Genomic DNA, 60,948 nt, shown 5'->3' with positions numbered 1-60,948 from the left:
TACTCACAGGATGGAGGGGGTGAGGGGGTTGTCCTTCTGCTATAGCATGAGAGCAGGCATGCACTTTTAAAACAAATGCCAATACTATTTATGTGTGTTTAAAAGCATAGAAGAAAAAAACCACCCTATTTTATGCCAATTAATAGGGCAGTTTGCTCTGTTAGGAGGTAACACTTTTCCAGAGTCAGTAGAATAAAGGCTCTGAAGGAGGGTCAAAGGATTTGATACCACAGTATAACCATGTGGCTTTGCCCACAGCTGGCTCTCATCTATGGAGGAGTCAAGGGTATGAAAAGTCTTAGAATACTCTGTACAATATTGTTATCAGTTGGAATAGTTAAAAGTCAATGGTTAACCCAAAACCTGCTGGTTTCTAATGCTATTTATTAGATCGAGACTCATGCTCAGAACTTATTGCACAGAGAACTAATGATTGAGGGACAATCCTATAGAGTGACAGCTCTGTAATTTTGTAAACCTGGCAGGTTGTCCTTTTGAGTCTGGGTCTATCCTATGGATTCTACAGGGTAACTAGTTATAATTTTAGGAATTATATGCCCCACCAGGGACAACAGAACACAAAGAATGCTGGTGGTATAAACCTTTTCAAAGTATAATTTTTAAGGTTAACATGATTAATCAGCTGTCTATTAACTAGAAACCATTTTAGGGAGATTTATGGAGTTTATAAATTACTGATTAGATATCAAAGACATTGAAATAGTAGAAAAAGCTCATACTAAGATTAGTAACTGTTCCTCTCTCATTCCCTAAAAGGAAAATGAGGTCTAGAACTCACTCTGAATGCTCAGCAAAGAATCTCCCACTGAAATAAATATTAGTCTTACTTTTCCATATGTGCATCTTAAAGGTTGCTTGCGTGCATCAGAGGGGTTCCAAATCCATCTCTGCCTCAGAAACCACTAATCCTGCCCTCCTGGTCACATGTACCATCCAAACCCTCAGCCTAGATCAGCTTCCTCTCTTATAAACTCACATAGCATCTCTTAACTCTTCTATTTGTCATTCTTTTTTTAAGCTTACTCTTTCTTTAAAATTTTTATTGGAGTATAGTTGCTTTACAATGTTATTTTTGACTGTACAGCAAAGTGAATCAGTTGTACGTATATGTATATCCCCCGTCATTCTTATTGCACTTATTAATGTCCATCTTTCCAAACAAAACACGAACTCTATGAGAACGCACGACTCACAGTTTGAAAGCTCTGGTATCTTGAAGACCAATTATAGGCAAGTGCAGAAGGCAGACAACCAGCACTGGGCCCGTATGTATTCTTCCCTCTCCTGTGACATGTGCATTCATACGACTAATCTTCGTGAGGCAGTCAGGTTACAAAGGCAGGTAAGATAAAGTCACTGTGGCAGAGATGCTAGCTCTCAATCCCCCTTTTTCTTAAGGACACGGCAAGATTACACAGCCCAGTCCCCCTTTAGGTTAGGCGTGACCTCTCTCCCAGCAAACGTAAGTGACGCGGTCCAGCTATAACACCTCCCAGGAACACTCCTCGTGCTCTCTCCACCTCCCAGTGACCGGGGGTGAAATGAACACAGTCACCTCAGAAGCCACAAGTTAGACAGCAGAGCCTCTCTTGACCTGGGTCCCAGAAAAACTTGCATGAAGCAGGGCCTCTGCTCTCTGGGATGCCTGAACTCAGTGAAACAGTAATAAATTTCTCATTCTGAAAGTTCCTGAGATTTGGGAGTCTGTTAACACAGCCTAGACTAGCCTAATCCAGTTCTCAGTCTCAAAAGGATCACATGTCCTAAGAAAGATGTGTCCTATTATTGTGGAACAGGTTCCAAATAGCCTCCGAGATTGAAGCAAAGCAGGGGATTGCATTTTGCACCTGAAGTGCTGTTGGCTTCAAAAGATGCAGGTTTTGCTCCCAAGATGTATGACCAAGTTCAAGTAGGCTGAGATACCACATAATGGATATTTTTCCATTAGCATTCTGAGCCAGTTTCTCAGAGGGGAAGGATTTGGTGGTATGGAAGTTTAACCATTTTTTTTCCACACACCCCCCACCATCTTTCCAAAGTGAAAAATCCAATATCCATTATTTCAGTCCCTGAGGGTGTTTAATAAAAGCATCGCCTCATGTCCTTTGTGCTTTTCCACTGCTATACTGATAGGAAGGGTCAGGTGTAGGTCAGAATCTTCCGAATGCCCTAGGAGACCATGTCAACTCACAGTGTCTTGAAGGGTTAGCAACATCCCTTGCCATCCACTCCAGCCCTGGTCACCTCCAGACCTCAGGACAGAAGACACCTGAGGGCAGTGAGTTTCTATAGGCAACAGAACAACTGTGACAAGGAGGAAGCCTTGTTTCTCTGCACTCATTCTTGGTTTCGTGAACCTTCCAGAGCAGCTAAAGGCAAGGGTTCAGGTTTCATGAAGTCAAGGAAAAGAGGGAGAAAGAAAGAGGGAAAATGAACAGACAGGATGGAGGATGGACACACGAAAATTATTTTTTAAGGAAGTAATATTTTTCACTGCCTAGGCAAATGACTTCTGTGAAATTCTTATATGAAAAGTAATACACTGTTTTGTTTTTACTTAGTTATCACTATCATTAGGTTTCGATGCAAGTGGAAATTTACAATAAAATGAAAACAAATAGCATCAAGGATGATATACAATTCTGTGATAATGTGATTTGTAATTCAGGCAATGCCCTGCTTGAGACTCATATCCTGATTTCCCACTCCAGTTGCTGCAGAAGCAAAAAATACAGAGATGAAGAAAAAATAATTAAGTATCATTAGGCTTAAAGATTAAGACCATTACAAGAATATAAATAATGAATTTATAATGTATTACAATACAAATAAACAGTATTTTTAGTATAAAAGCTGCATTTGCACGAAGAAGCTATTTAGTAACAAATATGATTAAAATACATCAGAAACATGTTAAAGTTGTATGAGTCACATATGTCACAGTTCACATGAAACTTCACTGAAAATAAGCCATCTGAAGACCACATGTCCTGGTATGAAACTATCAAAGGCCTTTCAACCAAACCTCCTGGTTCAGGAAAGATGCTCAAAAAACTGCCCCATCTGGGTTCATCAGACTTGATGACTCCATGTTTGGTTTTCAAAACAAGCTATAAGAGATCAGAACGTAGGACTGAGGTACACAGATACTAAACAAGAAGGAACTTTTCTATTAGCGCAAAAGATTTACATGAATACTTCCCAAGATATTATATTGAAAGAATGGGTCAACCACACATTTAGAATACTGGCAGAAATAACACTTTAACACTGAGATGAAGGATATATCGAAACTACTGAGACACATTAGCAAAAGCACAAATCTTCCCCTTCTTTCTCTCACTTCATGCCACTTTAAGGTTTTATGTTAAAAGCTCAGGTACATCCTATCATTTCTACCCTTTTTTGGACTCTTTAATGTTTCCCATTCTGTAAAACAGGCTCCACTCTTAAAGGACTTGGTAATAAAGAGTCACATGCCAAGTACTTGCCTTAAAAGACACTTTTATCATCTACCCAAATTACACATACCCAAATCCTGGAGAAACACCATAGCTATCAACAAGGATATGGGCCATAAGAGAGGCAAAATTTGGCTTTCTCCACCGTCAACATCAACCTGACCAAAGCTTGTTTGCTTTTTGTCACAATAGTAATTTTGCATTTCTTTTTGTAGTCAGAGAGGCCTGTGGCTAACAGGGATTGTGTTCCCAAGATCAGGCTGGGGGTGCATGCCCATGTGGTGCCAGGCCCTGTGAGCTGAATGAGCAGGGCCTTGCCCCATTCATGCTTACATTTCAAAGGGAAAGAAGGAAGTGGGATTGCCTATATGTTGCTTCAGCATGAGATCTCTAAGCAAGTTGGGGTGGTCTGGCAAGAGATGAATAATAAAAGAAAGAAACTAAGGAAAATGTACCTAGAAGTTTCAGATTTTCCCTCTAATCAGTGAACAGGCACCCCATTCCCACTACTCACACATAAAGCACTGCACCCCCATTCCCAAATGAGCAGATTTACCTAATTTTGATATATATATAATACTATTCTGTAACTAAATAACTGATATTGTAATATAGGGAGGCATGACTTTTATTTTTTCAATCAAAATCATGTTTCCATGCACTTGACTTCTGTATTAAATATATTACCTAAAGGAAAAGTCTATCAATCCTATTGAAATGTTAAACTAATTTTTAATTATTTTGGGTTTTTTTTCCTTTAATTTTATATTCAGTAAGTATTGAAAATGAACCTAAAGGCCAGAAGTGGAAAGAAATTAAATTAAATGTATACATCTTTCATCTGAATATTAAAAAAAAACAAAAACAAAACAGGAAAAATGGTCCCTGTAGCCAGATACTTCAACTTTTAATGGATCTGGTTCTTCAAACTGTTTTATTCCTCTTCCTCCAATTTTTTTAAGTATTGCTGAGAAAGAAAATACAAGTATTGCTGAGAAAGAAAATACATGTCTCACTATATAATCAGATACTATTTGGAGCCCAACTGGGAATTGGCCTTACATTTATAAAAAGCCAAAGTAGACTTTACTTCTTCATTCCTTCCCCTTTAGTGAAATACTCCACTTAAAAAAAAAAAAAAAAATTTCAACATTGCAGGGGAGGAGGTATTGTACAGAAAAGCCAAACTTCTTTTTCCATACCCTTGAACTTGAACTCAATGATCTTTGAAAACTTTGTTTCAGCTGATTAGAAAAGAAAGAAAATCCAGTGACAGGAGGGCAGATCCAGCTCAGCTCTGATCCAGAAAGGCTTCCTGGTATCAGGGAGATGCAGCTGCCTCCCTCAGAACCATGGTGCTTTGGGTGATGAGGTATCAGAGCCCCAGGTGGTGGGAGGGGCAAGAAATGAGCACAAGTCAATGTTTTCCCAGTCTGTCAGTTCTGTGATAGCCTCAAACTTGAGGTCGTGTTGCTGTCTGAAGAAAAAAAATATTGGCAACTCTTAATGAATGTCACTGCACTGGGGGATGAGACTGTCAGGTCACTGAGTTGGGAAGATGAAAAACAACCAACTCTAAAAACTGGATTCCGTCAGAATAAAAACTCCCTTTGTATAAGGCTTGCAACAGATTCTTTCAGCCACACCAGGGTAGAGTTTCAGAACCTCCCCTTCCTCCAGTGAGCCCGAGTTCAAAGTTAGTACAACGTAAGGGTTATTGAAACAGCCAGATAGGCATATACTGCGTTTTTCTTTTTAAAGATGACAGAAGCTTTTTGAATTTCATAAACCTGTACTACTTATTATTCTGTCTGGACCCAAAGGGGTGTAGGATCAACTTTAGACATCTTTCATAAGCTTGGAATCTAATATTATGAATTTATTCTAAGACGCAAATCAGGTAGATGGATGGATTTTTTAAAAGACATTGGGCCCCTGGGTACTTTTAGCAGATTGAGTATTGAGAGATTTACAGGGATAAAATTCTTTACAAGATTAAGGAAGAAGGAAACGAAACCAAATCTTTCATTTCCAGATATACACTTTCATTAATTCTTTCACCAAAAGCACATCACTGAAGGAAAACCAGAAATGGTTTTTCAGTTATTATTAAAGTGGTTCAAGAGCCAGGGAACCCCTTGAGATAGAAACAAAACAACACAGTATTCAAGTTTTCTTCATAAGACTACCTTGTACTGGCAAGACTTAGGAGACTTCTGGCTTCAAAAAGAATATTGCTAAAGGAACTTTTTGAAAAAAAAAATGACATTTTGGCTAAAAACAACAAGAAAAATCTCTCTTGTAAAACCCCTACTTCCTTTTGAATCTCCAAAGGTTACAACATTTGAGATGCTTGGCAGTCATGGCTTCATGGGCTGTGCTTCTTGATTATCTAAACCCTTAAGGTGGAATAAACGCAGCTGATGTCAAGTAGACTGCTGTCTGAGTCCTCTCACTGAGGACGATTGTGAAGAGTGTGAGGGGCCTGCAGGCCCATGGTGGGAAAGTTGGAAATGCTAAAGGTAAGAAATAAAACATAAGAAGGGAGATTTAGAGAGTTAGGAAGATTTCCAAGCTCTTTTCTACAATAATATCCAAGGCCCTCTCAAGTTCTATCTCTAAAAAGTACACTTGTACTATGGTACCTGACGTTTCTTACAGTTTGACAAAAATAAATATTCAATACAAGAAGAGGAAGCAAGTTATCAGCTACACCCTGAGGATGTTCATTCGCCCTGCTTTCATGTTAGGGGCCTGCAGCCCTGTCTACTGCCCATGAACAGTGCTCATGATGGCTGGGGACTGCTTCCTCTGGTCAAAACTCTGGAGCCCCAAGGAAATGAATTTGTTCTCATCACAGGTCCCAAACAGATCCTAACAGCATGTTTGTTTTTCTGTACCCTGACTGTCATGCCTGAAAGATTCTCCTTAACATATATGAGACTTAATGCCATGAGACTACATGGGCTAGAGATCATTTTTTAAGAGAAGCTTACTCATTCAAGAAAAAATAAGGATTTGGTTTAAACTGCAGACCAGAAGGAAGCAGACATATTCTTTTGGTCTGTATCCTTGGAAACACTGTCATCAGGCTGACGGTCCCTTGTCGGCATGCTGACTTCTGCGCTGTCTCACTGTGTCTTCCGCTGCCTCTGTGCCAGCTGGACAGGGCTGCTCTGGGGCATTCTCTTCAGTCCCAGCAGGTCCTTCATCCTCCTGGGCCTCCCTCAGGGGCCCCTGGTCCCGGGCATCACTCCTCTTCTCGTCCATGCCAGCAGCCGGGCTGTCCTCCTCGTCCTCCTCTGCTTCTTCCTCATAACCAAGGTCTTCTTTCTCTTCTTCATCATCTCCAAGGCTGTCCTTGTTTTCTTCTTCATTTGAATCATCCTTTTCTTCCTCTGCATCCTGCAACTGTTCAGTTGTATGAGCCTCCTCTGACCTAAGATTCTGCTCTGTGGAGGGAAGAGAGGGGAACATCCTCTGAATAAACAATGGGCATTCACAAATACTGTATGTTTTCACTAGTATGTGGAATCTTAAAAAATAAAACAAATGAATATAACTAAACAGAAACAGACTCATACAGAGAACAAACCAGTGGTTACCAACAGGGAGGGGCAAGACAGGGGAAGGGGGTAAGAGGTACAAGCTACTAGGTACAAAATCAATAAGACACAGGATGTAATGTACAGCATAGGGATATAAGCAATTTTTTTTTTTTTTTTTCAGTACGCGGGCCTCTCACGGTTGTGGCCTCTCCCGTTGCGGAGCACAGGCTCCGGACGCGCAGGCTCAGCGGCCATGGCTCACAGGCCCAGCCACTCCGCGGCATGTGGGATCTTCCCGGACTGGGGCACGAACCCGTGTCTCCTGCATCGGCAGGCAGACTCTCAACCACTGCACCACCAGGGAAGCCCCAGCAATATTTTATAATAACTTAAAATGGAGTATAATCTATAAATATATCAAATCTCTCTGTTGTACACCTGAAACTAATATAACATTGCACATCAACTATACTTCAATTAAAGAAAGGTCATTCAGCAATTGAGTACATTTAGCTGTGAAATGAAACAATGGGGCATATGACAGTCTTCTCCATCTTGGAACTATGTTATCACACAGGACAGATCTCTGGATGGCATCCTGGCCCCACCCATGGCCTCTGCAGCACCTCTCTCTGGAGATTTCACTAACCATGTTGACTTTGGCAGAGCCCAGGGGCATGGAGGGCAAAGGTTTCTTTGTGCTCTGTATTTTAAACTGTGTAGAATGTTCAGTGACCCACTCACTGGTCATGGTGATTGGTTCAGAACTGTGACTTAAGCCAAGCCAATCAGAGTACTTTCCAGGAGTTTTTGGCCAGAGTCAGGAGCAAAAGCTTTCTCTCTTTCTACAGGGACTGCTAAGCTGATAAAATGTGAGTTGGGGCTGTTGAAAGCTACTGAATCAGCTTCATGAAGTAGAAACTATCATCCCTTGGGCTGTGCATGAAGCCAGAACATCCCTGGATTTTTCAGTTTTGTGAACTAATAAATTTTTCTTTTTTCCCCTAAGTTGTTTTAAAATGGGATTCTGTTACTTTTAAGAATTCAAAGGAACATATTTTATAATTATATATGGAAGTTTCAAAGCCTTAAAAACGTCAAGAACTAAAAAGAAATATAAGCTTATTTACTTGAACTCCCACATAAAATTCAACAATTATGAAATCTCATAAGAGTCTTCATGGGGACTTCCCTGGCAGTCCAGTAGTTAAGACTCTGCGCTTCCGCTCCAGGGGACATGGGTTCAATCTCTGGTCGTGGAACTAAGAACCCACATGCCTCACTGCACAGCCAGCCAAAAAATAAAAAAGAGTCTTCATGCAAACAATAGGAATAAAAGCATGGAAATCCAGGGGTATTTGGTCCCAGGAACAGTGTGAAATAGTGAAAGGATTTGAGGAGATGGCTTTTAAAGGACTCAGGACAGTTACTGGCACACAGTAGACACTCAGTAAGTGTCAGTTCCCCTCCCTCCCTGCTCATTTCAGTTTCAATGAAGGAAAAGATGTCAACTGATTAATGAAGGGCAAACAATTCAAGGGAAAAAGCAATTGCCAAAATGAAATGTTCCTTAATTTAAGAGAGGAGAAAAAAAGCATTTTTGCTCAAATCTATCTAGAGAACATATTTCAAAGGAATTTGGTAATGGTGATGGTTTGGTCACCTAGCAAATCAGGGGAAAAATCAACTATCTATATGAGCATGAAAGGGCACACCACAGAATTCCAAAAATACTCTATCTCATGAATCTGTCATACTTACCAGAACCTTCAGATAAATGCCTTGGAATTGGCAGATAGAAACATTCTGATATGACCACCAAGACCTGGAGGGAAAAAAGTGATTTCACAGTGAGTGGATAGGACATTTGTTACCAAACAACCTCAAAGTTAGGTCCTGCTTCTATAACCAGACATTCATAGACAAATATCAATACACAGCATTGGTCAAAAGTCCTCAAAAAAAGACAAGGGTATAATTAAGAATTTTCTATTTTTCAAATGTGATATAACATAGGAAAACACTATTAACTGTAGAACAGGGGTCACAAAGTCAAATGTATACACACAGACCACTAAAAATAGATGAATCAAGCAAGTGTAAGAAAACAGACACTATCAGCCAAGTCTAAAGTGATCTTTAAAAAAGAAAACATATTCTGACAAATAAAAGTAGTCTGTACATGGGTTGTCTCTCACCAGTGGGTAACCCTGATTGTGTGGAAGAATACTTCAGGGTGTAGAATTCTTAAGAGTCCTATAAGAAATTACTACAGGGACAAACTGTGAGAAAACACTTCAGTGATGTGAACTAAATCCTATTTTAAACAGTGATTGACTGGCTTCACACCTCTGACCTTGAATGCAGCATTGAGTCACTTGCTACTTACTATAAACATGCTGTTTCCCTTGATAAACCACAAGCTCCTAAGAGGCAGGTTCATTCTAGTCCATGTTCCAGGCCTGGATGGTGTGGGCCGTGGTGATGAAACTGACAGGACAACGTGTGAATCGGGGCCAAGTCAGCGGGAGCCCCTCGCTCTCTACGCCCTCCCCATGTCCTCCCCTACACAGTGCACAACACAGAGAAGTCAGCACAGGAGGAAGCTGCCCACTGAGAAGGGCTTCACAGTTCCTCTTTTACCTAGCTAACTCCTGGAGCTCACCTACACTTTGAACGACTGCCCAGTCTTTAAAATAGGAATAGTACTTCATAAATATGTTTTTAAGGGGCTCTAAAATTTTAAAAACCCAAAGTCATTGTCCTTTTGATTCAATTTTATAAACATCAAGTGAGAACCTCACTTTATTACCATCTGTATATTCATTTATTACTTTACTTAATATTTGCCTCATTAGGTTCAAGATATCATGTTAACTTCTGAGGGGAAGGGTTCAAAAAGAGAAAAAAATGGCAGTTTAATTAAGAAGCAGTATGGAACAGGGGTCTCATAAAAAATGAAGAAAGCTCTTTGATAGATACTTAAGAGATACAGAGATTACAACCAGTTATGGGGGTGGGGAAGACTCTAGAATGACCACTTGAAAGGTGGCATTTAGGGTCCTGGGCACGGTCAGAAGCGGAAGGGCAGCAGCAGCTATCTGGCTCTTGTAAGCGACACCAAACTGGACCACAGGGGCTCCTGGATCCAGAGAAAGGCCTAAATGCCAGGCTGAGGAGACCCATGTGCTGGGCAGTGTTCCTCCTTGGGAAGGAACAAGCTCCAAGCCATCAAATTGATTTGAACAGCAAAGAGGAAAACATTTCCATCTGAAAAGACTGAGGTTGAAAACCTATTTCTAATATGACAGTCACTTGCTTATAGTAGCTATTCACTGGACATAATGTTCTTTGTGACTTTTTTTTTTCCTTTTGGGTTTCTTAATACCAACTGGAGGGGAAATTTTTGGTCCTGACACATTGCAAGGGAAAGAAGAAACACCTGCCAGTGACAAATAATTGGCATTTACAACAAAGCCTGGGAGGGAGTGAGTCCCACCTGAGAGATACCTGGGCCATCTAGAACGCTAGGTAAGGGGGCCTAGCAAAGACTTACGGGACACCAGCCTCAACCCTGTCAGTTGTGTGACCCTGGGCAAGTCACTTAACTGTTCTCTCACTTGCACTTTCTCTTGAAAGGACAAGCTTGGGACTAGTCTATCACTAAGGGCTGTTTTATGTCTCTAAGACTATATAATTCCATTATACTGTCTTCCTTCCCAGAAATTGGGAGGAAAACCCTCTCATTCTATCAGTTCAGGATCTATTTTCCAGTCTCAAAAACCACTCCCTTGGGATGAGTCACTTTCTGAGCCACTAAGAATGGTACTGTTTAAAAACAGGGTCTATATAGGATTGGTGTCCTCATCTTCATCTTCCCTTCCATGGTTAGATTTTCAGGTTTCAGCTTAGCAGACAGCCAGGCATCTAAAAGAGGAGAGTAGACGGATTTGCCATCTTTCACAGGAAAGATGAAACTTTCTTCCACTAGGAACGGGTCAGCAGCATGTAGAAAAATAGTCCACCCAACCTGCAAAATCCAGACAGTGTCTATACATACCACCCGAAATGGAGACCAGATAACAGAGGCAAAAGATTGCTACCTGTGTTTTCCATTGCTTTTCTGCCTGTCTACAGATTTGCTATCTTCCACCTTTCAAAGCAGAGTTGCTGATGTCAGAAAATGATGCAGCCTGAGTGATTTGATACACAGACTATGCACTTAAGGATCTTTCCCATATTGGTTTAAAATGCAAAATATATACTTGATTTCTAAAACTGAGCTCTTTGTTTACATGTGAAAAATAACATTTAGTAAAATATTTCAACCACTAGGCTCAATCAAGACAGCAAGCAAAAATCAAACTAGCAGCCTTGTTTTGACTTCCCATCTTTTAAAATTAAGGAAAAATAGGAAATGTAATAGTCAGGCTTATGGGAAACAATGACTTGATCCGGAAATCACTTCTTATGGAAAACATCCTGCCCTTTCTGGCCACTGCAAAAGTTAAACTCCATAAAGACTCATAGAGGGAAGGAGACCCTCCAAGGTCACCAAGACCAAGTTTCACAAAACTGCACACTAGGCCTTGCTTTCAGCCCCCAGTTAATGGCAAAGGTGACACAGAGCAATGAACTGATCACCTGCAGACCTCATTGAAGGCAAAAATTCTAGCTGTTGTGTTTCTTTTAACATGTTACAGTTGTAGAAACGGCATTTTGAGCAGAGACATGTGTTTGCTATTTTATGGAAATGTATTAACAGAAAATGTATGAGTCTATTACTGCTTTGAAATTATTATTTCCTTAAATAACATTCTCTTCCCAACTTCTTATGAAGGAACAGTAATCTCTATCACTTAGTCACTTGAATAGTCTAGAATCAACTCTCTTCTTTCTTCACGTCAAGTCTCTAATAACCTTCCTACACTGATTATTTGACTCTAAGTTTCCAAATAACTTAGGGCTTAGGCAGGCCTGACTTCTTGGACTTACGGTCAACCTCAAAAGTAAAATTCTAAAACTCTTTATGTGAGAAGATTTTTCAGTGATCTTCCAATAGGCCCACACTCAAACTACATTCCCCATAATTCCATCTCAGAATCACCCAGGATCTCATACTGTTCCCCCTACAGAAGCCTCACACTGATGCAGCTCCAGAGTAGACGGTAGATGGGCGAAGCACATTTATATCCAAAGTCAAAGTTATATCCAAAGTCAAATCATTTTAGGCCAGAGCATTAGGGAAATGTTAGTTAGCAGTAAGATTAATGCAGCAGAATGGAACATACCTAGGACCTAATGAATGACATATCTAAGTTCTATCCCCACCCATGAAGTTAACATCAGCAATCAAATGACAAATATAAACCATAATATGAAGTAAGCATGTTCATGGCAAAATAAAATCGAGCTTCCTTGGCTCCTTGGAATATGACTTTGTAGTACCAAGTTGTGACTTGCTATAAAGGCGACTGCTAACATTTTAAGTTTATTTTTTAAAAGACCTTGCAAAAGAGCTGAAATACATTACAAAATGTAAGGATAGACTTTAAGACAATCTTACCTAAAGGGCTGTCCTTTTCATACAAATTTTTAGTGATCATCAATTATTCCTATCATACAGTGTTTAAGGGCTATGTGATTAGTATATAGTATAGTAACTTTTACGAACTTCTTAGACTTTAAAGCCCAAACTGATCAAGTGTAGGTAAACAGAAAGATTTCAAAAATATATACAACCAAGAGTAAAACACGCCCAAACATTTATAGTTGCCTATATAGTTAAGTAAATAAATGTATTACTCCAACACTTACCTAAAACTCTAGGGAGAAAATACACACATACCTAATGGATAGTAATTTTCATATCCAAAGAAGACATAGTGATGTGGTTTGCATCTTATTTTTTCACATAATAATGACTGTGTTTTTTATCCACATTATCTTACACACTCCACCTGGGGAAAACTGCAGTGTATGTATAAGCAGCTGGTGAGTTTAGAGGTTCAATCTGAATATACGAACAGGAAAGATCATCTTGTTCACCCAAGAAACAAAGTCACAGCTTTGGCCTTATCATCACAATGTTCTAATCAAGTAGGCAATTTGTGAATTCACAGCTGACTCAGTTGTCTTGGAAACTGACTATGAATTCAAGTAAGTCTCTATTTCTTCCTTCATTACTGCCTGTATTTTGGGCAGCACATGACTTCAGAATATTTAAGGGAGAGGAGTAGGCAATAATAATTTAATGAATTTTCCAGTATTTCTCAAATTTCCATTGAAAGCAGTATCAAACAAGCAAATATTATTTAACTGCTTAGATTACACACAAAATGATGTTTGTTTAAGAGCTTTTTCTTTCTTGGCTGCTTTCCAGTTTTGCATGAAACCAACTGGCTTTAAAGACAAGAAAAAAGATTGGCATTATCTCTTACCAGACCCATGAAAAGGCCAAAAATCAAGGTGGCTATGATGAAAAAGACATAAGAACACCAAGCAGGAACTCCAAGGGTCACTGTGAAATAGTTGTGAAGATGCTGTAATCAGAAGAAAAAAGTAAAAAAAATATATTTATAATGAGGACTAAGAATGTTTGAATCTCCCTCTTTACCTATAACTCAAGTCTGCAAATTGTTTCTACTTATATGAGCCCCCACAAAGGTGGTCCAGCAGTTTATGCATCTATATGATTCTTCAAAAACAAGTCAAATTTTACAACATTGGGAATCTGAGAGTAATAATCAAGGTCATATCTAGTAAGAGTTATACTTCCTTGAAGTTCATGATCAAATAGAACTCTGGTAGAATTGGTTATCTAGTCCCTTCTTCCATCCTGAGATTTTCTTGGTCACTCTGCCCTAATAATTTATAATCTTAATTTTTACTCATAATATGGCATCCATAAAAAATTAAACTTCTTCAGCCTTTACCAATTTTTAAGTAGAACTAAATTACTACTTACGGAACATCAACCATTTAAAATGTCTCCGTGCTTCCTTTTCTAATCAGATTCTTATTGCTCTACCCTCACTCATCCTTAACAACTTTCCTAATCACCATAAAACCTGAATGTAATAATAGAAGAAATTTTCCAGTTAATTCATTATGAACAAATAAGATTTAATCAGTCTTCGAATAGAGTGCACATCCCTTCTTGTTTACTGTCCCCTGGGACTCTATTTGATGCCAAACACTAAAAAATAAGTGAGGAGATACAATCTTAGCTAGAAATTATTTACATGCTAAATCATACAGGAATTACAGATATGAGCCTGCTAGTCTGGAGTCAAAGCACATTTATATATGGACTTGCAAGAGCCATGCTGCCTCATGATGGCTTTGTGATAATCTATTTTAGGCTCTTACCGCTTTAAAAACATTCACTAAAAAAACAATAGTTTTATGATTTTGTTATGTCTATAGATAGTTTTATCTATAAAATTACTGGGCACAGGATGAAATGGCTCCAAGCTAAATGCCACCAGCAAGCAGATATAATGACTGAATGACTTGCCTAGAACTGATAAGGTTGATGAAAATGAGGCCAAGATTCTATTTTAATATTTCTCAAAACCTAAGTTACTCGACTATCTCCCATTGGTTTCTCAGTTTATAACTGTCAATACAATTAAATAATATATTTTATTCCGGCTTAATTCAGAATAATAAACAAAAAAGCTTGTTAACTGATCTAGAATAATCTGAGATCTCTTCTCTCCAATTTTTTACTCAGCAGTAGAGATATATCTAAAGACTCATCAAGTTTTTAAATACACATAATCAGTGTTCAATAAATATTTATTGAATAAGGAAAAGATACTAGCAAATCCTTAAACTATTCATAAGAAATGCAAACAACTCTTGATTTGAAAAACTGTCATCTGTCCTCTGCTGATGGCACTGGTCATCACTCTGTCTTCAGCCAGGGCAATTATTTATTAAGAATAAATAAGGGGACACAGGTTCGTGCCCCGGTCCGGGAAGATCCCACATGCCGCGGAGCGGCTAGGCCCGTGAGCCATGGCCGCTAAGCCTGCGCGTCCGGAGCCTGTGCTCTGCAATGGGAGAGGCCACAACAGTGCGAGGCCCGCGTACAGCAAAAACAAACAAACAAAAAAGAAGAATCTAGTATTCTGCAGACCAAGTAGGCAAAAGAGGTGTTTGGGATACAAAAGGTTGTTTCATTCAAATTCCGTTCAATGGAAGTTTTAAGATGCATTGCAGAGTTCTCTACTTTAGGAAATTTTGTATATTGAACAGTTTATTTATGCCTTTTCTTGATTATTCAATATCATCATCAAGATTAAACTGTGAAATGTACCAAAGAATTAGAAGACATGGAAAGCCAGTATTCCTTTGTGCTGACCCATGGATGTATGAATTCTGGAACTTGCTTTATAAGTAATATCTGCCCATATAGTTGGAATGAATAACAGCATCCAGTTATAAGTCCTTCTGGACAGTGTCTTGTGCCCTTTTGCAAAATAAATGATTTAAGAAACCCTCAAGAAATTTTCTAAGTTATTTTCTAGGATTCAGTAAATTGTGTGCCTTTGAATCACTGCATTCTGAGTCAGTCTTAGTGCTTTCAAAAACATCCTCTTATTATAATAGGTTCCACTTCAATTTTCTTGTATCAACTCACTCTTTAAAGGATTTATTTGAGCTTCTTAGAGAAACTCTGCCATCTTGTGGTCTTTTTAGGTGATTATTACTAAAGCCTCATTAATCAAGTTGTGCTCTCACAACTGCAGCCACAAATCTTTACCTGTTTCCTTTGTCTGAGTCCACGATGGTTTCAGAGTACCTTTAAGAGTATTAGGGTTCCTGGTACTAGGCACTTGAAGTTTTGCTGTATATATGTTTCCAAGTAATAACTGATTAAAACTGATCTAGTTCAATTTTAGATTTCTGTGTTTCCTTTCGTTGCCAGGTAAAGTAACAGTTTTCACTTGTGGAAAATACTGACCTAGTTCAATATTATATATGCTCATTACAAGGAAGCATCCTGTTGTTTACTTATGCACGAAAATGTCGCCTGCTGAGCCCAATACCTTATACTTTTGCAATAGGTGACTGAATTAGAGCTAATTTTTGGCTATGTACATTTTGGCTACATACATTTGAATGAGAGAACTAAATGCAGAACAAATGAGAAGAATATTCCAACCAGTGGTCAGATGGATTTAAGGAATGGAGCCAGGCCAAGGCGTCCAGGGGTCAGAGGTGGAGCCTCCCCTCCACAGGGAGGCCAGCAAGCCCTCTGGGATCTGAACTACTGCAGGTCAGGTTAAATCCCACCCAAGGGCACCACTCATCCAGCCCAGCGTCCCAGAGTCTCATTCAGAGCTGGGCTGGCCCCAAAGGACAGAGAGCCTTTTGAATTTAAATCCCATCTGCATCACAGGATATACCCTGAGGAGTTTGGGGATGATCCTTAAACCCCTTTCAGACACAGATTAGAATCCTCAAAATATCCTCCCTGTGTGGGAGTAGCTCAGAAAGCCTTCTCCAGTGATCACCAAGGGCTCACTTCCCCTTCTATGTTCTACCCTCTCAACACCTCCAACAAGACACAAATCTGCAGCCTCTTGTAGGCTCGAGGGTAGGTGACTTGTGGATGGCCACCATCTCACTGTAATATGGTTCCAGATATTTTTACAAACAACAAAAAATCCAAAAACACTAAGAGAAGAGACACCACCATCTAAAACACAGGGGGATGTTTTAGAGTTTTAAAATTCACTCTGGTTATTCTCCAGTCTAAACATTCATGGCCTTTAATTCTCATCATGAAATACTGATAAAGCATTAAATCTTCTCCATCACACAGCATGTCCAATAAGGTGTAGCACATCTTATTGTAACTAAAATTTGCCATATGCCTGCATCTTTTCGTAACAACAGTAACACTGAGGTATTAACTTACATCCTGTATTAGCTCAGTAAGCAGCACAAATTCAACAAATAAAGTAATGCTTAAATACATTCAAATGCTAAACCTAGTTAACAAAAGTACACATTGTACAACTGTCATAAAACCCTATTTCAATCCTATCAACCGTGGTTAAAAAATAAGTGAAAAAAGATAAAGTATTCTTTGTTGTCTAATCAGCGGAAAAACTAAAATAATGATGACAACAATGATTAATGAATAAAAGTAACAAAAAACAGTTTTCAAGTACATGATAGGCACTAGGTTCTATGCTAAGCACAGAACAACTGTCTATGGCAGGGAAAACAAATGGGTTGGGAAACATACAGCGGGTGGACTAGCAACCCATCCATGGGACACTGTTGCTGAGAAAAGACTGACTCCTATCTGTCTATGCATCCACAAAAATCTCAGTATGGTTAAGAGACTGTGGATTGGCATCAATAATCTTGCCTCACTGGCATTAGCCCCTCTGCGTCTTTCTTTCTTCCCTATTTTCACCTTCTTCCTCAGAGTCTTTACACTCTTTTAGTTCCAGGGCTGTGTTTCTTCTGTTCACTGTTAATACAGTTGCACTACAGTTTTATATTATCTAGACTTGAGTTAAAAACAGATTATGTTCCCCACAATTACATACTCAACATTGATGTGAGGATCTTGGGCACGGGAGAAGAACCAGCTAAATAAGCTAACTGAGCAGCCAGGTGGTCAGCTAGGAGAACGGGCTTAAGTATCAGTAGTTCTGTAAGGACAACAAGGCAAACTATAGCTAGAGGTTGCAGTGGGAATCAGAGACTGATGCATAGCCAAGGACTGGGTCACACCAGGCCAGAGATCATACCCTCTGAATAAGAGGACAAGGGCTGAATTCTGAAACCACAAGTGGTGAGAGCCCTTCCCAGAGATTTGATGAAAGGCTGGGGACTTGTTTCTAAGAATAAAAGAAATTACAAAGGTTTGTCAAGAGGCTTGAGGAAACCACATGCTGATACAGAGAGTAATACCACATTTCTATTATAGATATTTAAGGTAATGTGTACACATATGAGGAGACTAAAATAACCTACAAACCTACCATCTATATTCTTTTAGTCATGTACATCCCCACCCCGCCCCCCACCACATACACACACACAATCTACAATCAGGGCAAATATATTAGTGACCCCAATAAATATAAATGGACTAACTTTATCAGTGAAAAGAATTACTTCTTGCTATATGCTTTTTAAAAGATTCACTTAAAACATAACAACAAAAAGGTTGAAAGTAGAAAAAAATATCCCAGGTATACACTAACCAGAAAGAAAAAATATGGTATTAATATTAGACAAAATGACCTAATAGAATGTAAAATACAATTGCTGTGTGTCAAATTCTACAGTTCATCTTATAAAATTGTATTTTTTGTTCTTTTTAAAAATATCTGGAAAGTCTAAACATACGTATATATAAAATATATAAATATGATATATCCTTTACTTCTCAGTCCTAATAAGAACATCTTAATTGGTTATTCAGAGATGGATCATATTCTATTCTCCAAATGGCCTTTTCTCTGAAGTCCAATGCATCCACACAGAATCCATCCATGCTGCCCAAGGCTGTGCACTGTGCCTACAAAGATAAAACATCAACTCCTGGCCTTGGTGTGCTCCAAATGCCACACATTGTAATCATTTGCATGACATGATGAAAAACTGCAACTCCTTGTTTATCAGTCAAGCTATAAGAGGTCTGAGCAATCATTTATTTTCCCTGGTACTACCTTTGAAAATAAAACTACTCTTTAACAATGTGTGAAGGTCACAATCAGCTTCCATCTAAGCTCTTCTTAACCCTCAGAACAAATTCATCTCTTGACCTGCAGTTATAATAGATTCTGTGCTAAGATCTTGATGATGATTCCTCACACTTATTAAATTATCCTCTTGGATTACACATTATATGGCTATAAGGTTTTCAGATAGCTATCAGAATATATGACTCCATCAACCTTTAGTGTCAAAATACTGCAATAGGCTGAATCCCTTACTCTCAGTTCCTGGTTTGCAATTCATAATTCTCAACCTTTGAATAAACTTCTTGACAATATTACGAAAATATCAGAAGAAAACCATATGAAACTCAAACTATCTGAAAAGGGAAAAACGCTAGTTATTGTTTAATATGATATACAAATGTCAGAAAAGTCAGTTAACAAATCTTAACCAAAAAAAGACTGAATCTAAGTTACCAATTTGCTTTCTGTTTTAAAAATTAAACAAAAAAAACCTAAAGTAGGTATCTCACAAGGCAGGAAATATAATACAACTGAGAAACTAGGACACAAAAATTTGTTCTTAAATTTCCCTAAACATACAGTAAATGCATGAAAAACAGAGAGTCTTCATGAGCTCCCTGAATATTAAGTTCCAAATATGATGCATGAACTATAACCATAGCTTAGAAAAGACAAATATAGGGAGGGACTCACTTCTAAAGATCTTTTGAAATACTTTAAGGATATATATTTAATTTCACAGCTATTTTGTCAAATCTGGTAGGATTTATTAGTTCACCCTACATGTAAAGAGGAGCAAAAGCTTATGTGATACATTTAAGATTATGTAACAGTTCAACATTTTAACCTAAATAAGTTCTAAGCCACTGAAAGGACTCAGTGAAATGATACAATCACACATATCAGGGGCTCTCTTCCTTAAAGGGCCACATCATAAATATTTTAGGCTTGTGGGCCATATGATCTCCATCACAACTACCCATCTCTACCACTGTAGTGTGAAAGCAGTTACAGAATACAAGTAATAAGTGCATGTGACTGTGTTCCAACAAAACTTTATTTACCAAAAAGGGTGGCCTGCCCACACACAAGTTGGCTGATCCCTGACAAATATTTGATCTGTAGGGAGATTACAACAATGGGAAAATAATATGAAGAGAAACCACATAAGCCCTTTCAGCTTTGTTAAAAGGATTCATTACCGATCTAAGAAAATATGACTTTGACACAGTAGTTACAGGTCTCTGTCCAATTTATGTCCTTACAAGGACACAAAGACACATTTCCACTGTGACCCCATGTAAGAGTAGTTCTGTGACTTAAAAAGAAAACGGAAATTATGAAAACATTTATAAGTGTTTATTTTCCAATTATTTAGGAGCTACCGTTTCACTCTTAAAAAGAACCCTCTGCCAATATAATAATAAAGGGCATATTTACTCACCCATATCTTGCCAGAGATGCTAAAAAGACCAGCCATTCCAGACATCCTAAAAACATAAAGAGAAGGAGAACCACTGGTGATGTATGGTATTAAAAAACAAACAAACAAACACAAGATTCAAGTCACAAGGACTACTCCTCCACTTCTTGCAATACATTGTCCTCTCTCCTGGATTCATTTCCATCCTTATAGAGCTTAGACCCCATGGTCACCATCTGAACTACTCTGCTGTAAATACGGTCAAGTCCCTGATCCTTTCTCCCTGCATGGTGCATGCCTGGCGAAATCCCTAACCCTGAGCAGCTGAATGTCTCTGGGGAAAAATCACGATCTCCCCTCACAGTCACAAACCTCAGCGAGCACTCAATACGGCCCAGTCCCACTGTAATCTTTTAGGCTCTTACCTGAGATGAGAGCTCCTTTTCTCTCCCTTCAAACTTTACACACCCTCCCCTCCCCATCCACTCTCAGCTAACAAACACTCCTTGTCTGTCACTGTGAAACCAGAAGCCATTATGTGATCTCTCTTATCTTCCCAGCAGCAAATCTGAGCCTGGTGTACAACTGCATCCACCTTCTCCTATTGCAACAGAGAAAGGCTACCTGCCTGAGCACAGTCCAAACCCTCCACTCGTGCCTTGCACCCCATCCCTTCTGTCTTGCTAATGACTTGGTTTTTCCTGTCATCCCATTTCCTGCATCAGTAATTTCTTCCTCTCTGCTGGATCATTTTCATCTGCACGAAAACAGGTTCTACCCTCTCTCATCTTTTGAAAAGAGCATCACTGGACCTCAGACGGCCCTCCAGCTTAGCTTCACAAACTTCTCCAAAGAGAAGCCTACGCTTGCTGCTGCTTTTTCCTCACCGTATCTTTAACGCATTCAAATCTGGCTTCCATCACTACTGCACTATCACTCCTTGTCAAGGCCACAATGACATCGCACTGCTTCACTCAATGTCTCTATCTCAGACTTGATCTCTCTTAACCCCTTGGTAACATGGGACACGAGTGACTATTCCCTCCTTCTTGCGCACCTTTTACTTGGCTTCTAGGAAACTGTGTACCCTCGCCTGTCCTCCTGCCTCACCGGTACTCATTTTCAATTTCCTTTTGCTGACTCCTTCTCTACCCAACTTCTTAACTTTGGAGTGTCCTGTGGCTCAGGCCCAAGCACTTTTCTTTTTCTCTTTCTCTAGGTGATCCCCTTCCTTCTAAAACTTTAAATACCATCTATATGCCTTGTATTTGTGTTCCTGAATTCTCCACGGAGACCCAGCTCCATGCATCCAACTTGGCAGCTCTACAAAGAAGTCTGCATCTCAAACTTTACATGTCCAACACTGAACCCTTGATTTTCTCTTGCTCAAATCAGTAACTGGTACCAAGACCATCAAATTCTCAAACCAGAAACCAAGGAGGTGTGTGTGTGTGTGTGTGTGTGTGTGTGTGTGTGTGTGAATCTTCCCTCTCCTTCACCTGAGCAAAGTCTACCTTTAAAACATATTTTATTTTAATAGTAAAACAATTAGTAAAACATTTTACAACTACATTTACATCATAAAAAAATTTAAATTTCATTTAAAAGTATCAATTGATAGTGGTGTTGGATTCACATTAGCAATCACTACATGATCAAAGAGAGTGCTTTCCTTTGCTTTATTACACAGTTATTTCTATTGAGTTAACTACTCAAGTTTCAGACTGCTTTATTTTTTTTCTCCAGGTATACTCCTTTCTTTAGGGCTCCTAAAGCTTCAAACAATTGTTCCTTCCTATCTTTAAACTCAGTCCTGTCTCAGTTTAATTCAGCATCTATTAGCAGACATTGATTTCAATCTTATTCTTCTTAGCTATTATTATGACATACAGGGAAACAAAAGAAGCATCAAAGCTTAACATTTGCCAAGTGTTTTTTATTTATTAGGGGCCATGATTAGCACTGAATCTCAGTCTTCAGGGAAGAGCTGGGAAAGTGAAAAATATGATCTCATCTTCCATTTAGAGACTAAAAAGCCTGCTGTTAGTGGGCTCTGAGTGATGCTAAGTTTAATCACTTGGTTAACCAGTGATTGAGACAGACCTCTCCAGTGGAAATGCAGTTTTCCCTTGGTAATGGGTAGGTCATTTGTGGGGTGATATGTTGGCACCATACAAATACCCATTACCCCACAATCTTCTGCCCAAGAGTTTTACAAGTATTGATGACAATGGCCCTGGTCGGCCATCATGCTACTTTCATGCATCCACTCCACACAATTCCTATAACATTTAATAAACTGTAATATTATACTTATGTTCGGTATTCGGAAGGCATCTGAAGTTGTATGGCACTTAATTTAAAAGGCTTTAAAGGCCTGTTCAGCAGTCACTTGTTAACAGCAGAACTATAATTTTATTAGCACCAGCTTCCAAGTCTGTAGTGGTTCCCAACTTTGGCTGCTCCACAGGAACACGAGGCTGCCCCACCAGTACCAGTGTAATCAGAGTCTCTAGGATGGCAGCCAGGGGTCAGTAGTTTTCAAAGTCCACAGGTGATTCCCCTGGACAAGCAAGGATGCAAACCACTGCTCTCAATCATAGTAATGGCACTTCTTACCACTTCAAATTCAGAAAGGTAGAGTTTTGGTGAATCAATAAGCTGACTTTACAGTTCTCTGAAAATGTGAAGAAAGTGCAACACTGTCAGTTTTCGCTAGAAAACTAGTGCTCTTGAAACTCATAATTCCTTAAGAAGAATCCAACATCACAGACCTTAAGCCACACTGCATGATTTTTGGGAAATCGAGTCCAGAATAAGGCATGTTTTCTGCCCAATTCTCAAAGAGATCACACTAATATTGGACCCCCCCCTACGGGGTCCAAAAGTGGCCTTAAGTAAGTTTCCCTCAGAGAAGAAATTGACATCATCATGAAATACTAATGATACTCAGATATTTCAAATCTATCCCTAAGCCATTTTTTTCAACCAGAAATTTACTGAATTTCCCAAACTACACAAAAGTAAAAGTTTCAAGTAAGAGCCCAACCATCAGTCATGTCCATCTTTCTGCAAAAGTCACACAAAAGGGTGATGGAGAGAACATCTTTATAACAGTTACACACTTCAAAACCACAAGCACCCAACCCAAGGGTATGTTAGCTAGAATTATGTAAGATTCACCTTTTAATTGTGTCCTGTGTCCTGCCAGGTCCAGTAAGGAGGGCTCTCACCCAGCTGGCAGGCCAGGTGTGACAGTCAGGCGCCTCCTTCCCCCATCCCTACCCCTGGCCCCCTGCCTACTGATGAATGTCCCTGAAGCTGAGCGGTGAGAGGTGGGAGCAGACAAGTGGCCCAGGTGGGCAGCGGGAGGAAAGCCTTGTTTGTATGTTATAACAATGACAGTGATGCTCATGACAATGGGACTGCTCAAGCTCAAACCATGTCAACAATGCGGATACAGAGCCTCAGCAAGACTGGACATGAGAATCTATTTGTTGGCCCTGAGTGGGCAGCAGCCGGAAAGTGAAAGTGCCACTGGATCCCTCTCCCTCTCCTCTGCATTACAGCTCCCATCTTACCTGGTCCATCACAAGGAGGGAGGCTGGGTCAAAGGGTGGCCCAGTGTGGCAGGGATGCCAGGAGGGGACAGAAGGAGCTCTGGGGTGAGGAGTGAAAAGAGAGAAAAGTCTCACAGGCGCACTCCAGCCACCAGATGTCAGAGGTTCTCCAGGCCAGGCCAAACTACAGGAAGGGAAGCCCCAAGCAAGGGGAGCTGAAAACTGAACACGGTCAAAGTGATGACTGAAAACGCTTAATCCCTCTGTCAGTCAAAGAAAAGCTGCTGTGTCTTCAGTCCCCATCACTAAGGAGGCCCAGCACATTACTGGATTCTGGGTACTGGAGAAAAATGCATGCCTCATTAAAGAGGTCTTGCCAATCACAAGGAAACAGAGCATCCATGGGTGCAGTTGCCTGGTCCTGGTATCTCAGTTTGGCATGGAGGGGTGGCAGCTGCTCTTTGGGGGAAATCTCTCTCACTTCACCTGAGGCAAAGCTGCTGGCAACAGTGTCTCCATTTAGAGGCTACCCTGAGTGCCTGAAGGAGCTCTCCTAAATGCCACCAGTGATGTGCACCACAGCACCGCCAGTGTTCAACCTCAGCACCCACTCTGCACGGCCACCAGTGGTGGCCCCGCTCAGCAGGCAAAACTCAAGGCCATTCTCACTGCAATAGGATGAGGCCAACCTGCAATACGGACCTCAACCATGTCCCTCAGGAAGAAGTTAGAATCTTATTTCAGTCTATTATCTATTGTAACCCGCCCAAAGCAGCTTAGAGCAACCTGCTAATTTTTGTCATCACCAATAATCACAGGGGGATATAGGCCACCCCCACCCCACTAGAGAGACCACTCCCACTACCTGCAGCCCAAAGGGGCACAAGGCACTTCAGTTAGGTTTTGCAGCCCCCATTCCATTGGTCTGGGTGGGGTCAGATGGGTATAATAATAGGGTATTGTATTTATGATTTTTAAAACGAGTTCTTACCTTTAACAGAATGACACATTTGGTATCTCTTTCAAAACAATTGATTAAAAAAGCTATAATTTGATGATCATTATAGGTGGGTAAAGGGTACATGGGGGTTATTGTACTATTTTCTGTACTTTTATGTATGTTTGAACGTTTCCATAATAAAAAGTGAAAAAAAAATTGAGTTCTTGTACAAAAATATAGAACAAAGTGGCTCATACCATTATGATTTGTGTATGATTCATACTTGTTACAAGCAAAATAACATGTTGCCTTAAAATACTACCAGAATATAATAAGGAAAAAAATGGAAATGGATGAATTCCTAAAAATGCCACACATCTACTGGTAGCTACAATTTCCAAATTCAATACATCATTCCCAAGATAAGTTAAAAGGCAAACATTTGGGGCTTCACTGGTGGCACAGTGGTTGAGAGTCCACTTGCCGATGCAGGGGACACGGGTTCGTGCCCCGGTCCAAGGCAAACATTTTAAAAGGAAGGTCTGAAAAACATACATTTTTCAAAGGATCACCTGCAAGTTTAAGAATTAATTCCAAGTTTTCTACATTCTCAGAACTCATAAAGTCTCAAAAATCCTGTGGATCAGTCCCTTTTCCAGCCCACTTTCTAACCTTCTGGAATATGAAACCCATACACCATCCAGTGACACCTCCAATTAACAGCTGGGTTGCCACGCTATACTTCTTGGCTGAAGGCCCAGATTCCTACCCAAACACCTTGCGCCACCATGGCTGCTTTTTAGCAAGGTCTGCAAGGTCCAGTGACTCAAAATTTCCCTCAGTCTCCTTAACTGGCTGCGGCCATCTTGGCAAGCTTGTCTCATGATGACCCCTGCAGGGGCTCGGCGCGGTGGGACGTGGAGTGGCAGGCACGCTGCCACCGGCGCGAGATGGCTTCCAGCATGTGGGGCAGATGTTTAAAACATATTTTAGATCCACCCATTCTCTCCATCCCCACTGCCACCACCCTGATCTGCACTGACACCATCCCTGGGCTAGACTCTGAGACAGCCTCCTACCTGTCTCACCTCTCCACATGGCCTTCTCCACTCTCTGCTCACCACGTGCGCTGCTAAACATCCCAGCTCCTCACTGGCCACAGGCCTGCATGATCTGCTTCCTGCCCTCCTCGCTTTCTCAGTTTACACTCCTCTCCCTCCCTTTCACTGGCCACCTTTCTGCTCCTCAACACACGGAGCTCTTTCCGATTTGGGGCGTGTGCGGATGCTATACCCGTTCCTGGGAACGTTCCTCCCCTGCTCGTCACCTGGCTGGGCCATGCTGTCTTTAGATCTCACTTGCAGTCCTCCCTTCAGAGCGACCTCTCCTAGCCCCCATCTAATGTCTAATGCAGGCACGCTCCCACAATTAGTCCCTGACTTAGTAAAGGTTTATTTTTTGTTTTTTTCTGAACAGTCCTTATCTAGACTATGATTCTTTACATCCCTAGTTTTTTTCTTAATCTGTCTTACTTTAAGTCACCCGAGGAGAGCAGAGGGGTCACATCTGTCTTGTTCACTGCTGCACATCTAGCACTTGGAAAAGTACCTGCATAAAATCAGTGCTCACATATTTGCAGAATGAAATGCCAGAGATGAGCTGCTTTTAGAACAAGCCATGTATTTCCTATAAATGCTACCAGATTACTTATTCCTGAAATATGGCATGATTTGACCCTATTTCAGCAGGGATAGTCCTTACACTTATATATACTAATATAAAATTAATTACAAATATGACAATTCATTCAAAATTAAAACTGTGAAAAAGTTATGGCTTGGCCTTATCTGTCTCACCAAGCATTATACAGTTTGCCATTATGGCCAAAAGTTACCCCAGCAGTATTCTGCTAGGCAGCCAAAGACACCATCAGTCTTATTTTCCACATGGATACATGAGCAATTCCTTCATGAACTATAATTCAAGAAACAGTTGCTCCTCTATCTTATGAATAATTTATACGGAAGGAAGGATGGTAAATGGTGTTCACCATATTTTGTAAAGAGAAAACAGGTGACATGGTGCAAAAGTTAGAGGAGAGGATTTCTGTAACCCACCTGAATCTGGGTACTTAATTCCCAGTATCCTAACAACCAGGTGAAACATATGTGGGTCACAAAACCAGAAACACAACATGGGCCAAGCATAGGCATGTGTAGTCTGGGTAACCAGAAGTGAATAGAAGAAAAATGTAGACTGTCAAGTTCTATGGGTTGTTAACTTGAGACCATCTGTTCTATTAATAACACCTTGTCATTAAAAAACAAGTTACGTTAGAGAAGCCGGGGATTTCCAGCCAGTCAGAGGCTCAACTGATTGCCACTTCTTCTCTAAGATATAGTTCTGCAGGTCTTCATAGATTCCTGGGCCACGGTAACGGCGGAATATCCCATCTTTTGCACTGTAAATTATAAAAACAAATAGAAAATAAATCCATTAAAATATCAAGTATTACAGACAATGAAAATCAAAATAACTATTGGTTTTACATGTGAACTCCACTCTGAATTTTAACTTGGCTCAAATGAAGAAAAAGAAATGTTATAGTTAGGTATAAGTCAGAAAGCATGCATAAATACTTATCTAGTACAAATGAGGAATTCCAAAACAGAAAGTATTAAATATTCTATTACTGCACAATTTGTGACTATAAGCAAAGTCCTTGGCACTGTCTAATCTGCCAAGTTACTTTTTATTATTTTTGCAACCAATTATTCCGATTTTTCTCTTATAGCAGCAAAACAGCAATTGTTATCAAGTTTTAAAAAATTGTATCCACATTTCCAAATCTATGTCATCCAAGTCCCTCCCCTGAAAATTAACAAAATGCCTCTTAGTCTCACATACGCCTTTCGTCTTCCCTCCCTCTCGCTTTCTTGCCAGTCAAGCTTTCTAGAGGAGGAGTCTACACTTGCCATTTTCTCCTCTTACATTACTCATTCAACACTCCTGCAGTCAGGGGTCCTGCGTCCATGACTCCATGGAAACCGCTCATATTAGAGGTCTCCGATGACTCTTAAGTGCCGTATCCACGGAGCACTTTTCTGCCATTTTTCCTGGGTGGGTCATTGGCACTGTCCACTGCTGAGCCTCCCTTCCCTTGGCTTTTATGACATGAGCTCTCTGGACTTCTTCCTACTACTCTGTCCATCCCTTCTCATTTCCACATTCCCTGTTTCCCTTTGCAGATGTCCTAATGGTGGTCAACTCAGGTTCTATCCTTGACCTGCTTCTCTTCCCAATGTATCTATTTCTCATTGTCTATATTTCTACTGTTATCTAAACCTCAGTATGTATCTCTAGCCTAGATCTTTCTTAAGAGCTTTAGATCCTGAAATCAAGCTATCACCTAAACTTCCCCATTTGGAATTAGCATAAACCCTTCACATTATCTTCTCTATTCTGGCCTCTATCTTCCAAACTTCACCTTATTCTAACGGTTCCTCAAAAGCTTTCACTAGTTAAGAATGGCCCATTGGTAAGTCATCACAGGCTCCTTCTTCCTTATGGCTAATCAATCACCAGTTCCAATGATCCTATCTCCTAAGTATCTCTGGAATCCATCCCTTTCTCCTTCCCCCCTCTCACTACCTAAGCCTCTCTAGCCCCATCACCCAGGATGATCCAGCTGTACCCTATGGGCCAGCCACAGAGAACTAGTTACAGTTCTCTGAAGGTTATCTCCTTTTCTCCCGGGCTTTTCCATGATACATCCTCTATCTGGAAAGGCCTTCTCTACCTTGCCTGCTTAACCTATTCCTTCCTATCTATTAAGAATCATCCCATCTTTTACATCATCAGAAAAATCTTCTTTGACCTCCTCACCTATTTGCTACTTGAAATTAGGTTCCTTTCTCTGCAGCACCCTGAGCATCCCTCTCTTCTAATCACTATCATTCAGTGCAGACCAGTCTTTCTCCCTTCAAACGCTAAGCTGCATGAGTGACCATTATGGAAAACAACTTAGAATACTGGTACACATCTACTGATTTCTAATCTTTGTAAAACCAGAAAATTATTTGAACTTACTGAAAAAATGCTGGGAGGGTAGTGACAAAGAAGCGGCCACTCAAACCTACAAGAAGCATAGACAAAAAAGTTACAAGTCAAACTCAGACTAAACCAAGCATCTAACTTAAGGTGCAAGAACAAACGGCCTTGAGCTTGTTCTTACAACCACATTAGCAAAATCTTTCCCATTACTGAATCACATTTACTATTTTTTTAAAATAAATTTTTACCCATTTTTATTTACCTAATACTTTCTAGTCATGACATACAACTTGCTTATCTTTGATGTGTTAAACTAGAGTTTTCTGGCTTGTGTAATACTTAGAATTATATGGTGGCTGAAAGGATAGGTATTAGAAACATGCAATCTGGGTTAAACAACTAAATTCTCCATTTACTAGCTTTGTGTCCTTAGATAAATTACTTAACCTTTCTGAGTCTTGGCTACCTCATCTATAAAATGGGGATATAAAAGCCTAACTGAATTGTTCTGAAGTTATATTGGATCATTATATCAAGTGTGTAGCACATAGTAAAGGACGCAATAAATAATAATAGGTATTATTACATCAGTCATACATTTAAAAAATAATAAGGAATACGAAATAAGTTATGTATAATCTTTGCACATTTATAATATTTGCAAGTACTGTCAACGGATTCTATATACATTAAATAGATTTTTTTCAATTTGTCTTGGCAAACCTTTACTGAACACTAACTACATATCAATTGTTATGCCAGGTACGTGTGAAGACAAAGATAAAGAAAACCCTTAGTCACTCAGCAAATATTTACTAAGCACCTTCTTTGTTCTGGGCACTGTGATAACTATTCAAGATATAGATAAACAAAAAATGCGTACAGTCTAATGGCAGAGGGAAAAACTTAATCAAAATAATCACAACCATGACTACAAACAGAGATTGATGATATTAAGGGGCATGCAACAAAAACCTGAATGATATAGGAGTAATGAGCATAATGCTCTTTAAATGTTTACAAATAAATAATGTTTATGTGGGCACCAAAAGTGAGTAAGCCTGGTTCTGGCAAAGAGAAGCAAAGCTGAAGGCTATCTCTGACCAGCATGGAAAAATGAGACATTATTTTCACCTTTCTCAAAACTTCTGCTTTTCCCATTGAAGAACAATCTGGACAAAATCAAACAGCTATTCAAATAAAGTGGCTCAAATTTTACATCTCTCCTGTCTCACCTGCAATTTGAAACACTGAAGCTTTACTTTTAATAACACGGGAAATTTGCTTATATTCATTCTATAAGTTAAACCTATATTCAGTATAATAATTATTAATTAATGATGAGTCTTCCAAAAAAACAATTACTATTTTTTTTCTGATATCAAACCAAGAAGACTCTAAAACATCCCTACGGCACTTAAAAGAAAAGATAGTATTCTGAAGGTAATAAAAATCAATTTACAAAAAGAAACATTTACTACATACACTTATCATTGTACATCTGGGGGGAAAAAAAAAAAGGCTGTACTGGCAGTTGCAAAAACACATGTGACCTGAGAAGTCCACTGAGGATTTAACAAGCATGTTCACCTCTAACATTGTTTGGAAATACAGCCCAGCAGGGGAACAAGGGTATTTTTTAATAAATTTCCAATGCTTAATTACTAGGGGAAAAAGCATTGGTAATCCTAAACTATTATATGCTTTAAGCTTAAAATAATTATTGCAAACAGTTTCATCTCATTTCTCTCCTAGCTAGAGATTCTTATGACCATTCAAAAATTTTATCTAAGGAGTTACAGTATTAAGGAATTATGCTTTGTTTATATGGCCTTTTAAAGTAGAATGAACAAATAGCATCCCATCGCTACCTCAAGTTTCTATTTAGATTTTATTTTTATCAGAATAAATAGGATTTCTAATAAATGTTAGGTATCACTGAAAGCAGTATTTTTAACTTGTTCCTTAAAATCCTTCATGTGATCTTGGTCATCATTGGCCATGGCAATAAATAAAAATTGGCCTCTCCCATTGCGGAGCACAGGCTCCGGACGCGCAGGCTCAGCGGCCATGGCTCACGGGCCTAACCGCTCCGCAGCATGTGGGATCCTCCCGGACCGGGGCACAAACCCGTGTCCCCTGCATCGGCAGGTGGACTCTCAACCACTGCGCCACCAGGGAAGCCCAAAAATAAATCTTAAAAGTAGTTCATAAAACATTAAATTATACAAAGTCTTAAAAGTAGTTCATAAAACAAAAAGACAACCCTCAGAATGGGAGAAAATATTTGCAAACGAATCAACGGACAAAGGATTAATCTCCAAAACATACAAGCAGCTCATGCAGCTCAATATTAAAAAAACAAACAACCCAATCCAAAAATGGGCAGGAGACCTAAATAGGCATTTCTCCAAAGAAGACATACAGATGGCCAAGAGGCACATGAAAAGCCGCTCAACATCACTAATTATTAGAGAAATGCAAATCAAAACTCAATGAGGTAACACCTCACACAGTTAGAATGGGAATCATCAGAAAATCTACAAACAACAAATGCTGGAGAGGGTGTGGAGAGAAGGGAACACTCTTGCACTGTTGGTGGGAATGTAAATTGATACAGCCACTATGGAGAACAGTATGGAGCTTCCTTAAAAAACTAAAAATAGAATTACCATATGACCCAGCAATCTCACTACTGGGCATATACCCAGAGAAAACCATAATTCAAAAAGACACATGTACCCCAGTGTTCACTGCAGCACTATTTACAATAGCCAGGTCATGGAAGCAACCTAAATGCCCATTGACAGACGAATGGACAAAGAAGATGTGGTACATATATACAATGGAATATTACTCAGCTATAAAAAGGAACGAAATGGGTCATTTGTAGAGACATGGATGGACCTAGAGACTGTCATACAGAGAGAAGTAAGTCAGAAAGAGAAAAATATCATATATTAACGCATATATGTGGAATCTAGAAAAATGGTACAGATGAACCATTTGCAAGGCAGAAACAGAGACACAGATGTAGAGAACAAATGTATGGACACCAAAGAGGGAAACTGCAGGGCGGGGGTGGGATGAATTGGGAGATCAGGATTGACATATATACACTAATATGTATAAAATAGATAACTAATAAAAACCTGCTGTATAAAAAAAAATAGTTCATAAAACACATTAAATTATACAATATGAATTTCCAGATTCATGAGCCAGCTTACCTGGGGTTAAACTCCACTTCTGCCTCTTAGTTTTTAATATGAGACAGTTAATTTAAACTCTCTGGGCTTTAGTTTTCTTATTATAAATGGGCATCACAATTTCTATCTTGCAGTATTGTAGTATTAAGTGATTTTATATTTATATAGCACATAGAAAACAGGGTCTGACATATAGGTACTTAATAAATGTTATTAATTTCTTTATTTAAATCTCTGATTCGAAGTTAGAATAAAATAAGAGGATGTAACAAACACTAGTTTAGTCTTAAGTGCTTTGGAAATTGTGCCTTATTTTGGATAACATAACTTAAAATTTTATAAATAAATGCACCCATGAAAATCAATGCGAAAATAAAAAAGAAACACAGTGATGGATGGTCTCTGAGATTTCTGCATCTTTCTCATTCAGGCTAGACGGTACAACAGCACACTTGTTCCCCAAATGGCCACATTAAAGGGTATAAGAAATTTATAGTTTTTGATATGAATGTCTTCTAATTTTTAATACTGATACTATGAAATGTTAAGGGAGACCTTCATCACCTGAAAAGTTAAACCATGACCACCTTGGAACACAGAAGCACCATGTAAGGTCGTGGCTTTATGATTTAAAAACAAGTATAGATATTAAAGAATTAAAACAGGGCAGCAGCTCATTTCAAGGTTTGCATAATGGTTCACTGACACAAACTTCAGAAAGTATGGAAGAAACAAGCACACCTCAAATACTTAAGGAGACATCCCAAAATTTCTACGGTACCTTTTATACTTTAAGGGTAACTTCCACTTTAAAATGAAGACTGCACTGCAGCATAAAATGACAATAATCCAAAATGCAGAAAAAATTTTAATTTCTTATTAGCAAGCTTATCTTAAACACATATAGCAAAAGAAAAAGAAGAATTAAAGATTAGAGAAATAAAATTTATGGCAGGGAACTAATTTCATATGCAAAAGCACAACAGAAATTATTTAAATTTAATATTAAGAAAATGGGGACAGCTACTAGCTTTTGTTCTATCATTTATTAGCTGTTATTTTAGGCATGTTACTTAACCTCTCTGAGCCTCAGTTTTATGAATAATAATATATAAATAGTTTGTTCTTCCTAGGATTGTAATGAAGCTAAAATGTGTGTAAGTGCTTAACACAATTACAGGCTGAAGTAAATGCTGCTAAATGTTTTTTTTTTTTATTAATTTTTATTAGAGTATGGTTGCTTTACAATGTTGTGTTAGCCTACATTGCAGAACAAAATGAATCAGCCATATACATACAGATATCCCCTCCCTTTCATACTTCCCTCCCATTTAGGTTACCACCAGGCATTAGGCAGAGTTCCCTGTGCTTTACAGTACGTTCCCAGCAGTTGTCTATTTTATACATAGTATCAATAACGCATATGTGTCAATCCCAGTCTCCCAATTCCTCCCTCCCCACCCCTTTCCCCCTTGGTATCCATACATTTGTTCTCTACGTCTGTGTCTCTATTTCTGCCTTGCAAATAAAATCATCTATACCATTTTTCTAGATTCCACATGTATGAGTTACTATATGATACTCGCTTTTCTCTTTCTGACTTACTTCACTCTGTATAACACTCTCTAGGTACATCCACGTCTCTACAAATGACCCAATTTCATTCCTTTTTATGGCTGAGTAATATTCCACAGTTAGTTATTATCACCAAAGAGAGAAGTAGAAGGAAAACAATTTAAAAAAAAAAGTAGAACTAATCTTACCTACCTTTGAAATTGAAATAAAGTTGTCAGTATAATAGAATACAAAAGACTAAGTTTTACAATTATAAAATTAAAATATCAATACTAACTAAAGTACAGTAAACTAAATTGTCTTCTATAATAAATTAGTGGCTTTAAAGACAGCACTTATTCTTGACCATGGTAAGGGTCTGGTTTACCTCTCATCTAGTGCAACAGCAATGGGTGTTCTCTGAGCAGTTGCTCTTTTCCTGTCCTGGACAACTAAGCTCATCCGCATGGAACAGAAGGTTCAAGTATATACTCATTGAATTTAATTTTCCAAAGTCAACTCAACTGAAACATCATCTGGCCTATGCAGTATTAAACAGGCAATATAATGCAATCTAATCTAAGGCCTGTGCTCTCCTTGACTTCTACATCTCAGCTGTAAAAATGCAGTGTCTTTATAATCCTGAAATCTTATTTTCTATTTCAAATACCTAAAAAATCTCTTATTAGAGATACCAATGGAACAGTTACAGGCATAACTAAAGAGTATGCATTAACACCTCAAAAATTCTTGCTTTCCCTTCTTTTTAAAAAAGAAATGAAATTATCCCTAACTAGCACTCCTGTGCACAGCAGCCCTGATGAAAGATACAGTAATGCAGATCTGTACCCAAATATCAATCTGTATACAGAAATATCTAGTAAAGAGCTCAGCCCTGGGGAAAATAATATCATTTTGACGGTTTCCCACTCATTCAGGAGGTAAGATTTTGTAAAAATGAAGTAAATACTTAAATAGCTTCCAAGAATAGGGACAAGCTGCCCCAGGGGTTTGCCACATAAGGCATGTTCTCTTCATTCAGCTTTTAGGACCCCATACTTCTCCATCTCCTTCCTGCTTCACTGGCTTCTCCTTTTCTGCTGCTTGAACTTCTTTTCTTCTAAATGTTGTAATGCCCCAGTTCTCAATCCACAGAACACTTCTCTGCACACACTCCCTAGGTAATCTCAATTCGTCCCTTTGCTTCAAATACCATCTACACTGATGATCCTTAAATGCCTATCTCTAGCTCACCTCTATTTGGATTTCTATGAAACATCTCCAAATTAAACCCTGTCCCAAACCTGATCCTCCTTCAGTCTCCTCCATCTTCTTTCCTCTCACCAAGTGCTACAACCAATCTACTGGGAAATCCTTTAGGATATTCCACCCAAATGCCGTATCTCCAATCCAGTCACTTACCACTGCTGCTACTAGTGCAAGCCACCATCCTCTCCACTCTGGGCTATTGCATTAACCTCTGAACTTCTCTTCTTGCTTACACTTCCGACCTCCTACAGACAATTTTTCACACAGCCAAATGAATACTTTTAAAACATGAATCAAATAATGTCACTCCCGTGCACAAAACCTTCCAGTAGCTTCCTTTCTATCATACTTGGTATAAAACCTGAACTCCTTGCCATGGCCAACAACAGCCTAAATGGTCTGGTCCCTAGCTCCTTCTCCAGTCCCATTTGTCTCAAGGACCCCACTGGCTACCATATTGTTACTCAAATAAGCCAAGTACTCCTACCTGCACATGCTGTTTGCTCTGCCTGGAATGCTCCTCCCCTAAACCTTGTTGAAATTCATTTCCTTAATTTGTCAAGACCTACAGTTGCTCCGCGGCGGGAGAGGCCACGGCGGTGGGAGGCCCGCGTACCGCAAAAAAAAAAAAAAAAATAGCGGCTCCCACCATTTTCTACATTTTTACCCTGCTTTCTTTTTCATCATAGACCTTACTACCACCAGACATTATTTCCCAGTTTTCTTTTGTGATTGTTTATCCCCTTCACTAGAATGTAAGCTCAATGAGGAGCCAGGTCTTTTCTTCCTTATTCACCTGCACCATTATTTACCTGCATCATTCGTCTGTATCACTGCTATCCAGAACAGGGTCTGGTGCATGGTATCAACTCAAAAATTGGTTGCATAAACATATTATTTCTAAATGCTATTAAAATATTATTTGAAAGCATGAGGTTTATAATTTAAAGTAAAATTATAAACATAAAAGTTTTATAAACATAAAATAATCTAAAGTGAAATATTCTCTAGGCCACTCAGTCATGTGTGTAGAATTCTGGCTCCTAATTTTTACTTATCAGTTACAGGTTTTCAGTTGTTATCATTTAAAAGAATTCTAGAGCCTCTACTTTAAAAATACTAAGACACAAAACAACCACATTTTGTTTTTTGGACTTTGTTTCTTCACTAGTTTCATAGGACATCAGACCAAAGACTTTTTTTCTTCTTCTTTGAAAAGGTTTTACACTTATATAAATACTATGAGTCAATGATAAATTTGCTTTTAATATATTTTGTCATAATCAATTTCTCTTACTTCATTATCGAAAAAGCATTTCATCCATTCACAATGGAAAAATAGTTTATAAGTCTACATTTTAGGAGGAAAGACAGTATTCAGTTAGACTTTAGATCTGTGAATCCATCACAAAGCTAACTGTTTAATTCGTTTAATTCAAATCATGCTGTGAATTCACAGCAGGTATGCCAAAAGGCTGAAATGAGAATAGGTCGGCTGCATGTCTAAGAAACTCATCATAAAATGTGTCTGGTGCCCACAAATTAACAAGGACTCAAACTATTAAAAACACAAAAACAAGTTTACCACAGATATGTCATTGCAATGATTTGACCTCCAAGCAGGAAAACTAATTATAATAGCCCAAATCATGAACTAATAACTATAACTGTCCATCTCTAAATAGCAGAGAGGCAGAAGTGGTTTTGTTTTAAATGCTTAAAAAGGTTGAGGCCTGAGGACTCATGGCTTGTAGCAGAAATCTCTCTCCATGGGTTTGTCAACACATAGATCTTAACGGACACCATTCATTTTGTTGTCCCAGTAACTGGTAATTCATTATTTTGTGTTTATTGAACTCAGTTATTACAGAGAAGGAATAGCTACATTTCCACACCTACCATCTTTTTCCCCCTTGTGAAAGGATGCAATAGGTAGAAATTAAATATAGATAAGAAAACAATTACTTATAAAGTTTTAAAATAGTCAAATTTGAGATTTAAATCATAAAAACCCAACTTTTCTCAATTTATATATAATACACAAAGTTACATAAAGTTATTTTTAAACTATAAATACAAATTTACTGTATCTTTTCAGAATTAAAGTCTCCTTTATCTCCCTCTTTTGAAAAATTATATCATTAACAACTAATAAATGTAGATGGTGACAGAATTAGAAATTTACCATTCTGGAGCTCTTAATAAAATATTTGATTCAGGTAAGATCATTACAGATCTTAAAAGTCTAAAGTATCACCCCACAGATTACTTTCCAGCTACAAAGTAGGGTCTTTTCTTTACAACTGAGATGTTTAGTGTCATCACCTTAACCAAATGCTCAAATTCAACATCACTAATAGTGACAGTACATGTCTTACGATGGGATACAATATAAAGTCACAGCATCACCTTTCCATAAATGTCTAATCCAAATTATGCATTTACACTGAAGTTCAAGATTACAGAAAATATAAGAACAAGTTAAATGTCACCATAAGGAAACATCTAGGCAAATCCTTGGCCTGTTCTCTTCAGAATATCAATGGCATAGAAAAAATGGAGGACTATTCTAGATTAACAGAGACTAAGAACACATAACAACCAAATGTAATTGGTGAACCATGATTGGATCCTGGTTTAAAAAACTATAAAAAGTCATGTGGGAAATAATTAGGGAGATTTTAATATGCTGAAGTATTGAAGAGTGAAGTCTCATGATGTCTGCAACTTATTTTCAAATGACTCAGCAAAAAAATAATATAAATATATACACATATGTATGTGTAAATACAAACACAGACAGATGGCAGATATGCTAAAATATTATCTTGATTTTAGGTGGTCAGTTCATGGGTAATCAATATTCTGGTCTTCCAACTTTTCTGAATGCTTGAAAAAATTAAAATTAAAAGCAACTAACTTTTGCATTTAATGTTCAACATTTACAGTACCTGGTTCTTGAATGACATCTACCTTCCCCACACTGATCTGAAGTATTTCACCATTCTTTGCAAAAGTCTCCCATTCTGAATCAGTCTGCTGACAGGATGGACACCAAGGGGCATAACTATAAAAGAATAATAGCTAATCAATATACATACATGAAAAATATCTGTAAAACAAAATAGAGAAATAGAGTATTTAAATTGACAAAATAAATTCTTAACTAAAGGGAGACACAAAAGCAAGTTTTCCCAAAGTCATTAGACAACGAAAAACAGAAGCACATTTCCATCCTAGAATTTAATATAAATATTATGAATATATATTTATATATTATTTATATATTATAAATACATATTATTATATTATTTATATAAGTATATAATATTTATATATATATATTTTTATATATATTCCAGGAGGAATATCAATTCCCTGGGAAAAAATTAGCCAAAGTTTAAGATTTTTCACAAATTACTATAATACTTAAAGTATTTTATTTCAATGTTATTGCTACAATCAACCCAAATTTTATCACTTTCCAGATAGTTTTTGATATTTGAGGGTGCACACTGTTTTGAAAGTGCTACTAAAGGAGAACAATTTTCACAAGGGTGCCCCTAAACTAGCCAAACCAGTTTCAAATCCATCAAAGCTACAAATCTGATGAGCAAAGACCACAAGATCTGCTAGTGGGTCCCCAAGAACGTGAGTCATTTCCAAAGATCTGTGGCAGTTCTGAACCATTTCGAGAAAGAAAGCAGAAGCTATAGGCTAAACAAACTCTACCTGACACTTAAGAATTAGAAGAACCTGTGTCTTCAATCAGAACTCTGCTTTTTACATTAAGTTTTTTCATTCAATACGCATGAACTGAGCACCAACCAAGAAGCTGAGGCTATAACTGTGAACAAGACAGATGTGCCTCCTCTCCTTAGGGAGTATACAGTCCAAAGAGGTAATTACAAACCAGGTGGCAAATGTGAGTATAGAAAAGATGGTATAGAGACACTCAGATGCTGGGTGATCTCAGAAGGGCCTAAAGAGAAAGAAGCAACTGTGCTAAGATCTAAAGGAGGAGTAACAGTCAGAGAGGGATTAAGGAACATTCTAATCTAAGCAGAGAGAACAATGTGTGTGAAGGTGCAGAGCACTGAGCATTTAACTAAAGTTGTATAAAGAGTTAGCACTCTATTTGAAGCTCCATGGTTAGCCCTAAAGAGGTAAGAGAATTCTGATCAGATTCACATTTTGTAAAATGCACCGAGCAGTTCTGTGGATAATGGATCAGGGAAGAATACGATGGAAGCAAAGAGAAGAGGTAGAAGGCTGGCCCTCTCTAGCTCTATCTTTAAGAAAGACTAGTATAGGGGTTCCCTGGTGGCGCAGTGGTTGAGATTCCGCCTGCCGATGCAGGGGACACAGGTTCCTGCCCCGGCCCTCCCAAAAAAAAAAAAAAAAAAAAAAAAAAAGACTAGTATAGCCAATTCCAAGATCATTCTAAAAGGTCATTAATCTTCCCATTATAGCTCACTGTCCAATCCCTGAGGTCCAGGAGACATGGACCAGAGAACATGGTCCAAGAACAATCTGCTGACATGACATCTTTGAATGTGGATTTTTCTATAAACACTGTATACCTACACTTCCAAGGCAAAGTACATCCTGGTATAGAGTAAGTGCTCAATAAATGTTTGCAGAATATATAAGTGAACAAACTTTAAAGAAAATTATATTCTTCATCTGAGAAAATAGTTGTTTTCTACATATTTTCTAAATATCCAAATGGCAGATGAAACTGGCAAGCAGTTGGTAAACTCTAGGGAAAAAAGGAACATTTTATTATTAAGTACATTTCAATAGGCATTTCAATATATTGGATAAGAGTTCTGCCAGAGGCATCAGAGAGACCAATTACAAATTAACCATGTGTCTTTGAGCAAGTTAATAATCCCTCCATGCCTCAGCTTTCTCAACTATAAAATGGGATAATAACAGCAGCTACCTTAGAATGTTATTGAAAGATTAGACGACACATGTAAAGCAGGCACATATTAAGAAAATCATTAATGTAAATGACATTTGTAATATACGCCTGGTTTCAGAGACATTTTTATGATGCGTTAGCTCATCTGAACCTTATGGCCTCACTGTTGTAAGGCAACAAGGCAGATTCAGAGAGACTTGCTGACAGTCACCTCAGACCACACAGAGCAGGAACATAGATGGAGGTATTTGTGTGATAAAAATGTCCAAGGAAAATAAGATCCGACAGAGAAAGACAGAGAGACAGACAGTAGGAATAAGAAAGACATTACCAAAAGAAAGGAAGAAAGTTTGAGGTACAGTTTAACTTCTGATCCTCTTTGCTTTGTTTCCCTAGAACTGTTTCTGCATACAACTGTTTCTGTATACAACATATTTGCTATATCAGTAATGATTAAATCATGCAAATTTCATCATTTTAAAAAATCCTAGTCCCTAATCTCTAGACAGACTATTATATAAATAGGGATTTTGGTGAAACTGACCCTCAAAATATGCAAATGCCACTGAGGTAATTTTAGATACTCCATTTTCTTTGTCGCTGTTACCCACTGGTCTGTGGCACTGTTAATGCCATTATTGCTAAGATTTAATCAGAGTTTATTGTGCTGGAATGTACCAAGGTCATCCATTAACCTAGTGTATTCTTTTGGTGACGGAGATAAAGCAGCCCTGAGTCTCAGAAGTGGGAACTGGTCCATTGTTGTTGCAACTTTTTAAACTATTAGTATTCTTTTGTGTCTAAAAGATAGTCATTTAGGATCTACCATGACACCTGCTAGAGAAATTTCACTAGAATGAACACTCCATGAAGGCAGTGACTGGTGCATTGCTTGTACCTAGAACAGAGCCTGGCACATTCTAGGTCACAGTAAATATTTATTACATCAATGAACAAAGGGGAGGTGATAGTGATTATCCTTAGTACCTAAGAAAATATATACAGCTGTTTCCTTCAGTGATATACTAGCTCGTTATTAAAGAACAATTAAAGTCTATTATTCATTCATTCACTGAGTCAAAAAGTATTTATTGAACACCTAGAACTTGACAGTTATTAAGGTTCTGTAAACAGGAGGAGGAAAAACTTTGTTCCTCTACTTAAAAGCTTATCATCTAGAGGAGGAGTAAGACAAAAACCAAGTACAAAAACATATAAATTGATTATAAGTTATGATAAGGTCATGCTAGATACAAACAAGAAAGAATTTTCCTGGGTGGTTGGGGTACAGAGAAGGCAGGGCACCTGTATGAATGGTAAGGAGTGTCAGGAATGAACTCAAAGCGATGTTCTTAGTTTGCAGAAATTACAGAGATGCTAAGTCATGGGTGGACCTCTGAATCCCATAGGGAAAAGGCCTCCTCTTATATGGGTCAGGGTGCAGGCCAGTTGAAAGCGTAAGCATGAGTCAGCCAGGCTCTGTGCCTTCCTCCAGGCTCCCCCACTATACAACTACTCTCCTCAGCTTGCACTGGGGATTGCAAAGCTCAGGCCAGCATTCTAGTTCTGGCCTTGCCCACCACTTACTAAGGATATGGGTTAAAGCTGTAACCTCCCAAGTTTTCGTCTCCTTTAGTTAATGAGAATGAGAATAATAATTCTGCACCAGATTTCTGGGATGCTCAAATTCTGAAAGAGGGCATTCTGAATTGCTTACACTGATGTTAGCAATGTAACTATTTACTGTAATGATGATGACGATGGAGAAGATGTGGATGATTACCCTTTGTGGAAACAATGTGAAATCAAATACTTCTATGTTAGCCTATAAGCTCCTCTTTTGCATGCTTTTAAATTACCCATAACAGTACCTAAGGCAGTGGTTTCCAGTCAGAGGCATTTGGAAGTGTGTATAGGGGATGGAGGTTTAAATATTTTTGATGTCACATGACTACTAGAATGTTATGGGCAGGGGCCAGGGATGCCAAAGGTTCTGCAATGTGTGAGCCATCCCCACATATCAAAGAACTGTCCAACTCAAAATGGTAATAGTACCCTGGTGAGAACCACTGAGGAATGCTCAATAGAGGAAGCATTCAACAAACATTTGCTAAATAAACAAATGCTACCTATGCTACTTATTTCCTTCACAGCCCAGCAGACATGCCAGTCCCTTGAGATCAAGAAATGTAATTTATTCACTTTCATCCTCCCAAGTCCCCAACCCTGAACCTGACACATAACAAGCATTTAATGACTATCTCTTATACATTCAATCAACAAATCACCACTATCGATGAAACTGCAAGAAATTATAACTATTTGATATGGGCAAGTTAAGGCAATGATGTTCTCTCCAAGTATAAGAAGGATACTAGAAAAACAACGCTAAAAGAGGAAATAAATGAGGCTTTTCTCCATCACCAGATGACTAGTTTCAATTTTGAAACATGATCATCCCAAGAACAAAGTCAGAAAAAGTATTGCTTTATAAAGATTTCTATGCCTTAGAGATAAATATTTTAGATATTTTAACCCAAAGACATATTTTTCCTCTAGATATCAGTTTAAAGTATGTGGGTCAAAATTAAGCTTTGTAGATATCTACTTATGTCTTTGGGGTAAAAAAGCCACCAGAACAGCATTATATTGTATATTTTTGTGTTTCAAAAGAACAAAAGTAGTATTCTCAAGCACTGATATGATGGGAACCAAGCAAGTGTTTAAAACAGCAAAAGGTTACAAAGCAACTTGAAAGAAGAACAGTATGAAACAATGGAAAGAGAGAAAAGAAAACATCAGAAGGCCTTTTAAAGATTAGATAATCTTCCCTAACCCAAGAAAGGACAAACTTTTCAACAGAGGTTAAGAGGAAGAAAGCACAGCAAACCAATTATAGAGACATGGCAGAAACAGGGGTAAAAAGTATAAAAGAATGTATGAAAGCAAATAAGAAGAGAAAAACTGAGTGTATAAAAAATCCACAGAATTAAAGAAAATGTTAATAGTAATGGGAGAATTTTTCAGGTTTTAAAAGGTTTCAGAATAAAAATGTGAATTACTGCAAATATAGTTTTAGCTGATATTTCTCCTTAACAGAGAAGTGCTTTTTTAAAAATTGAAAATTCAATTGCAAGAATATAAAAAAGTGTTTGACAGTCAAAGAAAACATAACAAATTAAATTTTACATTAAGGACTTTTCATGTCTCAGAGCAGACAAACACTGCTATGTGCTTCAAAATAAATTATTGATACCAATCTAACCAGGAATTGTATTATAGGAACTTTGTACGAAGTGGGATCAAAAAGAAAAAGTCCCCAGAGGAGAGGTAGCATGTAAACAAATGAACAAGTAAAGAACTGTCATTCAAAGTAATGTTAAAATTTTAATATTATCAGAAAGACTCCTAACTTGCTTCTTTTGAGAAGTTAAATATATCATCACCTGTGGATCCCTAAAAATCTCCATTTATTATGACCAGTTCATCTGAACAAAGTACTAACATGGGAGCAAGTATTAACACATTTTGTTTTCTTCTTATAGACACCAGAAAAAAAAATCTGATAACTTACTAGATGTTTGAAAGAATTTCTAGAAATTTATAGTAGGCTTATAGTGGTACTGAAGATATAAATTTTATTTTTTTTAAGTGTTGGATTTTGTCAAAGGGAGGAGGAATATCACAAATAAAGAGCCACAATTTTCTTCAGGACGAGCACTTAGCTTCTGGAATTTGGAGGGAATGGTTCTTTCCTTTCTAGCTGCACTTCATATCAACCTACTCTGAAGTGTACTCGATGAAAAGAGAACTTCTAAGAAGATCTCAAGTGTCTACACAGCTTACTTTCGGTTACAAGTATCATCCTGAACCAGAGCCCAAACATAACTCCATACAATGGACACACAGCAAGCTTACAACAATTGATTACTACACCTCAGCTTGTACATTTATGAAGTAAAATTTGAACCATCAACATAGCCATAAGAGTTGTTGGCTGTTGCTTGTTTATAATCTTAACTTGGCTTACACGTACCTGAGCTTTAGTGTTCTTAGTTTTTACTTAAAAAAAGAAAAATAAGAACATAGCTACTCCAAAAGGAACTATAAAGGAGTTAAGGCCATTAAACATAACAAGTCTTTTCTGCTTTGACCTTCATCATGCACATACACAAACTCAGTTTTAATCAGAAAACTGACATCTAGAAAACCTCCATTGTACAAGCACCTACTTAAAAAACAACTTTCTGTACTACTAGCTGATAAAACAATCTCTCTAAAACTCTTGCAATTATTACAAACATGACAGTCCTGTCATGCTTACTTTAAAATTTTCTCCCTTAAATAGAAAATGACCTCATCTCTATTCAAAGTAGTTAATTGGTTAATTTTAATCAGTGCTTCATGTCTACAGATCTCTTTAATAATTTCATTGATTTATTATGATACCAAAGGCATTTTACTTTGAAGTCTAAAATATCCCCTGCTTTGTGACCAAAAGGTAAATACTTGTTTGAAACAGTACTGTGCATTATGTTCTTTGAACAATGTCATCTACTAAGTGACTTACAACTTTTGGGCCTGAGGTTTTCAGTCTATAGAATAATCTGTTTGCAATCTAAATTCAAAGAATCAAAATTTAGTCTTAAGACAAATGAAGGAAAATTTCAATTCTGTTAAAGTCTGTGTCCTCAACGTAAAATTAGTTAACAGATGTTAGCAATCAAGTATGTGTATCATCTGAAAACCACAGGCTAAGGAGAAGTGGTCTCGGTGATTATTTCTTCAGCCATTCTCCATTTTCCTTACAAGCCCCCCACGATGGTCTCTCTAGCCTATTGAGACATCTGCCCACTGCCTATTTCAAGCCGTCTTTCGAATGGTTACTTCCTTCCTAAATTTTAAACTATAATGAATAAATCTTCCCTGCTCCTAACTCAAAACTGCATTTTCCCACCTCTCCTCAAGCCAAGGCACTATCCAATATGTACCTTTTATTGTTCAAAAGAGGCAATTTATTAATATCCTTTTCTTTAAGACACTAGCACAATTAAGTTATGATACCTACCCAGAAATCTCTACCTCTAAAAACTATAGCAAATATCAACATTTATTTGCAATCTTGTTTTAAAACTTCAAAGGCACCCACCTTTCCGTTTATCTTTCACAAGGACATCGGGTCTTCAAAATGAAGACTGAGATACTTTGTACAGACTGGTCTGCCCTTCACCATGCTGCAATTATTCATTCAACAAGTACCTTGCCTAGTCAGTGCTACGTTATTTGTTCTGTACAGAAGCGTCACTGAATGACAGCCCTTTCCCCTCTACATACACTTTTATCAAAAGCTAGAGACTTTCTTGCAGATTTCTCTGTTCCCCTTCCTCCCCTTGGTAAACCGCTCATCCAACCCATCCCTAAAACACTTCCTCTCAAAATAGGGAACTAGTCAGGCAGGAGAGGATGCGCTACAACCGCAGCCCTCAACGCGGAGGGCCGGGCGCGCATGCGCAGCGTCGGGGGCCTGGCCCAGCTCTGCAGGTCGCTGGCTGGGCGGGTCCCGGCCTGAGGTCTAGCCCAGTAGGCACTGCGGTAGCGGGAGAGGGCGGCAGCCGCGAGGGCCGTGTGGCGAGCGGGGCGGGCAGGCACACTCACAATTTCAGCATCCACTCGCCCTCCAACACCAGCGTCCAGTTGGAGGCTGTCATGGGCCGCACCAGGCTCCGCTCCTGCGGCAGCACGGCCTGCTCCGGGCCGGCCTCCGCCTCCGCAGCTGCCGCCGCCGCGACCCAGGCGACCAGGAGCGCCGTGAGCAGCGGGCCACGGCGCCCGCCCTCCATGTCGGGACGCGGAGCGAGGCTCCTCGGCAGGGTCTGGGGCAGAGGGTACGGCCGGCCTGCGGACCGGGCCTTCCCAAGTAGTGCGAGGAAAAACCGGGCCGCCCCGCCTCCACCGTACCGCGCCGACCAGCCCAGCTCGAGAACGGGATGGCAGTCACCGCCTCTTATCGGCCCGGGCCGCGGAGGCCACGCCCCCTCCCGGCTCCACTCGCCGTTGCCCGGGGCGTCGGTTGCCTTGGCAACGGCCGCCCTCCCCCTCCTGACCGCTGCGTTGAAAATAAACAGATGAGCCGTTGTTGCTTAACTTAGAACCTGCCCGGCGTGTGCCTGGGCTCCAGTTAGTGGGGGGTGGGGGTGGGGGGGGCGGTTGGTGCGTGTGGCTTTTTCTAAAGAGAAACGTCTCCAGTAATAAAAAAATGCATCACCTATTCAATGGTAGCAAAAATAACAGCAGTGGACTACAAGTAAACTGCTGAATGGAAAAACAAAAGGAAATGTTGGGCATCTCTTACTGAATGGGAGAGGAAATTTTAAGTACTCTTTGCCTGTGTATAATGAAGTAGCACTGCCTAATTGGAGATAATGAAACTAGACCATGCAATTGTATTTTTTTCAAAAATATTGTTAATTTCACAAAAAAAACGTTTAAAACATGGGTACTAACAGATAAAATGAGTCAATAAGAATAGTGCCAGTTGCGATTAAATGACTTCTCGCTTCTCTTGGCTACACTTTTGTTAGATCTAAAATGAGAATGGCTTTAAATGATTTCCACATCTCTTTCCAGATACCCATTCGATGCATCTGTACCTTGAGATCACTACACCCTTAGTATGTAACACTGAATTAAAATCAGAGGTCGGGTGTGCTGTTTCAAAGTGTTGCTTTACAAGAATTCATTAGATGTGAAAAGCATAAAACTGGGTAGTGTGGTCAATATATCATGAAAAAGTGTGATTTCTGTCTGGGCAGAAATCAAATCAACAAAGACAGCTATGCAACTAAGAGTATTGCAGGGCACATGAGATCAATCTCCAATCAGTACTTACAGGTGAGAAAGATGAATTTTGCTGGCAGAGATGATCATACCTGAATTAGGTGTTAATTAGTTGTTGCTCAATTCTGTGTGGAGCCAGCCCTTATCTGTAAGACCCAAATTTACAAACCACTGTAAACTTGGAAAGTGGCCTTGCAATAAATGTTACCAAAAGTCAGTTATTTTATACAGATCAGTCCTATAAACTCAGTGGGAAATATTTTATTTTGTTTTTAGAAAGAAATGGCATACACAGAAATTCTATCATTCTTTTCAGTGTAGCTTTTGTATATGATATATGATTGGTAAAACAAATTCTTAAAATAGGATCTGATATTAAGGAATTAGTGTTAATTTTGTTGGGTGTGATAATGGTGTTATGATTATATTTTAGAAGCTTTTATTGGTTACAGATAGTGAAATATTTATGGGTGAAATAATATGATGTCTAAAATTCTCTTTACTCCAAAAATAAAATTTGGGGGCGGTGGAAGGAAAATGGATGAAACAAAAGTAGCACAACATCAATCAGTGCTGAAGCTAAAGTTCATTTTTGCTATTCTCTCTATTTTTGTGTAGGCTGGAAAATTCGCAAAATGAAAAGTTAGGAAAGGAGAGTATCATTGCTGAGGCTCTTCCTTACTTCTAACACAAAATGAGTGTTCAAGGATTGCATTTCTTGGCCTTCAGACTAGGGTCACTAGGAAGGAGTATAGCAAGCATGTGTGGGCAAGTGTGTGGTGGGGTGGCACAGACTAGGTTAGGGCATTGGCCTGACACTTTCTACCTATGTGACTTGGGGCTAAAACCAGTTAACACCAAATTTTCTTTTTAAATGCAGGTAATAATAGAACCTACTGCATAAGGTGGCTATAAAGATTAAATGAGATAAATATAATGCCTAGATAATTAGGTCAGGGCTCAATCCTTTTCATGTTTAAAGCATGGAATCACAGTTTATAGAAGACTGGTACTTGGCAATGGGAGAAAGAACTTTTGTCCCTAGAGCAGTTTCCAATGGTGGCACTGTGGGCAGCTATGGTTACACAAAAACACATGGCTCCTAGTAGGAAAAGGAAGCCAGATAACAACAAATATTCCAATGGTAGAAACTTTAAAAACATAGTAACAAGCAAAGACCTTGATAAAATTGGCAATGTGGGACTTAATATTACTAAGATAATCAATGAGGGATAAGGAGATTGTATTCAGATTACAAACTCCATAGTAATAAGTTATAGAAGTAATATGCACTGATTTTCCTATTGAGGATGGAGAAACTGGTATGGAAACATTAAATAAGCTACACAATGCTGTAAAATTAGTCCATAAAGTAATAATAGTACAGGAATTTAATTACACAAACAGATTTGCTAAATGCCTTACAGGAACAAGAGGTGGAGGGAGAATTATTAAATAGGACACTTTCTAGAACAGATGGTAGAAGAAACCATAAATGATTGAAATAAACTGAATTGTTCCAGGCTAGTGACTAGAAATGAATCCAAAAGGAGCCATGGTAAGCCTCTAAGAAACAGCAAACAGCAACCCCAGGACCACCTGCTGGGGAAAGAGAATCAACTAATTTTTTTTCAAAACTAATAAGTGAGCTCAGGAAAAGCTGCATACAAGAGATATATACACAGGTCAATTCTCTTCCTATATACCAGTAAGAATTAATTTTAAAATGTAATATAGACAAACATCACATTCAAGAGCAACAAAAACTACCCAAAGAAAGAAAGAAACATGCAAGACATATGAAAAAAGCTAGAGGACTTTGTGGAGATGTCAATTTCCCCAAATTAATCTGTAAATCTAATGCAATAGGATTCAAAATCCAACCAACTTCTTTCATTTAGAATTCTAAAAATCTATCTTAAAAAGTTAATGCTTAAGTCTAGACAATAGTATTTTGAAAAAGACCAATGATGTAGGTCTTGCTCTCTCAGGTATTAAATCTGCTATAAAGTTACAATAAAACAGGGAGGTATTGGTATAAGAAGAAGCAAATAGAAAAATGGATCAGAGTAAAGACTCAATAAACAAAACTATATGTATGTGGATATTTATATATGTTAAAGGTGGTGTAGTTGACAGGATAAAGTAGACTTAGATTGCAGTGACAAACAACCCCCCAAATTTCAGAGGCTTGACTCATAAAGTTCCTTTCTCTGTCATACAAAATCCTCTTTGGCCTAAGAGACTCTGGGGAAGCTGAACACTAGGCAGGGTCTATGTAATACATGCTGCTTCAGTCTTATGGCTCTGCCACCTCAACACGAGACCTTCCCCATGATCATAGCAGGGAAAGGGAAAAGTAAAAACCGCAAGGAGATTTTGGCTTCCTTAGGCCAGAAGTAGCACATCCCAATTCAGCTCATGGTCCACTGGCCAGAACTAATCATAAGACTGCATCACTTATAGGAAGGGTGGTCATCCATGGGAAATGAATATTGATGCATACTAATAATGTCCAAAAATGGCATTTCAAATAGGTGGGAGCAATTGGACTGATGCATAGTAGTGTTAGGACAATTTCCTCCTCATTGAGGAAAAAAATATCTCTACCTCAATCTACATATGAAAATATTTTTCAGATCCACTAGTGAAAAAGTATACTATAACAAATGTTCTTGGAAAGCTTTTGGGGGAATACTTTTATAATCATCTGATGGGCAAAGCCTTCCTTAGTAACACAAGAAACACTGAGGCCATAAAAGGATTCTGGTAAATTTGCCACCCAATAAAAACAATTTTTAAGTAAAGCCAAACTGAGCAAAATGACCTGAAATACACACAACACACAAAGGTTTAAATTCAAGAAGTTCTACAAATAACTAAGAAAAAGATATACCGCCCAATAAGAAAAATAGAAAAGAAAATAAATACCCACAGAAGAAGAAATCCAAATGCCAGATGAGTATGAAAACCTGTGCCTGCATACTGCAGATCAGAAAAAGGACATTTTATAGTTGCAAATACAGTTTATTTGATAATTCCCTGTGATTCCCCTTGGAGTCCAGTCAACTGCGATTAGGACCAGCTACCCCAATATTATAAAGTCTTCACTGGACTCTAATTACAATAGCTCCCTTTCTGTAACTACTTGCCCCCTCATTTTCTGATTATATTGTCTGATTACATGATATTTGGGGACCTGGCAAGTTAGTGTCAATTTTAAAGTAGGATTAAATGGGAACTGGAAAAGAGAGAGGCACAAATTTTATTCAAAGCAATTGTGTGCTACAAATCTGGCAAATTGTACATGAAGGGGGAAAACAAAACCATCAAGGAATCCAAGTATAAATATTATGTGTAATGTCTGGTAATCTCTAATAATCACCAGGCCCTGGACATTGGAGTATACCAGGCGGTTTCTTCATTTCATTTAGCAAATTTTATGGAGCATATATTATGTGCAGGCCTTATGCTAGATTCTGTGAGATCAAGAGAGGCATGAGTCTCCATTCTTAATGAGGAGGCATAATAAAAGTTAAATAATGTTCAGAAAACACTAAGTATTCGATGGTCTAGAGCATTTCAGAATAGGAAGGTTGAGAATATGCCACAGAAGATATTGAGCTTTAGAGCTCCTCTGATAGGAATAGAACAGACAAAGAAAAGAAGCAGAGAAAATTCCAGATGGAGAAGATGCCCTGATAACAAGAAAGCATAAGAACCCCCAAATTTAACTCTCAGCCTTAAAAAAAAATCTAAACCATGTTTATTATGAACAAATATCTGTTGTCTTGGCATTTGAAGGTTGGGAAATCAGGCTAACTGTATTCGTGTACTTAACACAGTTAGTCAAGATTTACTCTTATCGTAGAGAAGAAACTGGGAAGGAACAAAGATGTCCATTGAGTTTATTGCTCTGCTCCAAGGCAATAAAACATGTTAACTAAATCATCAGTTCTTGTTATCTACACAAGAATTCATTTTACAAATCTCATTTTAGTAAATATTTCTTGATATTTGAACCAAATATTTCCCAAGGTACTTAAATCATGCATTAAAAAAATTTTTCCTTTTGTCTTATTTACATTTCAGTGAAGGTAAAGAACAACAGTTCACCATTTAATAAACTTAAGTTTATATTCCTAAGTATAATTTTTGTCCATATTTCAAGCTCCTCTCACTTTGTCATCATATTTGAAATCCAAAATTAGACACAGATAAGCATTAAAATATTAGACAGTACAGGCCAAGAATTGAACATTTCTCATTTTACCTAATAAAATACTTTGGGATAATCACTAGGCAGTAACTTATATGTTCCTGATAGAAGCTGAGAAAACAATTTTGCTTGTCTTACAAGAGAAAATATGAGTAAAATGTAACTAAAAGTCCATATTTCACATAAATCAGTAGTACAATTTACTATTAAAGCATAAACATAACACTTAAAAATTATAAACATAGTAGGATAGATTCTATATAACACCATTTTGCCCAACTGCCAGTGACTTGCTGGTAAATGATCAACAACCCACATCCCTGAGGCTGAGAAGCCCAGACTTGTTGAGTTTGCCAATTTTTGCGTGCTAAGTACTCCCACATGACTGATTTCAAACTACCAACTTGATATCCACCAGCTAGAAGCATTTCTGAAAATTTGCCAGTTGGCTCTTACAAGCTGGTGCAAGGTGACTCCAGCGTGTCACTGCAAACACTGATAATACTCTACTACCACTCAATACAATTGCTTACCCTTTATTGTTTTAAACACTAAAGATAGGGGTTTAAAAGCTTTAAAATACTTTTAAAATATATAGATATAAGTGTGTGTATGTGTTTTGCAAATTTATGAACTTAAAATACTACCCTTGATTCAATTCCATGCTTTTGGGCACTTACTAAATTTCTTAAAAAAAAAAAAATTTAAACATAACCAAAGAACATGTATGTTTTCAAGTGAGTCCTTACATAAAGATGTACCTGGTGTTGAGTTACTGTTTGCATCTGTTGCTGTGAATGCGTACACACACAGACACACACACACACATCATTGAATGTTTTCTTTGAAGTATAGTTGATTTACAATGTTTCAGGTATACAGCAAAGTGATTCAGTTATACATACATAGATATATGTATTCATTTTCAGATTTTTTTCCATTATTGGTTATTACAAGATATTGAATATAGTTACCTGAGCTATACAGTAGGTCCTTGTTTATCTATTTTGTATATACTAGTGTGTATCTGTTAAACCCAAATTCCCAATTTATCCCTCCCCCATCCTTTCCCGTTTGGTAACTGTAAGTTTGTTTTCTATGCCTGTGAATCTATTTCTGTTTTGTAAATGAGTTCATTTGTATCATCTTTTTAAGATTCCATATCTAAGTGCTATCATATATTTGTCTTTCACTGTCGGACTTCACTTAGTATGATAATCTCTAGGTCCATCCATGTTGCTGCATTAATCCCATACTGTTTTGATTAGTGTATCTTATAACATACCTTAATATCTGGTAGAGAAAAGTGTATGCCTTTGTCTATGCTTTTCATAATTTACTTGGATAGTCTTATTTCTCTATTTTTCCATATATATTTTAGAATCAATTGATTTGGACCAATCCTAAAAACAAACGAACTAAAACTGCTGAGATTTTTTAAATTGTGATTATACTGGATATATAAATCAATTTACAAGAACTAACATTTTAACAATATGGAATTTTCTAATCTATCAGTGATGTATAGCACTAAATACATCTTATTTAATGTTTTTGGCTAAAGTTTTATGATTTTCTCCATAGAGATAACACAGTTTTTTTGTCATGTATACTACTAATTACTTTTTTTTGGCTGCACCACGTGGCAGGCAGGATCTTATTTCCCCCACCAAGGATTGAACCCGTGCCCCCTGCAGTGGAAGCCAGGAGTCCTAACCACTGGGATACCAGGAAAGTCCCTAATTACTCTATTTTAAAGTGCTATTTTAATTGGTCTCTCTTATATTTTCCCCTCTAAGACTTGTTTCTGGGACATATGGCTGCAAACGATTTTAAATATAGATTTAGTATACACTTAATTGTTAAACTCAGTTCTGGAAAAAGCTGTCTGAAGTTTTGTGGCAGAAAAAATTTTAAGGTGGCCTCTGGTGTACATACCCTGTATAAGCCCCTCCTCTTCCGTGTGGGCAGGACCTGTAAATATAATGAGATATCTCCCCATGATTAGGTCAAGCTATATGGCATAGGTGGAGGGATTCTGCAGATGTCATTAAATTCTCCAATCATTTGAAAGCTCTTAAAGCCCTTACTAAGGGCTTTAAGCTACTAAGGGCTAAGGGCTTAAAACTCTTAACCCTTCTTAAGGAACGACACTCTTCCTCTGGCCTTGGAGAAGGAGGCCCCCATATTGTGAGCTGGCTGTGGAGAGGTCTGGCCTCGAGCAGCTGAGAGCCTCAGTTCCACAACTAGAAGAAACTGAATTCTATCAATTACCTGAATGAGCTTGGAAAGGAGCCCTGCTATCCTGATGAGAACACTGGGGTCAACATGTTGATTTCAGATATGGGAGACTGTGACCAGAGAGCTCTAGTATGTCTGCCTGGGCTCGTGGCCCACAGAAACAATGAAATAATAAATATGTGTTTTTTAAGCCATTATGTTTCGGTAATTTGTCACACAAACTTGTAGACACTATCAGATTAAATAACTCCTGTTGGTCCCTAGTTTGCCAGGAAATTTTTTTAAGAACAGAGGTTGAATTTTATCAAATACATTTTGTGCACTTTTCAAAAATATCATAGAGTTTTCTTCCTTCAAAAGATTCATGTGTTGTATTATATTAACTGATATTCTTATATTAAAGCAACCTTTCATTCTGAGGGAGAGCTTTCTTATATCTTGACCTCCTGTTCCTCTCTTCAACAGGGGCCCCTAAATTTACAGATTCACTCAAGGTTGAGAGAAAGTGAGACTGGAGGAGACAAGGCCAACTTCACAACAGCACAAAAGGAGAAAACTGGAAAGTCACTGATAAACTGTGGGGTCTGGGGGCTTCCTGACACACATTGAGAGACCCCACCATTTGTGAAAGCCACGTACTAACAAGAGCAATTATATGTACATATGTGGTAATTTTCACTTATATTTGTAAGATTTTCTAAGAAAAAACTTTCCTGTTTTGTTTCTTTTCTTCCAATGGTACATCTGTCAGTTTTCTATGGAATACTAGGTGTCCAAGAAACACAATTTTCACAAAATTTACTGGTTTTTTAAAGCATCATTTAGTATTTAAATGTCTTTCTTAATCACTTTTTTTCAAATCACCATCTTTAAGGTGACTTACATAAGTCCTTGACGAAAGTGTACTAGATACTAAAATTGGTAAGTGTGGCATATAGCCCAGTGTCAACCATAGAAAAGAGACTCAGAAATGATTTGTGGCCTTAATTCATTAGACGTCTTCATCATGTTTAGCCAAGTGAGTTTATATGAATAGTTTCATGTCACACGTATCACATTATAGACCCTTCACAAGCTCAGATTTGTAAATGAGCAGTTGCTGTTTTAGTAAGAAGGACACTGTGAAATAAGTTTCAGTTAACTTGTTATCAGAAAGTGAAGTTATCACTGGCCCTGTATTGCAGATGGAAACTATTTTGCAATACTTAAAATACAAAATTTGTAGTATATATAAACACTTCCATTTGTTAAAATGGGATTTTATTCCAAAAAGGACTGATTATGAATTCATAAACAAGTCAGGAGAGAGGATGTAGAGATTGCCACGGTGTTGTGAAGTGGGTTTTTTCATTTTATGATAATTCATTGAACTATACATTTGTGTTTTGTGTGCTTTTCTACATGTATGTGTTACTTTACCTAAAGTATTGGAAAATTTCATATTCTTGCAGTTTGTTTAACATAAGATAATGTTGATCATATTGGAAAAATCAATAAATTAGGTAGGTTATAAAATAGCACAAGTAGTATAATATCATATTGGAAAAATTCACAAGTATGTTCATGCACACACAAAAATCTTGAAATATATACACCAACAATTTCCCAGGGGCGAATGTAAAAGTGTTGTAGTGTGTAGCTATAACTAGTCTAGTTATAGATAACGCTATGTAGGTATATAAAGAGCTTCCTCATTTTTTTTTTTTTTTTTGCGGTACGCGGGCCTCTCACTGTTGTGGCCTCTCCCATTGCGGAGCACAGGCTCCGGACGCGCAGGCTCAGCGGCCATGGCTCAAGGGCCTAGCCGCTCCGCGGCAGGGGGGTCTTCCCGGACCGGACACGAACCCGTGTTCCCTGCATCGGCAGGCGGACTCTCAACCACTGCGCCGCCAGGGAAGCCCAAGCTTCCTCATTTTTTTACAGCTTCAGTATTTATGTATAAATTAATCCATTTTCTGTCGATGACATTTAGTTTATTTCTAAGCTTTACTCTCCTAAACAATGTTGCAACGAATAATCCTTTACACACAATGAATTGCCTATGTGCAAGTCTATCTATAGAAGAGTTTCCTAGAAGTAGAATTGCTGACTTAAGGAAACATGCATTTGTACCTTTGACAGCCATGGCCCAATGGTCCTTCAAAGAGATTATCTCAATTTTATGCTTCCATAAGCAACGGCTGAAAGTACGTTTCCACATCCCACAATGTATGAAAGTACTTCTGTGTCAATGCAATTTGTATCTACTCCATTTCCACCCCCCTGCAAACTTGCTTAATGCAGAAAATGTGAAAACTATACAATAAACAAATATTTTGGATGGTATTAAAAGTGATCCCCTCTCCCCTGTCCCTTTTTCTGGCTTTTATTTTTTTTTTTAGATTTTCAAATTAACGGAAAAAAATCACGCTACAGAACAGTATGTATAATATACTACTAGGGGTGTAAAAAGTGTTAGAAAAAGAATAGAAGTATGTATGTGCAGAGAAGTTCTTTAGAAGTTGAAATAACACATAGATTCCCATGAATCAGAGAGATATTTCCCAGTCCTGAGCTTTGTTAAATGTGGCAAGGGCCTACACAACCAAAATGCTCAGATGAAGCACAGAGAGGTCTGTGAAGTTATGGAGGCCCTCCCCTTCCACCCCACATCAGCTAGAGCTGCACTCTCTATGTGAGGTCCACAGGATCACCTGCCACAGTGGGAGCGTTTAATTAGGAAGCATCTTCATTTTATACCCAGGTATAGCCTACCTGACATTCTCCCAGGATGCCCAAGTCAATGATACTGGGTTCTATTTACTATAGGTTACCCTTAGCCAGGACCGCCCCCCAGGGACCTTTTAGAAACAGTGCCTCTGCCTCCTAACAGACATCAGTTAAGTCTATTTACCTAGAGGTCCAGATGCCTCTCCCTTGGGGGCATATTCTCTGTAAAGGAACGAGTAGATCTCAGCCAGCTGATTTAACTTCCTCCTCCCAGAAGGATACACTACAGTGTCTTAGGGAAGCTGGATAGCTGGGAATGGGGTAAGTTGGAGATTTTAAACTGAATATCTTTTTTGTCCCATGTGAATGTATTACCTATTAAAATGATTATATAAATACAAATAGCAAAATTAGTAAATTAGAAACATGCAGTTTATAACCAGTAGAACATGATATTTCTGAATCCTTATTTTGTGCACATTCATGGAAAAATGTTATATGCTTCTATGCTGTCATTAAATATCGCCAATTTAATTTTGGTAATGGAATATTTGGCACAGAGAAAATTGAGAGTGAGGAAGAGAGTGTAACAAGATTAAAGTCCTTTGGCTAAGAACAGTACAGATTCTTGTGTTTGGTTTTGGAGCTTTGCCTAATAACAGCCTATTTTTTTCTTCCTGAAATATATTAGTGGATTTTATGGGATTTCTGAATGAATTAATAGCATTTCCATTTCTAGGTTTGACCATTGTATTTTATTGTGCTTTCTGAAGTAATGGCTAGGCTTCAGGACATTATACTAGTCCTGTCCTTGTCAGTTTATTGCCTTAGCAAGACAACTTTTTTGTCTTAGGTGCAGAGGTAATATGTTACAGACCTAGAATTTGGGCTGGATTGGGCCTGCCACTTGTTATTTATGTGACTTCAAAGTCACTCAACTTCTCTGAGTTTCAGTCATATTCTCCCTATCTGTAAAATGGGGATATCAGTGACAACTGTTTCAGCCCAGATTCTCTGGAAAACAGAGCCTGAGGCCAGGTTGACAACAATGATGCTTAATGTGTGGGATGTGTAAAAGTCTGGAGCAGTAATAGTGAGGGAAAGAAGGAAAGTGAGACACCAGGAGGTACAGAGCCATGGTCATCAGCAGATATATCCACCTGTCACGGGATATCCTGGATAACAGAAAAGAGAATCCATGTGCCAGACCAGTCCATCAGAGGGAGGAAAAAGAGGGAATCTACTGGCTAGGCTTCATGCATCTCCTCTTTCCCACTGGCCAAAGTTCTCATAAAATGGGATTCAATGCCCTGCACTGCCAAGTGGCATCATTTGGCCCTTTCACTGCTTCTTGGGATGCTGTAACCCAAGCCCTGAGGTGCAATGTTTCATTGAAATCCTCAAGTGTCTGGAGGAGTCAGAACTCTGGATGGCCTGCCTGGCTGCTTTGGGGTGGCCATGAGGAAGCTTCCAGCATTCATGAAAGTGACTGTCAGCCCCAGGAGGTAGGCATGAGCCAGAGTAGAGTTGGTAAGATGTGGAAGGTGGCTGAGGTTCCTGGAGATGAGCCTCACTCATGATCACCCCAATACTGTGCTGACAGTAGGACTGTTTTTGTTCCTCCATAAAAAGAGCAATGACTTATATTATACAATTTAGGGATATTAAACAAGGTGTTTTAACCTATTGTAATGCCTGAAATTCTAGCATTAGGTACTCATTTCTTTGGTCTTAAAGAGGTTTTGGTTTTGAGATTCTCAAATTAGAATTAAAATACTCCTATATGGTAAATATCTTAAGTCATCATCAAAGAACAGTTTAGAAGTTAAAAACTAGACTCAACCAAGCCCTGGAGGAATGCATTAGAATATTTGGTAAATGAGAATAGAATATAGAATTAAAGTAGAAGGATTCCTGGACCAACTCTGCCTAAATTTTTCATAGTCCATCCCAGAAATCACTAGCAAAGGAGTTTCATTAACATGCACTCTTGTTGGGAGTGCACTATCTTTCCTTAGTGAGCACTATAGTGAAATGATCTTTATGAGTGTAAGGGTCAAGATTATGCACTTTGTGGCCAGACTTCTGGATTCAAACCCCAACCAACACTGCCTCTTGTGAACTAGGAGACCCTGGTACAATTGTCCGGCTTCATGGTAGAGCAGTTCTCCGATCTGTAAAATAACCTAACAAACAGTAAACTAGTTAATGTATGTAAAGTTCCTGTAACAGTGCCTGGTACTTTGGTAGACACCCAACAAATCTTGGCAAACAATCCATCAGATTTCAGCTACTTTATAAATATATTGTGACTCTGAGCTTGACTTTCCACTACTTCCTTGTAATGGGGCCATCAAGATCTTTGAATGAATAGAGTCACAATCATATGAGCTACATATTTTTTTATCACAGATTATTTTTATTGGAGATAGCTAGTCTCAATTCCATCACATCAAATCAGGTAAGACATGGAATTCCACGTTTTGTGTGAGAAATATTATGTGATTGTATTAAAAAACCCTACACTTTTACCATAATAATTATGCTCAATATCTATACATTTCCCCATCATAGCTGTGTTCTATAAAAGTAAGCTATCAAATTAATAATGAAAATGAAAATCTCTTTCAAATTTTTCTATAAGCCTTTGATGTAATTCTTTCCATTATTTGTCTATCCATTAACTTAATTATCTCTGAGGAGACGGCCAGGGGGTGTTTCTTGGGCTAGCACAAGATAGCTGATTCTTCTCCCCAGACATCCTGCTATGTTCTGCCCAGGGATCAGTGCTGGCGAAGGATCTAGAATGTTGAAAAATTCAATCCCTCCCTCTCTCTCTCTCTCTCTCTCTCTATATATATATATATATATAGATAGATAGATAGATAGATAGATATAGATATATAAAACATAGAATATATATATAAAACATAGAATACACATAGCATTTCTTTCTAAACATATGAGATAGTCCAAACAAGCTAGCTATATTTCAAGACTAAATCAGCACAAGAACAGTGAGAAAAGATGAAAAGGAAATGATTTTTGAAAAAAACTTTGAATGCAATACTAAGGCCAAGCCCATTCAGTAGGGAAAAGACAATCTTTTCAACAAATGATACTGGGAAAATTGGATATCTATATGCAGAAGAATGAATTTGGACCCTTACCTTACACCATTTACAAAAATTAATTCAAAGTGAATCAGAAACCTAAACATAGAGCTAAAACTATTGAAGTCTTAAAAGAACACAGGAAAAGTGGTTTCTTGAACGTGACACCAAAAGCATAGTCAACAAAAGAAAAAATAGATAAATTGGACTACATCAAAATTTAAAACTGTGCACAAAGGGCACAATCAACAGAATGAAAATATAACCCATGGGATGGGAGAAAAATATTTACCAACTTATATCTGGTAAGGGGTTAATATAAAAAATATATAAATAATCCCTACAGCTTAACAACAAAAACAACCCAATTACAAAATGGACTTTAATAGACATTTGTGCATTGAAGATATACAAATGACCAATAAGCACAGAAAAGATGTTTAACATCATTTATCATCAGGGAAATGCAAATCCAAACCACAAGGAGATACCACCTCATACCTATAGGATGGGCTACTATCAAAAAAATAGAAAATAACAAGTGTTGGCAAAGAGGTGGAAAAATGGGAGCCCCTGTGCACTATTTGTGGGAATGTAAATGGAGCCACTGTGGAAAAAAGTATGACAGTCCCTCAAAAGACTAAAAATAGAATTACCATATGATCCAGCAATTCCACTTCTGGTTCTGTATCCAAAATAATTGAAAGCTGGGTCTTGAAAAATATTTGTACACCCATGTTCATAGCAGCATTATTCACAATAGCCAAGAGGTGGCAACAGCCCAAGTGTCCATCAACTGGTTAAATGGATAAGCACAATATGGTGTATAATGCAATATTATTCAACCTTAAATAGGAAGGAAATTCTGACACAAGCTGCAACATGGATAAAGCTTGAGGACATTATGCTAAGTGAAATAAACTCATCACAAAAAGGCAAATGCAGTATGATTCCACTTATACGAGGTACCTAGAGCTGAAAAATTCGTAGAGAAAGAAAGTAGAATGATGATTGCCCGTACTAGGGGGAGAAGGAAAAGGAAGTTTATTGTTTAAGGGTACATAGCTTCAGTTTTGCAAGATGAAAAGAGTTCTGTACTTAATGCCACTGGACTGCACACTTAAAACTGATTATGATGATAAAGTTTATGTCATATATATTTTAACATAATTTAAATAAAAATAAGAAATAAATATGAATGCAATTTCTAAGAAATTGGAACACTTGTACATTGCTGGTGGGCATGTAAAATCATGCAGCTGCTGTGGGAAACAGTTTGGAGGTTCCTCATTAAGTTAAATATAAAATTATAAGATGACTCACAGGGGCTAAAATAGATATTTATACAAATGCTCACAAAACATTATTCAAATAGTCAAAAGATGGAAACAACTGTCCATCAACAGATGAATGGATAAGCAAAAGGTGATATATAAATACAATGGAATATTATTCAGCTGTAAAAGGAATGAAGTTCTGATACGTAGTACAAAATAGATGAAACTTAAGAGCAATAACCTAAGTGAAATAAGCCAGACACAAAAAGACAAATATTATAGGATTTCACTTTTATGAAATACCTGCAATAGGCAAATTCGTAAGGACAGAAACTAGATTAGAAGTTACCAGGAGCTGAGGAGGGAGGAATGGGAGTTACTGTTTAATGGATAGAGTTTCTGTTTGGGGTGATGAAAAAGTTTTGAAATAGATAATGGTAATGGTTATACAACATCGTGGGTGTAATTAACGGCATAGAATTGTACACTTTAAAATTATTAAAATGGGAAATTTTGTTATATATTTATCATAATTCAAAAATAAATATAAAAAAGTGCTAATACTACTGACTTTTTGTTTTGTTTTTGTTTTTGCGGTACGCGGGCCTCTCACTGTTGTGGCCTCTCCCGTTGCGGAGCACAGGCTCTGGACGCGCAGGCTCAGCGGCTGCGGCTCACGGGCCCAGCCGCTCTGTGGCATGTGGGATCTTCTCGGACCGGGGCACGAACCCGTGTCCCCAGCATCGACAGACGGACTCTCAACCACTGCGCCATCAGGGAAGCCCCACTACTGAGCTTTTAAAGTTGATTTTTAGGAAGTGAACAAAGGGAAGGAGTTGGAGGGCACCCTAAGATTTCATG

General features: G+C 38.3%; 1 protein-coding gene across 1 annotated transcript; it reads right to left on the bottom strand.

Annotated features, from left to right (window-relative positions):
* Positions 1-2,552: 2,552 nt before the first annotated feature.
* On the bottom strand, positions 2,553-45,684 carry TMX4 (thioredoxin related transmembrane protein 4). The gene is made up of 8 exons (XM_024764224.1): positions 45,347-45,684; positions 37,713-37,828; positions 28,766-28,811; positions 27,009-27,137; positions 20,198-20,243; positions 13,471-13,572; positions 8,792-8,855; positions 2,553-6,934 (listed from the first exon to the last, which is right to left on the bottom strand). Exons 1-8 carry the CDS (start codon positions 45,529-45,531, stop codon positions 6,570-6,572), a joined length of 1,053 nt encoding a protein of 350 aa, XP_024619992.1. The 5' UTR covers positions 45,532-45,684; the 3' UTR covers positions 2,553-6,569.
* Positions 45,685-60,948: the final 15,264 nt, after the last annotated feature.

The sequence above is a fragment of the Neophocaena asiaeorientalis genome, unplaced genomic scaffold, assembly GCF_003031525.2.
Source record: "Neophocaena asiaeorientalis asiaeorientalis breed wild unplaced genomic scaffold, Neophocaena_asiaeorientalis_V1.1 scaffold400, whole genome shotgun sequence".
Taxonomy (NCBI): domain Eukaryota; kingdom Metazoa; phylum Chordata; class Mammalia; order Artiodactyla; family Phocoenidae; genus Neophocaena; species Neophocaena asiaeorientalis.
The sequence above is the reverse complement of the archived record's forward strand: the minus strand, read 5'-3'. Positions and strand labels throughout refer to the sequence as shown.

What these genes read in the sequence shown, in the direction of transcription:
- TMX4 (XM_024764224.1), bottom strand. Translation starts at nt 45,531, where the DNA reads ATGGAGGGCGGGCGCCGTGGCCCGCTGCTCACGGCGCTCCTGGTCGCC. An exon ending in GGCGAGTGGATGCTGAAATT is followed by an intron (nt 37,829 to 45,346) that starts GTGAGTGTGCCT and finishes ATTCTTTTATAG; the next exon opens with TTATGCCCCTTGGTGTCCAT. An exon ending in AAATCCCCGGCTTCTCTAAC is followed by an intron (nt 20,244 to 27,008) that starts GTAACTTGTTTT and finishes TTATGTTTTTAG; the next exon opens with GATGTCTGGAATGGCTGGTC.